This window comes from Mustela erminea, chromosome X (genome assembly GCF_009829155.1).
Source record: "Mustela erminea isolate mMusErm1 chromosome X, mMusErm1.Pri, whole genome shotgun sequence".
NCBI lineage: Eukaryota > Metazoa > Chordata > Mammalia > Carnivora > Mustelidae > Mustela > Mustela erminea.
In genome coordinates, this window is record NC_045635.1 from 23,068,432 (window position 1) to 23,140,520 (window position 72,089).

Sequence of the window (72,089 nt, forward strand, 5' to 3'; positions counted from 1 at the left end):
TACAACCTGAGTTTGTCAGGATAAGCAAACCTAGGCAGGAATATAAGCATTCCAGATATTTCTTTGAGGTGGATATTGTAGACTTTCTGCACAAGCCACCTCCAAGAACAGAATTAACTGATGTCAGTAAAAAGATGTCTGTGTGTTCCATACCTAGTTAAACTGAAATTCATTAGTTCAGAGCAGTGTTTCTCAAACTTGGGTTTTCATGAGACTCATCTAAGGAACTTGTTAAAAACACTTTAAGGATTCCACCCAGAACCTGCTGAATCAAAATGTTTAGGGATCTCAAGCAGAGTAGCTCAGAACTTGCATTTTTAACAAATATACTAGGTAAATATTATGGTGAGGCAAATTTGCTAAACACAGCTTTAGAAGAACACTATTATAGATTAGGATCTTGGACTTTCAATATCTCTTGCCTTTCCAAGAAGGCATCTTGTTGTCACATAGGAATATGGACATAGTCTACTCTCCATAAAATCTGGTAACTTCTTGAGATAAAGTTAAGACATGGTCATGAGCCAAGTGGGATGCTACATTCTGATTAGACTTTAGCAATCTTTGCAGGGCTGAGATAACAACTATAACTAACTCCTTCTAGGGACTTATTCTAAACAGAAAAACCAAGGTAATTTCTTCCTTCCTTTCTTTCTTTCTTTCTTTCTTTCTTTCTTTCTTTCTTTCTTTCTTTCTTTCTTTCTTTCTTTCTTTCTTTCTTTTTCTTCCTGATTTATTTATTTGAGAGAGAGAGAGAGAGAGAGAGAGAGCGCCTCTGTGTGGGGGGATTAGGGGCAGAGGGAGAGGGAGGCAGAGAATATCAAGGAGACTGTCTGCTGAGCACAGAGCCCAACACTGGGCTCCATCTCACGACCCTGAGATCATTACCTGAGCTGAAATCAAGTTGGATGCTTAACTGACTGAGCCACATAGGCACCCTCAAGGTAGTTTCATTTTTAAACCCTACTAAACAGTTGATGTGTATACTTACAGTTTGTACACCGTATCAATTAGTAGTGAAAAACAATAGTACCAAGCTAACCCCCCAAATAACCAAGTTTTCCAATTCTTCAAAATATAAGTAAGGTGATTTGCATGGTGACACATACAGAGAACTTCCTTCCATGCTGAAGATTTAATAGGTCTAATTTCAGATAAATATGTGAGACCTGAGAAGAAATGATGCTAAGCTTCCATTTAGGAATCATTCCCTACATGAGTAATTACATCTGACCTATGGGCAGATTCATATGGGAATAGTTTTAAATACACAGATAGCTCAGCTATGAAAGAATAAACAAAATTCAACAATAACAGCAAAGCTAAAATTAAGAAGCAAAAATGATATTATAAATTTACTTAAACATTTTTCACAGATACACAGAGTTAGAGAAACTAGTATATTAAGCCCAGTTCCCAGAATAGTAATTATGTATTTATTAATCTCTAATATGTTAGGAAGTAGAAATTTTAAAATAAATACAAGACATTGTCATTTTAAATGTAAAGGCTTTATTATACATGCATAAATGATGAATATATTTTGATTTTTCACATAACAATTATATTATTTTCATACTTATCAAAATTCAGTAATTTCTTAATGCCATCTAATAATCAGACAATATTCAGATGCTCTGATTCTCTCAAAGATGACTTTTACAGTTTGTTCTTTTTTTTTTTTCTTTTTAATTAGGTTCCAGACAAGATCTGCTTATCCTGTTTGGCTGTTTTGTCCTTTAAGTCTCTTTTATTCTTTAAAAGCTGCACATCCCCACCTCTTTCTCCCCTTGCAAGTGATTTTCTGGAGAAACTAGGTCATTTGTCATATAAAGCTTTTTATATTTTTTTCAGTTCCATGTTTTCTTGTAGTATCATTTAACTTCTTCCTTAAAGCCATGTATTTCCTATAAACTCTAAACTAAATCTAGAGGCTGATTTTACTTAGGGTCAACTTTTTAAAGCAAGGATACCTCATTACATCACATCATAAAGCACATGATGTCTGGTTTTACCACGTATAGTGAAGCTAAGATTGATCTTACTGGATTCAGGTGAAGCATTGAAGGAAGTAATGTGAGAATGTATTCTATTACAAATGTGGGATGTATCCCATTCCATTATAAAACTGTGTCAAATAATAGGGAAGTAAGAGATTTCTTTGGAGATTTGTTATTCATCACCTTCCCCTCCTTTGTCATAGGTCTAGTAATGGGAAATTCTGTATGGACACTCAGTCTATGTCTCTTGTCCTGAGGTATGGAGAACCTGTGCTTGATTGCTGCTTGAGAAAACAAAGTAACCACAGTATTAGGTGGCTGCATTAGGATCAGCCTACAACTTTTGGAAGTACAAAATGTTCGCCTGTGTCCTGTGGACTAGATATAAGAAAGAGCCCACATGAATTTGTGCTGAGTACTTTTCGGGGACTGAATTACATTATTCCACTGAATAAAATGGTCAAGATGAGATGAAAATAAAATTACATTGTGATCACATCCCCTAAGTTGTTCATTCCTTTATATATGTATTTATTTATTTATTTGGTAACACATGAAGATATAGATTGAGTAGAAATACAGTCATTGAAAATGACTAGCGGATGAGTAATTATGGACACAGTGGGAAGATACTTTTCAGAACTTTGCATTCAATGGGGCCAGAATAATGGAGTGATCCCTGGAGAAAAATGCAAGGAGGATTTTTTTTTTTTAATGTAATGAAGACATTTGAGAAAATAGAGATTGAGTCTACCCAATAGAGCCATCTAGAGGGAGACAGACACTATCATCAAGTAACTGCATGTACTTTGGATACCTAGGGGTTTAGAAAGAGCTACAAGTGATAATCTGTAAGACAGAAAAATCCACTTGGATCAAGGAAAATGCAGGAGTGATCCCTAATAATGGAAATTTCCAAAGAACTCAGAAAGTGCCCCAAAATAGAAGTTAAAATTAAAAGGTAGGCAACCTGATGATAACCTTTTTAAAGTATTAGCGGTTATCATTCTAAAATGCTGCATGTTGGAATCATTTGGTCCACAACCCAGAATAATTCAGTTAGAATCTCGGTAGGGGGTGGGGGTCAAAGCAGACATTGGTATCGTATCAATGATTTCCACGTGATTCCAAAATGTAACCAAGTTTGAGAACCACTGCTGTAACTAATACATTTACTTCCAAGGAGACTCAGGTTATACTAATGGTATATAAAGATGTAGTATGGTGATTTCAGAGGATGGAGCCGAAAGGGAAAAGAGGAAGGCTGCAGAGGGGGAGTGTGGCAGAGATTATGACAAGCATAACAGCCTGGGGATGATGGCAGGTCTAAAGTTTGGGCTTTGGAATACCATAATCATGGATCCTAATCCAGGCTCTACCACATTTCAGCTTTGTAATCCTGGGTGATTTACAGAAATTCAATTCAATTTTAATTTTCTTGTTTATAAAATAGCTTTTTTTTTTTACTAGTACCTATCTCTTTTATTTTATCTGCTTATTGTTTGTCATCCTTCACTGAAATGTCAACTCCATGGGAATAGGATCCTTCTCTATCCTATTCAAAATTAAATTCCCAGTCCCTAGAATAGTGCTTGGGCATGTATTTGATGTTTATTATATATTTTTTGAATGAGTGAGTGAAAATACTTTATATTTCCCCAGTTGTTACTATATGCTTGGCACTTTTTTTCTCAGCACTTTACATCTATCATTTTATTCAGTTCTTAAACAACCCCAGGAGATGTGTACTATGATAATTTCTAATTTTCAGATGAAGACAATAAAGCACAAGTCAGTTAATTAGTAGATAGTACACATGGCATGATGCTTGGAAAGCACTTAGCTAATCTAGGAACTTTCACTAAATGCTAGCTAAGTATTAGAAAATGACGCGAGACACAGTGGAATTAATTGCCCTTAAGATTCTGAGAGAAATTCAGGTGTTAGATTGCATCCACACATTCTTACATATGGGCACTGAACACTGGGATGTCAAAAGTAAGGTAAAGCTTAGAAGTATTCAAATTTGTTTACATTACACATAAGGCATGTGTGAAAAGGGTAGTTCATGCTTCTACAGAACAAGCAACAGCAGGTGGGGTTGCAAGTCCTGTATACCGAGAGAGAATACTGTCCACTTTGGACTTTGGCTCAACCTCTTGCATCTTTTATTGAAGAACCAATGGGGCTCTGTCAAAATTTATTTTTGATTATCATTATGTAGAAGGAAGCACTGAAGGAAGTAATAGTGTTTGAAACAAGAAATATAATATTCTTTGGAAAAGCTTATCATAGACAGTTGTTCTTCTGGTAATAGAATACACACACACAAAAAAATGCTATGTAAAACTTAACTCCGTTAGTTCCTATAGAAGGTGTGATGTGACCTCTCAGCACTTTCTAGCTTTAGTATTACCAGCTATAGGAGTTGTCAACAATGTAGAAAATTAATCCTTTAAAGATTTTCACAGGGAGAATTTTTTTAAGGGGGGAGTTTTTTAAGTGGGATATTTGTATTATTTTATTTTTATTTATTTATTTTTTAAAGATTTTATTTATTTATTTACCAGACAGAGATCACAAGTAGGCAGAGAGGCAGGCGGAGAGAGAGAGGAGGAAGCATGCTTCCCCGCTGAGCAGAGAGCCCAATGCGGGGCTCGATCCCAGGACCCTGGGGTCGTGACCTGAGCCGAAGGCAGAGGCTTTAACCCACTGAGCCACCCAGGAGCCCCTGTATTATTTTTAAAGTGACAAACTTCATTGTAAATCACAGCCTCTTTTATTCCAATTTGTATCCTTTTTCCTTTGTAGAGATACTGTGCCCTGAACTTGACAATGTAGTCAGATATCTCTTCACAGTTCATCCATATAATCACAGCATAACAGATGACCATTAGAGGATCAGAGTCGAAATGTATGGGAATGCACAAGCAATCTCTAGACAGGATTAAAACCAAATTGCCTGCCAACTTGGTACCAATAGGGAGAGCTTTGCTTTATGCACTGTCCAGTAAACTGCATGCCCTATTTAGTAAAGGAAATATGTAAAACTAAATTAAAAATCATGCATCTATTCATACAATCCTCTGGTTTCTGTAAAATTTCTATTTCTTGAAATAAAGCGAATAATAACACAATGCTGAAGAAATGATTAATGCTATCAGAGCCTCATAATAAGCATTTAAAACTTGATCCTTTAAATGCAAATATATTTTCTAACAGGAATTTTTCCATTAGCCTATAAATAACATACCAGACTTCTCCATCATTTCTAAAACTACACGTAAAATAAAATTGGCTGGAACAGTTTCATGTAGCAAAGCACAGCTACATATCCAATCATTAAAGAGGAATGAGGTAGATTTATTTACTATTCCTAATTTTTCACTCTCTCTGACAGCATTCTGTGTACATTCCCTTTGCTGTGCAGCTTTGTAGTGCCTGCCACTAGAATAGTTGGATTTAACATCTCTGCCCCACTGGCTTTGACTCCACCGTATAATTAACTTTGGACAATGAAGAGTTAGTAGATATGGCACAAGTGGAGGGTTTTAGCTGTGTTGGTGGGGTATACCTTAACATCTTGTCTTTCTGGGCATATGCCACAAAAGTAACTGCTCCTCTCTAAATGGAAGACATGTAGACAAGATCTAGACTCAACCCACAGCCTGAAACCAATCTACCCTGAGTGAACTGCACACCTGCCAGCAAGAAAAATGTCTGTTGTTTTAAGCCACCGAGATTTAGTGGTCATTTGTTTTGCAGAATCATTGTAGCAGAGACCTAAAGGATACAAGTAGAAATGAAGAAACTGAGGCATAAAGGGGAAAAAACCAGGGTCCTTCTCAAGGTTATACAGAAAGTGACCAGACACTCTAAGTTAAAACCTAACTATTCTCATTTCATTCAAGTACTTTATTCCCTTAACTAATATTTTTCTGCCAAGGAGAGTAATTTCATTATATATATATATATATATGTATATGTATATATATATATACACATACACATACATACACACACACACACATACACACATATATGTGGTATATGTATATATATATAGGTATATATATACCTATATATGGTAGCTGCAAATTATGATCAACTTAAAAGTTTCGAAAAAAAAGAAAAGTTAATTTTTGAATATCCATTTAAATGAACAGAGGCAGCTCTGAGTATACCAAAATTCAGAAACCTGACTTTCTTTATTGTGGTTTTGAGTTCCTTTCACTGTTTTCTTGAGATCTTTGTTTTCTTCTACAGGCCATGTCTTAACAATTCTTTCTTAGAAACTTGGGTTCATTTTTCTTTGCATAATATAAGGAATCATAAATCATGCCAAAGCTTGATCTCAGCGTTGTGAGACTGAGACCCTTGTTGGGCTCTGTGTTCAGTAAGGAGTCTGCTTGAGATTCTCTTTTTTCCTCTCCCTCTGCCCTGCCCCCAACTCATTCTCAATCTCTCTCTCTAATGTAAGTAAAAAAATCTTTTTAAAAAAATAATTGATTATGTCTCTCCTGAAGCATAGCACTCCATTTATAGACTAGTCCTCCAGATTATTATTTCCTTAAATGTAGATACTTTTAAAAAATTATCTGTAACCCAGCACTTGTGTTTGATACACATAAAGTGTATTTCCCTTATCAAATGTTATCCATCATAATTCTGGGTAAATTTCAGGTAGCAGCACTAGAAGTCTCTAACTCATGGAACTGAGAATTGCAGAAACAAATGGGAACCTAAATTCCCATTTAACACTGAACACAATATTCTGATTGTACAGATGAGTAAACACAAACTCAGACAGGTTAAGTAATTTTCTCAGTATGCAGTGACTGACAGGGAATATATGCAGTGACTGACAGGGAACTGGAGCCTATGCTTCCATTTCCAAGGATCCCATTCCAGTAGGATGCTCTTGCCATGATCTCCTCTTAATGGTAGAGCAATGGGAAAAGAGGGGGCAGTTTATACACCTTTCCTCCTACCCTTCTGACCTACGTGAAATAGCTTCATATTTCAAAAATAGACGAAATGCACTGGGAATAACCCTTTAGTTAACTAGATTTTCTCTTTCAACCGGTTATCCTGGTTCACTGAAGCTGCCAGTCTAATCTGTAAGCTATTGAAACTGACAGCTTCAAAGCCTGACTTAGTATATAGTAGTCTCTAGGCAGTGGTTGTCTGATACAACTTTCAATGATGGTGTAAATGGTTAATACCTATACTATCTAATACATAATCAGTACTCAAAATGTGACTACGGTGACTGGGGGACTGATTTTTTAAATTTAATTTTTATTTTAATTAATTATGTCTAAATAACCACAGGTGGCTAGTGCTTGCTGTATTGGAGAGTGCAGCTCTAGATCCAGAAAATAAAATGCCAAATATAAACGTAGAGAAAGTATTTTCATGGAAATGATACCTTTTCAATTTAGTGTCCACAAGAAAACTAGTATGTTTTAGAGGCAGCCTGAACAATTAGCATCCAGGCAAAGATAAAAGACAATAGCAAGTAGGTAAAAAAAAGGAGCGGTGAGTGCGTGATGTGCCAACTAGAATAACCAGGTGAAATGTTCCTTTCAGAAAACACTTTTGAACAGTGCTTCTCCAACTTCTGTGAGCATATAAATCAGCTGGAGTGAGGGTATTTTAAAAATATAGATTCTGATTCACTAAGTCTGGGGTGAAGTCTGAGATTCTAGATTTCTATCAACCTCCAGGAAATGGTGATGCTGCTGGTATGTGGGCCACAATTCAAGTAGCAAGAATTTTGACAAAAGGTAAGATCTCTGATGGGAAAAAAAAAATATTTGGTGAACAAAAGGTAAGAAGGTATTGTTAAGTTATCATGAACCATATAAAACTGGATTTAGAAGAACATCCCATACAAATCAAAATTGAATTCTCTCCATAAACCAATAAATGACTTTCAGTTCCAAACATTACCTATTCAAATTTCATCTTTTATGAGATATAACAGCAACAGAGATATCCTTTGTCACGTATTCTTGTGTCACTGTGGTCCACAACAATGTTTTTAAGAGGATAAAAATAAAGGAAATTGATTGTTCTAGGAAAGGGCTCACTGAAGCAAAGTTCCCCAAAAGCATTTCAATGTAGAGATAACCAGAAGCATGTCTATGGCTTGGAAAAGGATATAAGTGGACATTGTTAATGACTTATGTAGTCTGAATGACAACAGTGAGGTCTCTTGCTTGATACGAATTGACCATAGTGTACGATTTTCACAGCTTTGGTTATTCCTGTAGACGTATATTGAGGAAAATAATATAAACTTATTATTTTTAACAGCAATTTGGACAGACACATTCATGGGTTTGACCATTCCTATAAAGAATTTTAGGAAACAAAACTAGTTGTATGCAGTATATAGCTAGCCAAAAAGGCTAGAGAAGCATGGGCTAAGGTAGAACACAAGAACTAGTCTAAATTTAAAATTTTCTGGCAGTGTAAAGTCTAACTAAGTTCAAATATGTCTTCATTCATGTTTACAACTAAGCCCACAAACAGGCAGTACAATTTGATAGGATGGAGATACCACCTTCCATGTAACTATAGTTACTTCTAGAAACTAATACGTTGTTTGGAAATCTCTATTATCTGACAAGGAGTGAAGAATTTATCAGGTTTTAAGAAACAGAGAAACCATGGGCTTAATTCAATTTATACACTAGGTTTAGAGAGGGGCCATATTAACATTCAAAGTCTACATATTACTAGAAAAATTATTTGATATTCCACAGTTACATAATATCATATTCTAATTTTTACTCCTTTATCAGGCCTATAGCAGTCCTGGCAAGGCAGCAGGAAAGCTAAACCCTCTGGTCGTCATATCTTGCTATATTTTATAGTAAGAAAAGAAATGATTAACAGACTAATCATCTGTCATCATAATGTCAAAGATGCTGATGACTTGCCCAACTTTAAGTGTTTATATATTTACTAAATTTAAAGTGCCAAAATGATTGCATTTCCATTAACCATTAATCAGAAACACTGCAGTGATAGAGGTCACAATGTGTGCAATTGTGTTGACATGTTAAAAAACTGTGTCATTTCTGTTTTCACTCAGCCACACTTAAATATATCATGTGGAAAGGAGTTGTTTGCAGTTTCTCCAGTTTAATATCCCAAGTCAGTTTGCAAAATGAGGTCATCTGTAGAACTGCTAATATTATTTAGATAATAAACCTGTGAGTATGCAGGGAAAGATAGCCTATTTCTGCTATGGGTTAGAAGAAAATAAAATTATTCTACAGTTGTAAAAGCTATGAATTACAGAAGCTAAGATATTTGGGGGAAAGTTGTAACTTTGCAATAATGTTTTCATATTTCAAAATTTAAATGACTATTATAAATATCCCATTATTTCTACCTTTTCACCTTAGTGGTACAGTTTTGAGTTAGCATGGTTAGTGTAGCGTAGGAATGCTACAGCTAAACTGACCCTCATTCTTTGTCCAGAATATATAAAACTATGCTTTGATAAACTCAAAAAACTGCAAACTTCAGTCATCCATATTAATAGAGAAGAGAGATATAATGAGTTGCATGAATGAAATAGATGTTTTTGTTCCTAATGTAATAGGCCATTTGGAATTATAATGAGAAAGTACTGAGGAATTCTACCAGAATTAAAGACCTGTCACCATTTTCACTCAATTTTCCTCTTTTCCAGGGATTACCATTTAGCTATTAAAAGAAAATAATCCTGGGGTGCCTGGGTGGTTTAGTGGGTTAAAAGAAAATAATCCTTCAGACAACTAGTAAATATTCAAAGTGATTTTAAATGTCATTTTCTTCTTGACAAATTTGGTTAGGGCCACACTGATCATTTATAACATGTAGGTAAGTGAGATCAACTTTTGCTTTAAGGTTTGTTTTCTTAACTCTGGCTAACACTTCCCTCCCTAGGCAATTCCAAAAGTATTCACAAACAAATATATCAAATTTATGTTTCATTTTGGTAAATATTTTCTACTGCATTAAAACTAATATATAACTGTTATAAAATGCAATTTTGAAATAGAGACAAAAACATATGTGTATTTTTGCTTCCTTTTTTCTCATTTTTAGTTAATCATTATTTTGTTTTAATTTGGTATTGTGTAAACAGATTAAAAATAGAAACTCAATTCTTTTCCCCTTCCTGAATGCATACTTTTTGCAAAGTAACTTCAATGTTTCTTCCATTAGATGATGTAATCCATTATTTCAACTTTAGAATCTGAGCTGATCTCCTGACATACTTTGACAGATGGAATGAGGTAGAAGTTATACCATACTATTTTTGAGTTTAGGCTTTAATGAAGCCTTTAGGCTTTGTCTTGAAACCCTGTCCCAGCCACAAGAATGATCAGAGCTAGTCTTCTGGAGAATGTGGAACAGAGACAGGACATCCTAGCCAAGGCCACTGTAATTCAGCCAGCCCCAAGCTAATCTGCCAACTAATCATAAGCCCATGAGGACGCCTAGCTGAAATCAGAATTTCCCCACTTAGCCCAGTCTAAATTGATGGCCTGCAGAGCTGGGAGCCAACTAAGTGGTTTTTGTTTTAAGCCACTAAGTTTTGGAATGGTTTATCATGCAGCAAAAGCTAAGCGATACTAATAAAAAATATTCAAAACAAGGTGCACACAATTTTAGTAATAGATTAAATAAAGTTACATTTATCTGTGTTTATACCAGCAGTGATTTTACTCTTATCCTAAGACACAGACTAGACGGGCTCTCTGCTCAGCGGGGAGCCTGCTTCCTTCTCTCTCTCTCTGCCTGCCTCTCTGCCTACTTATGATCTCTATCTGTCAAATTAAAAAAAAAAAGACAAAGACTAGAAATTAGTTCATCAAAAATGGAAATTAAAGATGAAAAAGTAGCTTTTAGAGTTTATAAGGATGATAACAACAAATATTGCGCTTGGAGTTTCTTTATTATTTGCACATAGACAGTAAATAAATTATTAGATCTAGGATATTCATTGTTATGTATTTTATACTACTTGATGTACAATAAGCTTTTCTCTGTTTACTATAGAAAACTGATAATGTAGTACTACTTTCTTTCTTTGGTATGTCTCATTGTAACAAAATCCTATAGTCATTGTTTCAGTTCCACTGGAAGCCAACCTTGAGTTGAAGTGTTGAGTGGACATAAATTAATTCGGAGATTAAGGGTAAAGCAGTAAAAGAGTGGGAGAATGAGACAGAAAAAGGAAGTCAGTCAGATAAATGGTGATTATGAACTACCTACTACTGTGGATGAACGGAGCTTATTTTTCTTAAAGACACACATCTCAGGGGACGCCTGGGTGGCTCAGTTGGTTGGACGACTGCCTTCGGCTCAGGTCATGATCCTGGAGTCCTGGGATCGAGACCCGCATCGGACACCCAGATCCATGGGGAGACTGCTTCTCTCTCTGACCTTCTCCGCATTCATGCTCTCTCTCACTGTCTCTCTCTCAAGTAAATAAATAAAATCTTTAAAAAAAAAAAAAGAAAAAGACACACATCTCAGACTTACACCAACTCATTGGCGTAGAAGATGGGATATTTATACACTGACTCCCAACAATTATAGGGTTAGGGCTGTTGCTGGGAGTCCTTAATTGCCCATCACTTCTGCCTTCTGCCTGGCCACAAACCAAACCCCAGAGGTCAAACAAACAAATGAAAAAAAACCATAAATTCAAGAGTTGGCAGTGTGAAGTCCACAGATGTGAACAGAGATGATAAAAGTGTGAAGATGCAGGTGGGATGCCAACAGTGTCTGATAGTACAATCATTTTACAGATTCAGTCTAGGGACTGATTCAACTTATGCAGGTTAAAAAGAAATCAAGATTTGAATCAGTGTTTTTGTATTCTTTGGGTAAATACCTAGTAGTGTGATTGCTGGATTGTAAGGTCGTTCTGTTTCTAACTTACTGAGAGACCTCCATACTGTTTCCCACAGTGGCTGCACCCCTATGTTTATAGCAGCATTATTTACAATAGCCAAGATGTGGAAGCAGCCCATGTCCATTGACTGATGAATGGAGAAAAAAGAGGTGGTATATTTCTATTTATCTTCTATCTATCTACCCAATGGAGTATTATTCAGCCATAAAAAAGAATACTATCTCGTCATTTTAATGACATGGATGGAGCTAAAGAATATAATTCTAAATGAAATAAGTCACACAGAGAATTACAAATACCATGGGATTTCACTCATATGTGGAACTTAAGAAACAAAAGAAACAAGCAAAAGGATAAAAAAGAGAGAGAGAATCAAAGCAAAAAAAATAGATCCTTAAGTATAGAGAACACACTGATGGTTATCAGAGAGGATGGGATGGGGGATGGGTGAGACTGGATAAGGATTAAGGAGCACACTTGTGATGAGCACTTGGTGATGTACGGAAGTGTTCAATCACTATATTGTACACCTGAAACTAATATAACACTGTATGTTAACTAACAGGAATTAAATTAAAAACTTAAGAAAAAAAGAAATCAAGCAAACATTTTCCATTGCATTAGGTTCCTCAAATCTTTTCTTAACATTTTGAAACTACTGTAGAATCAGCATGTATAATGCAAGTAAATCTATATCCAGCATTGATCTCAGATTTCCTATAGAGTTTCTATTACAAAGAAAATGCCATGAGTTCATGACCTTTGCTTATGAAAAGTTAGTCAATTTGAACTCTTTATTATATTTTGCTCCACTAGCTTTGCTTGAAATTACTGTCACCTTGTACATTTAATCTAAAATATAGCTCTAAGGGTCTTTGCTATGGCCCTACTCCCCTAGTCTTTTTCACACAGATCACTGTCTTCTTCATTTTCCTTAACTTCAACATGAACCTCCCATTTTATTTCCATTGTCTTTAGCCTTTCTCCCCTCAATTAACCAATTTGACCATTCCTTTTTTCCTGGCTGCACTGTTATTTGCTAAGGAATTACTTTACAGTCTCCTTATCTCCTCAGGTCACAAAGTTATGAATGCAATGGCAGCAAAGAGCCTGAGGAAAAAGAGCTTGGAAGGATGGGGGGGGCTCTTCCTGAAACTATGAAGTGAGAAGGTGCATGTAGAGAGGAGTGTGATGCCATTGCCTTTGAAGACAGTCAAGGTAAATGATGATGCAATAGTGTCTGATTTTTTTGTTCTTGAAGCAATACTTTTAACTATAATAAATATAAGATACATGATTCTGAGCTAGTGCTTCAACTGATTTCACCAAAATAAACCCAGATTTGGTCATTTCTTTTGTTGTTTTCCTCCATCCATGGGTCTTCTCGTGAAAAAGTTACTTGATGCATATGTAAAGCAAGGCTTCCCAAGTACTTCTATCTAATTCTATATGCTGACTTTCTGAAACATTCTCAGCATAACCCAGCAGGCAAAATTTTGACCCTTGCTCAAATATAGCATATTGTTTGGTATCTCCATTCCCCACACCATTAAACAGACTTCCACTCTAGCTAGGATATAATATTTCTCAAATCTTTATGGTGAACTCTTATCTTTTGACACCAATATTGGCCAGCACTTCCTTGGCAGGGCCTTTCTTGACACTGACAAACTGACTAGGTCAATTCCTTTTTTGGTACCTCATCTATATCATGTGTTCTACCTAAAATGTAGTGTCTAGTTTATGGAAGAGCATAGATTTGCTTTAGTATTAATCTCCCACCTAGACTTTGAAGTTCCTATAATCCAAAACTGGGTCTTATTTTCTTCTAACACCCGGAGCTAGGAAACATCTGTTACATAGTAAGAATACCATAAATGATGTTCATTGTTGAATTACCATTTTATATGTTTCTCCCTTAGAACACTTTTTATGCCTCTGTGACTTTGTAAATTATAAAATTCACATTGAAGTCGCCACTTAGGGGCACCCGGGTGGCTCAGTTGGTTAAGCATCTGCCTTTGGATCAGGTCATGATCCCAGTGTCCTGGGATCCAGTCCCATGTTGAGCTCCCTGCTCAGCAAAGAGTCTGCTTTTCTCTCTACCTTTCTCCCCCGCTCAAGATCTCTCTTTCTTCCTCTCTCTTTCAAATAAATAAATAAATAAATAAAATCTCAAAAAAAGAAGTCTCCATTTAAACATTTTACTCTTCTTAAAAATAAAGGACATACTCAACTTTTACTGAACCTCATTTGATTCCTTCTCTTTCAAATTAAAGAAAACCTTGCCACTTAATTTTTTTATAAAGCAAATGATTACTTTCCTGATTTGAAATGTTCCATAATTAGGTCCATTTCTAGAAGCTATTTATATAATAATTGTGATCATCCCTTCCTTGGAAGTTACTATAAGATAGCAATTGTATCTGGTTAAGTGCTTTGTAGTCTGCTTATATTAGTAATTTGAATGAGAGAAAGAAGAAATGGCATATCCAAGCAGGTGCTTAGTAATATAATTATCATGATCAACATAATCCTAATTCTCTTTTTTGAAATATTGTTTCATAAAACTGTTACTATGACTAATTATGTAGGTGAAATCATTATTGTCTAGAAGCAAAGTCAAATGGCAGTCAAGACATTAATGTTCCAATTTGGTACTTGCACATTGTTGTATATCCTAAAGTATGCTGCTTAAGTTTTCAGACCTTTGATTTCCTTACCAATAAAATAAAATTGCTGATACAAATAATCTGGAAGTTTCACTATAGCTCCTAATGATATCCAGTCCTAGGACACAATGTGTATTCCTTTGCCTTTTCTGACACCACTAGATCCATATGCCATTATATATTCTGACACCACTATCTCCGTATGCCATATATATACATATGTGTACATAAGTATGTTGGATAAGTGACTTTATGGAATTGGGACTTAAATTTCTATGGTTTTAGAAAGAATATGAAAATAAAGAAGGTTGCATTTATATACTTAAATGAGAAAGAAAAATACCCAGGTGTATATAGGCCAAAGAAATGGAAGCCTGGAAGATAACAGCTTTTAATATGTACTGATTTATTTAGGTTGTGGCCATGGGGATGTCAATAACATCTTTATTTTAGTCATTCTTATTGTTAAATCTATGTAAAAGACAAAGGTAGGATTTAGATTCTTTAAGTAAAAAAAAAAAAATGATGATGATGATGAAGAAGAAAACAATGACAATGATGACAACAGGTGATGAAGAAATCCAAAAAGGAGAAGTTAACAACTGCCTGAATAGAAAAGAAAAAAGAAAACAATAGGTGCCACTTCTTAAACACCCATTAATGTGAAAAATAAACTGAACAATAAAGAAAAAGTTTTCTTTAAGGAACAAGTACCACACAAGAAGTCTATTAAATTACATGAGTTTACAAAGATCTATGATCATGGATACCTATAATAGTCCTTTAATTAAGGAGTAATGTTATAAGGGTAATGAGAAATTTAAAGAGGATAAAAGAGACCTCAATACTTAGTTTATTCTAAGATTTTAAAAAGGGAAAACATTTTAAAAATATTGGTTTTCTTCCAAAGCCTTCAGATGGCTACTTCAAGCTTAATAATGTAGAAAGATCCTAGAAATTGAATTTCAGATCTCAGTGAAATTCTAAAGAGATTAAAAGGAACTTTGGATAAATTTTTACTTCACATAGAAAATAGTTTGAAGACTACCCTTAAACTGAAGAATCATGTATTACATAATTCGTCACATTTTAAAAAATAGGGACATCATGCAGAAAAATATGTTATTGAATTTGTGGAGGATATTCTGCAAATGTTGATTAGTGGACCAATACATATTTCAACAATATTTGAGAAACTGACAAACATAAATTAAATTTTGTCAGATTGTAAACACATAAGAATTTCTTTCAGCACATCTCTCTTTAATCATAATCACAAATGTTACAAAAAAAATGAATTTGGATATGCAAGTTCTATCTTTCACTCCACATGTTGCCTACTTGATAAACTATCAAGTAAATTCTTATGTGAAAAACACAACTAAGAGAGATCTTAGTGCTCATTCTGCCACGGTCTCAGCCTATCTTAGGCAAACATGTAGTTATTTTCTATAAGAAATGTCAAAGAAATGTTTCCTAAGCTAATGTCTTTCAGATGTCTTAAAATCAATATTTTCTATTACATGGTATCATAAATATACTTATCTATAACCCCTGTAAAATTTGTTTTAAAAACATTTTTGAAAAAAATGGATTTTAAAACTGTAACACTAAGGCTAAGTAGGGAAGCTTTCTCCTGTTTAGTACCATTAATTCAGCTGAATTACAGTCTCCTTTCTGGTCTCTTTGCCCCTGCCCTAGCCCCACTGTACTATATTCTCAGCTGATGTCAACCTTTTAAAAAATATTTGGTCGTATCAGTCATTTTCTGAAAACCAAAAGTTTATGATCTCACAGGGCTCTTAATAAGCTGTGCCCTTCCAACTGTCTTTCCTTCTTGACTCATCACCAGTAACATATCTTCTTTGCTGTTACCTGAATATACAAGCAGAGTCCTGCCTCATGTATACTTTACTCATTCTTCCCTTATTTATATGCTCTTTCCCTAGATATCATTGTAGCTTACTCTTAGTGTTCTTCAGGCTTTTGCAAAAATGAAAACCAAAACAAATCCCTTATACACTCTTCCTTACACATTTTCCTCCCTTATTCTGCTTTGGTACTCTACATCGTATATATGACAGGTTGACATTTTACCTACTTTTTAATATTACTCTCTTTTATACCCATTAGAATATCAGCTACCTGTGGGCAGGAACTTTATCCATTTGGTTCATTGCTTTTTCCCAGGCTCTAGAGTATTTGTTCAAGGAATGACTGAGGTCAGACTATGCATTTTGATAATAAATAATATCAATAAGTATTAACTCTGCTGGCCCTCTGGCTCTCATACAAATTATCTGTCAATTAAAACAATCAAGAGTATATTTCATATAATTACACTATATATCCTAATGTTTGATGAGACCTTAAAAGTGTGCATATATTTATTCTTTGGTCTGAGACACAGCCTAGAGTGTCAGGACTGGAGATGGCACCAGAGAAGCTAAATTTGAGAGGCCTTGGTTTTATTTCTTCTTAGAAGTATACAACTGGACAACTCAGCTGGCTTTTCTGCATCTTATTTTCCTTATCTACTAAATTGTAACAATAGAAATAATTGTCTTCTTGCTTACCTCACAGGATTGTTATGAAATTCAAGTAAACTAAAGCATTTTTATATATTGTGTAAAAATTTTTGTGGACTAAGTGTGCCTCATATTTACAAGTGTCAGGGAAAATACAAATTAAAAAAAAATTCAAATCAATTCTTCCTGGTGCAAACAGGCTCCTCCCCCTTCCTCTTATTAAAGTATTTACTTTAGAAATTTTGTAATTATAAGATCTTTACCACCCTCTTTGAAATGTATGTACATCTTTTCAAAAACTAAATACGCTTTTTATCAGTTTACAATTCAGGAATGTTTCCTTAAACCTGGGAGCCTGTCTTTGAAATGTAATCATCAAGGAAAAGAGCACCCCTATTTCCCAGTTTCTAAGAGAGATAAGAGCCCTAATGTGGCTGGCATCTGACTCCAAGTTGGAAACTCCTGTCATAAAGATATGAGAAACTTATTCATATTTTGAATAAAGACAACTACCAGACACAAATGGTCACTCCAATTACCAAGTGAATTTAGGATGATCTATGTGTGAGAAAGGATGCTATCAAGTTTTTTTAAGGAGTAGTGTTTATCTTAGGTACAAGTATACAACTGCTTGGCTATATAAAAGGTGAGATTTATTTCTGTCTTTGCATTCTTTTTAGATTGCTTGTGATATGCATTACATTCCAGTTTAATGCTAATTCAATAAGAAAATGGTCTTCTTTCTCTTCTTCTGACTTGGGGAGAGGTTTTCTGGGCTGGCAGAAGGTTTTTGTTTCTAAACATAGGTAAATGAAAAGTCACACTCACAAACAAACAAACAAAAAACAAAAACAAAACAAAACAACAACAACAGAACAGAACAGAACAAGGAGAATTCTGGTTTCCACTTGGCAACTGGAAGAAACATTATCCCATCCTTACAATAACAATCAAAGCTGGACAAATGCAAGTTTACAACTTTTCTCAAATCCATAAAAGACTTTCAGTCACAGGGTAACCAACTAGGGCCAATATATAAAAAGAATTCAATCTGAATTGTTAACAAACTAGTAGGGGACCAGCGGAGATGGGAAAGAGAATGTGATTCCCTTGGGGATCATAGATGGAGGCGTTCAAACCCACTTTTAGGACTTAACTTTCTCCATGGGCCTCCCTGCCCTCCCCATAAGATTGGTAAGGTACCAGAGACAGCAAAACACACTGTTAAGAGAATAAAAAGACAAACCATAGACAGGGCAAAAATATTTGTAAATCACGTATATGGCAAAGGACTCATTTCCAGAATATATAAAGAACTTTCAACACTCATCGAAGAGAAACTAAACACCCTAATAAAAACATGGGTAAAAGGTTTGAATACACACTAAATCAAAGAAAAAGTAAGGAAAATGAACAGACTAAATACAGCTCACTATCCCTGCTCTTTAAGGAATTTCAAATTAAAAACACTATGAGGGATGCCTGGGTGGCTCAGTTGGTTAAGCACCTGCCTTTGTCTCAGGTCATGATCTCACAGTCCCAGGATCGAGTCCCCCTTTGGGCTCCCTGCTCAGTAGGGTGCCTGCTTCTCCTCTGCCTGCTGTTCCCCCTGCTTGTGTGCCCATGCTCTTGCTCTCTCTCTCTCTGTCAAATAAATAAATAACATCTTTTTAAAAAATAAAAATAAAAACACGATGAAATACTGTCACATGTTCATTAGAATGAGTAAAAGAAAATAATTTGCTGGTGAGGAGACAGACCAGTTCAAATGCTCATATATTGCAAAATGGTACTGTCATTTTGGAAAGCAGAAACAGTTTGGCAGTTTCTGATAAAGTTAGGCACACCTATACCATGTGACCCAGAAATCACACTTCTCCCCAAAAGAAATAAAACTTATGTTCACATAAAAACCTGTATGTGGATGTGTACAGCAACTAGCTTTACTAATAATTACAAAACACAGGAAAGAATCCAAATGTTCTTCATGCAGTCAACAGATAAACAAACTGTAGTACAGCCTTATAGTAGAATACTATTCAGCAATAAAATGAAAAAAAAAAAAACTATTGATACATGTTAAAAGAAGGTAGTACCATATGTGAAACATCAGGCTTACCTCCAGTCTCTTTAAACTAAGAAAAGGATAGTAGAGATTGAAAAGGTTGGGTCAGAAGGCACAGAAATAGTTTAGGGTTTTGGGAATGAATTATAAAGACAGATTAGTCAGAGTTGACTTACAGAATTAAGGAAATGAAATTGTAAGATCACTGCATGTTATAGAGATTTGAAATAGAAATGGATTTATTCTAGTAAGCTGTTTGAGCTAGTGTAATAACTAATTAGAAAAACAAGAGGTTTATCGATCAACTTTGAGAAGGTGATTATTCTATAAGCAATTCAAGCAAAATTTCTTTACAAAATGTTACTTAGAATATGGAATTAACTGTCAGAATGTCTTTTGTATGAAAATGAGATAGATAAATGTGTATCTATTACAGCAAGGACTTTAATGAGAAAACTATTGACAGGTAAGGTGCAATTATCAATAATTAGAAACAGAAAAGTGGAAGTTAGAATTCAGCTCAAAGCAGGGTACAAAAAACTGACTGTGGAGACTGTAGAGTAGTTCCTCAGACACTGGCCAGGTTTCTCTAGTGCACACCAAGGTTTGTAAAGCATCTAGTTAATTTGACCAATGTCAGCAGCCTAGTTTGAAATAACAAAGTAACAAGAGGGTTAAATTATCCTTTGGAATATAAATTTAAGCAAGGCTTTTTTGCTTTGACTATTTGGGTTTGAACTGCATTTTCTTTACAGATTAAAAGCCAACACTCTCAAATGAAAATTCATTAATTTCACTCAAATTATACCCACATAAAATCAAATGGCTATTCTGAAAGGCCATTATAATTTTCCCAATTGTCAAATGTTTATACAAATTTTATTTGTCTACTTAACCTGCTTCAACTCTTTAAACATAACTCCATTTGACCTTTTTTTCTGACAACATGTAAAAGTTACTTATTAAAAAAATACTCTCGCACATTATTGGTAGAATTTTAATTGGTACAACAGGTCAAGAGGCTATCTTTTAAAAAAATTGATTCTGCCTTCAAATATTTTCTTGCTTAGTACAGGAGTCAGATGCATTTGAAAAATATGGAATGATACCTTAGAAGTTTATAACAGAAGCAAATGTATCTAGATCCTAGACTGTACCTTGTTCTTACAAGGATAATAGAACCTTGAAGTTGACAATAAACATCAGGCATATGAAAACATGAAAAAAGAGAAGAAAATCACTAGAATTTTAGTTTTCTGGTAGAAAAATTCTTCCCTAATCTCTCCTGCTACCAGCAGCTCCGCTTTCAGTTATTACCTTTTCTGGAAAAAAAAAAAATTCCTACTCTATTGGACTATTTACTTGGCAAATGTCTCCTCAATCTCTTCAGTGAGTCAGATACTATTTTAGACAGAAGGGATACAATGATGAATAAGACAAAGTCCTCCCGAAGGAAAAATGAAATAAGATAAAAACAAAGAGGGAGGCACACCATCAGAGATTCTTAGTTATAGAGAAAAAATTGAGGGTTGCTGGATGGGAAGTAGATGTGGGGGTGGGACAAATGGGTGATTGGTATTAAGGAGGGCCCTTGTTGGGAGGAGCACTGGGTGTCATATTAATTAATGTATCACTAAATTCTACTCCTGAAACCAATACCACACTACATGTTAACTAACTTGAATTTAAATAAATAAATAAATAGAATTTAAAAATAATTTTAAAAAGACAAGCGCCTTCACCTTATGGAGCTTACTTAAGTAGTGGAGAAATCCTTATAGACAAATTACTGCACAAATAAAAAAAGATATTTTAGTGTGCTATGTCTAAAGTTGTGAGTAAATTTTAATGTATAAAGTACCTAGCAAGGAGCTCAAAACTTAATAATCATCCCAAGAATATCAGTTCCTTCTTTCCTTTCATGTCCCCTTCCTTCCCTCCCTCTCTTTCTTCCTATATCCCCAGTTGCTCTTGTTTTTTTTTTTTTTCCTCAACTTTCACTGTTCTTGCTATGTGTAACTTCTACTATGCTATGTATTCTCTTGTTCTGTACAGTTTCTACTATGGCTATCTCCCCCTCCCAAAAAACATACATTATTCTGTTGTAATTTGTTTTCTTTTTTTGTTGTTGTTGTTGTTTTAATTTTTTCAATTTATTTATTTTCAGCATAACACTATTCATTCTTTTCTCACCACACCCAGTGCTCCATGCAATCGGTGCCCTCTCTAATACCCACCACCTGGCACCCCAACCTCCCACCTCCCCGCCACTTCAAACCCCTCAGATTGTTTTTCAGAGTCCATAGTCTCTCATGATTCACCTCCCCTTCCAATTTCCCCCAACTCCCTTCTCCTCTCTAACACCCCTTGTCCTCCATGATATTTGTTATGCTCCACAAATAAGTGAAACCATAAGATATCACCTTACACCAGTTAGAATGTAATTTGTTTTTTGAGGATGACTGCAAAAAAAACAATCCCAGTGCAGCAGTGCCGACACTTAAAAGAGCATTTTCATTGTGAATTTAAACATCAATGGAACATCCCACTTCATACTTCTACTATTAACGCCTATTATTAAAGCTGATGCTATTCTCAGTGATTAGAATCAATGTGTGGCCTGACCAATTCTGACACGACCAATTCAGGACCAATGACTTTCCACCCTGGGTGCCACTGAAATCTCTCTCCTCATATCTGTAAGCTATCCTGTGGAAAAGCGGCAAATGATTTAACTCTCCCTCTTAATATCTCAGCTGTATTTTCATCTTTTCTCAATCAGAGAATCCCTTGGATTAAGACTCCATCAAGCAAGAGTGCAGGTTACAGCTGTTCTCTTCTGTCTGCAGTCATGTCATACTATGTGAGGTGTAATATGTGGATACAAAAATCAAGTTAACTGCCCTTTCTACTTGATCATATCATGGTTTACACACCCTGAACACTGATGCTTCACATTATGTAGAGAGGATTATATACAGATACTCCAATACTGAAGCTAATGAAATTAAATGAATATATAAAATTATTACTTCTTCTTTAAGTGCTTATATTTTCATTTCTAATCTGAATCAATCTCTGTGTATGTGGATAAAAATGAATATAAATATTGTCTGGTTACTGTCTTATATTTTAAAATAGTTTGCACCTTCCTTTTAGGCATCATCCTGACAATGTCTGCCTTGACTGATTTATAAAATATTGCAAAAAATATTTCAAGGAATTTATCCTCTTTTTTTCTTCTTTCTAAAGAAGTTATATGTCAAATAGTTTCATGCAGCAAAGGCAGAAAATTTAGAGTTAAAGAATGATCTGGAAAAATAAAAAAGAATGATCTGGAAACAAAAGTAAGGAAAATAGCTTAGGAGTGATCTGAAAAACAGGAACCTGTCCTTACTAAGATATTACAGTTTGCTTCAGAAATAGCCTTTGTTTAATTCACTGCACCAATCCAGGTAATCATGCATTATCATAGTCCTCTTTAGGACTGCCCACGACAAGGATCACCATATCAACTCATCCTAAATAAAAAATACCATAGTAGTGATTTTAGGGGGAAAAAAAGCTCTAGGTGCTGAACTCATAGCTATTATCCCCCAACAAGATTATCTAAAAAGCTGAGCTATTTCACAAGGGTAAGTAACCATACTAGTGTCTCAAAAGTTTAGCTGATTAACAGTGATTCACAGCATTGCTCCCCATTTCAGCCAAAGCCCAGTTTGTTCTCTCCATTATGAACATTAAAATCTCAATCCTTGGGACACCTGGGTGGCTTAGTTGGGTAAAGTCTCCGACTCTTGGTTTCAGCTCAGATCATGATCTCAGGGTTGTGAGATCAAGCCCTGTATCAGGCTCTGTGCTCAGCAGGGAGTCTGTTTAAAGATTTTTGTCCCTCTGCCCCTCCATCCATACTCTCTCTGTCTCTGTCCTCTCTCTTAAATAAATAAATAAATAAATAAATAAATAAATAAATCTTCCCCCCAAAGTATTTTTTTTTAAATCTGAAGCCTCAACCTCAATGCACCCTCACTTACCTCTGAAAAAGTACATATATCTTTCCCTGATTTTTTTCCCCACAATCTCCTTCAAAATTTTACTTAAAATGTATCTCCATTTTATGGATTCTAAGCTAGAACCTATTTAGGATCTATCACTCCTACCATTTTAAGGATTCTCACTCTCTTCCACTCTTCTCTCTCTCTCTCTCTCTTTTTCTACTTCATCTTAGCACTTATCTCTGTCTTGGGACAGCTGTATGCACTTGGTGTTGTGCATGCTTACATGTTCCTGTCACTTGAGCTTAAAGACACTCTTCAATATATCTTGTCACATACTGGCTTATATAGCTATCAGATGGCATTTTTTTTTTAAGAAGTATCATCAACTGCACAAAATATGCTGCCATGTTCAGTAACAAATAATGCAAGACAGTCACAGTCTAGAAAGCATCATTTCTGCTTTTACAAAAAAAGAGAAATTATAAACTTACAATAAAATGATAAGGTAGACCTTGATTTAGAGTGTTCTAGAAAATGATTCTGGTATTTAGAGTAAGAATTTTCTAAAAACATTGTTCTTTCCTTCATTTAAAAGACATTTGCTGTGTGCATTCTAATCACTGTCCAAGGCACTCGGGAAGTGAAGATGAAACACAAGGACCACCATGTTTTTCTGAAATGCAATTTTTTGTGTGGATAGCAAATATAAACAAGCAAGAAAATATGTAAATTAGATAATTTTGATACTGATAAGTGACAAGATATAGGGATGTGCTAGTAGTAATTGACAAGCTATCTATATAGCGAGTATGTGTGTTTGCAGGATGAGGTGCATGATGCTATTAATGCCCTGTCCTGTATCTCTGTGGCCTTTGAGTTCACTTGCAACTATGGTAGATCACCATCTGGAACCTCAAGCACCTGCGTATTGCTGCTTCTCTGTCTGGGGCTTTCTCTGGCACCACAGCAGTATGCTTGCCCAGGCACAACTCAGAAGGGCAGGCGGCAAGGTTCAGCTCAACTCTTAGCCAAGAGGGCATGAGAGTTAGTATATAAACATCACAGCCTTCTTCTCCTCTGACAGGACAATTCTAGGGTATGTTCCGTAGTTTCCTAATGTTTTCCAAAAGGATTTACCCTGAGTTGGTCACAGCAGCAACCTCATGATTAAGACATATTTTATAGTTTTTCTTCACTCCCTTGCCATGCTTCCCCCATTTTTTCATATATTTTTCCTAGAATCAGCTCCTAAATAAACTACTTTCCTTGCCTCAAGATTTGCTTTTGAAGAAAAGAGAAACTACCACAGTAAGAGAGGGAAATTGAAAAATGCAATTGGGTAATTACAAAAGATCACACTAAGGCAGTATTATTAGAAATTAGATCTAATGTGCAAGAAGTTACCATCTGTGGGAAGATCTGGAGGAGAGCAACAGCAAAGGCCCTGAGGTGAGAAATGCTCAATGAACACCAAGAAGACCACAGTGGCTAGAGTAGAGTGGTAGACAATGGTCTCAAAGGGGCAAGTAAGAGATACATTTTATAGGACTGTGTAGGTGACATTAGGGAATTCAGGCTTATAATCAGTCTTTAAAAGTTTTAAGAAAGAAAGTGTTTTAATTTGATTTTTTAAATAAACCTTGAGCTTATTTAGAGAAAAGATTTTAGGGAGGCAAGAATTACAAACTAACAGGAATACCAATTATGAAACTACTGTACTAGGCTAGACAAGAGAAAAATGTGTAAGATTCACTTTTAATAGGGAAAAATGGGGATAGAAAGAAGGTTAATGGTCAATATGCATTTCTGAGAAGAAACCAACAGACTCACTGATAGATTACATGAAAATGCAGTAAAGAGAAGAGAAAGAAACCAAATTCCACGAAATATGAAAAGCCACATTCAAATGAGGATGTGGGGGAAGATATAAATTTGGGAGAGAGTGGCATCTAACCTTTTAAAAACATGAAATCAGATGCGATCCTCCAGAAGAAAGCAAAGAGCCTGGGAAGAAAACTTGAGAAAGAGTTCAAGCAAATACAAACTAAATTGAGATGGAAAAGTTGGCAGAGTGGAGAGAAGACAAGAACTATGGTTGCATGGACATGAAAAAAAATGATACAAATCAAGAAATACCAGGAAGGGGGAAGTGGCCATCTCTATGGGATGTTATTGGGAGTATAAATAAGAGGACAGAAATTTAACCATTTGCCTTGTCAACTTTCAGATCATTGATAAAAGCAGCATAAGTTAGTAGGCATGAAAAATAGATTGTTGTATGTTGAAGAGAAAAAAGAATTTGAGAATGTTTAAATAGAGAATAGATATATCTTTCTAAAAACATTTGCTCTTAAGAAGAGCAGAGCCAGGGACGCCTGGGTGGTTCAGTGGGTTAAGCCGCTGCCTTCGGCTCAGGTCATGATCTCAGAGTCCTGGGATTGAGTGCCACAACTGGCTCCTTGCTCGGCAGGGAGCCTGCCTCTCTCTCCACCTCTGCCTGCCTCTCTGCCCGCTTGTGTGCTTTCTCTCTCTCTCTTTCTGACAAATAAATAAATAAATAAAATCTTAAAAAAAAAAAAAAAAAGAACAGAGACCTAGAGCAATAGATGGATGGGGCATGTGGGATCACTCTGACTATGCCAGCGAAAATACTATGCGTTCACATTTCCTCTTCCTGGGCATAGAAAGAGTACATTTCCCTTTCTCCTTTGCATTTCAGTTCCTACCATGAAACTGCATCTGGACAGTGAGTTGTTGGTAGAAATGGTGTATGCCATTCCCAAACAATGATCTTTAAGAATATCTCATTCAGTCTTCCACTTATTTTTTCCCTTCAATGGAAAACTTTAAAATCCTGTGTTCCAGATGGAGCAACCACAGAGTGGAAGCAATCTAGTTTTCTGGATCAGTCCTGATGAGAACCTCCAAGAAGAGCCATGCTACTCATCTTGGACTCCAGTATGAAGAAAAAATAACTCCTTATTGTGTTTGGGCACTGAGTTTATTATATAAGTTCAATTGTTACCTCAGCAGAGCTAAGCCTATCCTAATATCCCAGCAATGTTTTTAAGATTATTGATAAAATATCATCTTGCACATTTTAGAAAATGCAGTAATAGGCAGACAGATTGATATGGCAGGAGAGAGAGTTCTAAGAATATTATGCAAGAAGTGCAAGAATATTGTGTTTGAGAAGATAAAGTCTGAGATCAAGAGTAGCAGTTATTGAGGTTGGCTTTAGAAGTACAGGCACTATAACCAAAAAAAAAAAGGGCAGGGAATATGAGCACAAAAGAAATCACAATGATAAACCCAGTGAAAGGAAGCTGAGGAAGTTTCTCCATTACTGCTTCCATTTGGTCAGAAAAAAGGTGAGATAAGAAAAGAATATTAGCTGACAGAGAGGGAGTAGATGGGAAAATACGTGTCCTTTGAGAAGAGAGGACAACTTACAAAAAATAATTTGAAAAACAGGAAATTAGTCATATTAAGAAAGTAAAAGAAGACTGGCAATATTGTGTATATTTTAAATGTGTAATAATGAATGTAAATTACATCCAAGTAGAATATTTGTGTGTGTTTTTATACTGCGTTCAGTTTCCTGGCTGAAGACATAAAGTTTTGAATAGATGGCATTAGCCAAGCATGTATAATGGAGAAAAGAGTGGAACAATAATATTGCAGGTAATTGCAAAGGAGTGACTTTAATAATGGATCAAGGAATAGTACCTGGGTAAAAGGTGAATATAGACATCTACAAGCAATGGCCAGTGGATAATCTGTAGATGAGAAACCTCCATAAAGACAATTAGTTGCTGAATTAAGAGTACTGGTATAAGTGATCTGGAAGGGTAAGAAATGGTGGTCAGAATATAAAACGCTTTAAATCAAGATTTTAAAAATTAGTTCACTTAATTATTGATGATTAAGAAGTCACATGTATTGCACAATGAAGGACAAAAAACATTTTCCTTATGAGATCTCCTGGGGGAAAATCACTCTCATTCTCAGAGTCAGAAAAACTATGACTTCAGAGCAACACACTTGCTTTTGTTTTGATAGTGGGAAATGTGTATTATTAGAGAGGGTTATACACATGCCAGAAACATGAAAGTTATTTCTGCTACAAGTGGTACAGATGATAATAAATCTCAGAAAGGGACCAAAAAATAACTTGCAGCTCATCTTACAGAGTATGGATCTGTGGAAATTAAAAGAGGCTAAAAGCACGAGAGAGGACAGAAGGAAAGAGCAGGGTGTTAGACAGATGGAGAAGGCACTATTTGGTGTCTTTACTATATTTGATATGCAACACTTGGGTTATATAAATGTTAGACCCAGGATATAGGCTGCAACAGGAAAGAGAAAATCATCTATGGGTATAGTGACGATAATTCACCTCAAATAATATTTCTTACTGATTAAGAGGGACTTAGGAGTCCAGGCAAGTCATACCACAGTGCAGTGTCATCAAAAAACACAGAAGAACAGATAAAAATGCTCCCTGATTAGATATGCTACAAATAGACCTTGCAGGTACTGTCTTCCATATAGCTGCTGGGTAAGTGAATTACCAAGCTAATCTAGAGCTTAGTAAATCACAGGAACCAGTCACAGCAATAAAATGGAAAGCAAAAGGATTAAAACAGCCCGCATTTACCACACTGGACAAACAAATATCACACTTGTTTGTGATACCCATTATTCAAATAAGCAGAAATCAAAAGACATGTAGAGCTTGTGAAGTAAGTTCTATAGGATATAATATAAGAAACACAGGGAAACAAATATTTGCAAAATATGCAAATTAAGTGTAATCAATATGTTATGTCATATCATCTAATTCATAAGAATAAGGATTTCTGAGACAAGATTAGACAATGAGATAGTGAGAAAACAGTCACCCAGAAAAGTCCTGAATAAGGTACAGAAGCAAAGATTAGGTAGCTATAGATTTGCTCCAAAAATGAACAGGGGTAGAATGAGAATATACAAATAAAGAGAAAATAGTAAATGTATAAGAAAGAATATGAAAATTCAATATACATAAAATTTGTGGTCAATTAGAGGAATTAACAAATTAAAACAAATACTACAAAGATATGATAGTAAATCCAATTCTGAATAAAGACAAAACTACGAGTGTAAAGATAGTGATCCTGGGTCCCAGACCAAGTTGTTAAAATGGGAGATACCTCTAGATATAGGCTTGAAATGCGCAGTTATTATCAAAATGATGAAAATAAATATAACAATCTGGGCAAAAAGAGAGAAAAAACAATCACCTCACTCCTAATCATCAAAAATAAAAGAGGTAAATGCTGGAGAACAGGGATCCCTTGTAAACTTTTGGTGAAAATGTAAATTTTCACTACTACTATGGTGCAACTACTATGGAAAACAGTATGGAGGTTCCTCAAAAAAAAAAAAAATAGAACTACTTAATGATCTGACAATCCCACTTCTAAAATAAATGAAGTTTGAATCTCAAAGAGATATTGGCTCTCTCATGTTCATTGCAACATGCTTACAATAGCCAGCATACGGAAACAACCTAAATGTCAACAGTCAAATGAGTAAAGAAAATGTGGTATATAGCTGGAATATTATTCAGCCATAAATAAGAAGCCATAAATAAGTTCTTGTCATTTGCAGCAACATGGTTGATCTTGGAGATTATACTAAGTAACATAAACCAGACACAGAAAGACAAATCCTGCATAATCTCATTTTTACATGAAATCTAAAATATTCAGATTCAATGAACCTGAGAGTAAAAAGGTTGTTGCCACAAGCAAAACAGAGGAGGAAATAGGGAGATATTGGTCAAAGGGTACAAAGTTTCAGTTACACAACATAAATAAGTTCTGGATATCAGACATACGGCATGCTGTCTATAGTTAACAATACTGTATCATATACTTGAAATTTGTAGATGTTAAGTTTTCTAAACACAATGACACACACACAAAGAAAGAGAAGGAAAATATTAACTATATGAAGTGACAGATAACTAAATTAGCTTGACTGCTGTGGTCATTTCACAGTGTATGCACATATCAAGACATCATGTTTTATACTTTAAGTATATGTAATTTCTATTTGTCAATTATATCTCTATAAAGCTGAATAAATTTTAAAATAACTTAAAGAAAGAAAAATTTCACCGATTTGTCTCCTGTTTTAAATTCAAGGGCAGAAATCAAAGAAACAATATGAATAGTTTGGGATGAAAAAGAATCCTAACCTTAGAAGAGGTTTTGTTTACATATCAAGTATCACGTGCAGGATTTAGAAAACAGATTAGTCAACCTTGAAGGAGTATTTGGAGATTATTCTAAAAAAAAACCCTCAAGAACAAGGAAGACATGAACTGGTAGAAATTATTAAAAACCAATTAGTAAAAATTTAATTTAATTAATTATTAGAAATGATGTCACATCTGAAAAACAATCTGAGGGTTTTGAAGGGACGGGGGGTGGGAGGTTGGGGTACCAGGTGGTGGGTATTATAGAGGGCACGGATCGCATGGAGCACGGGGTGTGGTGCAAAAATAATGAATACTGTTATGCTGGAAAAAAAAAATATGCTCTCAGAATAAACCTGAAAATTTAATAATAAAAAAAAAAAAACCAAAAACAAAAAAACAACAACAACAAAAAAAAAAAAAAAGAAATGATGTCACAAAGAAATCAAAAGCATCTTCAAGTATCAAATCAGTGAGAAAAATAGAAACCAAAATAATGTTTAAAATTAAGATAAGGTACTGAGTTTGAAATTCCAGATTATACCAATGTCTAAAGAAAAGGTATCAATTTCTTTTCATATATGGGCATGGAAAATATCAGAAGGTCTAGTTTAATTCTTAATATTGTCAAATGAGAAAATACTAACTCAATACTTGTTGAACTACAAGTATATTTTTCTTAGTTGAGGAATTACTTAAATTACAAAAAGAAATCTTAATTTCTGTGGATTTTTACATATGTTCACATATGTAACCACCACCCATATCAAGTTATAGAACACTTCCAGGATCCCAGAAGTCTTTCCTGTGTCCCTGCCCAGCCAGTAGTGTCTGTCCTACAATGATACTTTTCTGATCTCTATTGCCAGAGATTAATTTTGTACTCTATTATGTCTGACTTCTTTCTCTCAACATTATGTCTTTGCAATTAAGCCATGTTGTTGCACCTATTACCGTTCTCTTTTTCATTGTCATGAAGTGTTCCATTGCATAAATATAGCACATTTTGTTTACCCATTCAACTTCTGATGGATGTTTACATTGTTTCCAGCTATTATGAATAAATGTTCTATGATTATTCTCAGATAGGCCTTGTACATGGATAAACATTTGTTTCTACTGGGTATATATCCAGGAGTAAAATAAGTTGCTTAAGTTGCTGTGTAGCTGAAATTAATACTTCTACATATCTCCAAAAAACAGCTGTGCAAAATTAAATCATCACAAGCAATGCAAGTATTCTAAAATTCCATATCCTTGAAAATACTTGATAATTCCAAACATTTCAGTTATCCAATCTATCTCTAAGAGAATTTTTTTTTATTTTTTATTTTTTTTTTTATTTTTTATTTCCAGCATAACAGTATTCATTATTTTTGCATCACACCCCGTGCTCCATGCAATCCGTGCCCTCTATAATACCCACCACCTGGTACTCCAACCTCCCACCCCCCGTCCCTTCAAAACCCTCAGATTGTTTTTCAGAGTCCATAGTCTCTCATGGTTCACCTCCCCTTCCAATTTCCCCCAACTCCCTTCTCCACTCTAAGTCCCCATGTCCTCCATGCAGAGGTCAGGCAGACGGGAGTAACTCTAAGAGAATTTTTAAAGAGTTTTGCCTTCTAGGTGACAAAGAAAAAGAAAAACATGTAAAATAACTTAGTCTAGAAAAGACTATGGACTCTGAAAAACAATCTGAGGGTTTTGAAGGGACGGGGGGTGGGAGATTGGGGTACCAGGTGGTGGGTATTATAGAGGGCACGGATTGCATGGAACACGGGGTGTGGTGCAAAAATAATGAATACTGTTATGCTGGAAATAAAAATAAATAAATTAAAAAAAAAAAGAAAAGTAACAAAAAGGAGAAATAAAAATAACATAAACTAAACAAGTAATCATAAAAATACCAAGCACAGCATTTATTTCAGTTATTATAATGCCTTGTTAAAACCTGTAATGGACTGTATGGGTGGCTTAGTCAGTTAAGTGTCTGACTCTTGATTTCATCTCAGGTCTGACATCAGGGTTTTTTTTTAATTAACATATAATGTATTCTTGTTTCATTTTTTTCCTCTCTTCCCATATGATCTTATGCATTATTTCTCAAATTCCACATATCAGTGAGATTATATGATAATTGTCTTTCTCTGACTGACTTATTTTGCTTAGCATAATACCCTCTAGTTCCATCCACATTGTTGCAAATGACAAGATTTCTTTTCTTTCTTTCTTTCTTCTTTCTTTCTTTCTCTTTGTTTTGTTTTGATGACTGCATACAGTCAGAATGGCTAAAATTAACAAGTCAGAAAATGACAGATGTTGGCGAGGATGCAGAGAAAGGGGGACCCACCTACACTGATATCAGTGTTTTGAGATCAAGCCTCTTGTCCAGCTCTGCACTCAGTGGGGAGTCTGGTGGGGATTCTCCCTCTCCTTCTGCTCTCTCTCTCTCCCTCTCTCAAATAAATAAGTAAATCTCAAGAAAGGAAGGAAGGAAGGAAGGAAAGAAGGAAGGAAGGAAGAAAAAAAAAAGAAAGAAAGAAAGAAAGAAAGAAAGAAAGAAAGAAAGAAAGAAAGAAACCTGTGTGTTGAATATATTGGGCACCTCAACTTCTGTTTTAGAATGCCTGCACAGAATATGTATTGATGGCTCATATATCTTTATGGTTAACTACCAATTAGGCATGAACTTACTGTTTAAACTAAGAAACATACTTTTAATTGACACACTAGTAAAGAAACAAACAAAAAACCAGCAAAAAGATTCTGTGAAAGTGGAGTTTGGAGTATTGCATGAATACACAAGCATGGGAGTGGTTAGGGAGACCAAATCCTGCTGCTGCATGCAGCCAAAGTAGAACAGCTGCTGCAATGAAACCATATAGTATCTGTGGAGAATTCTGGAGCTCTTGATTCTAGTTGATCTTTCTGCTCAGTGTCATCAACTGTAACAACTGATTAATATTATAGAAGATCACTCACTTTCTCCTCAGTTAGCAAATTGTTAAGTTACCATAAACTCAAGGCCTTTAATATTTGCATAGGTATAGCTAAGATAATGTAATAGTGTATTAGAAAAAACCAGGTAGCTGCATCTTGGAGTTGTGAATAGGTGATTACAATTCCAAATCCAACTTTAAATGAAAACTAGTATTTCCCAGGTTCCTGTCCATTATTATGAATATTTGAACATTTATATGCAGTAATACAAATAGTATTTCTGTGTATCATTTGTTTCAAAGTTAAATAATGTTAAACTTGGATCTTCAAACCTCATAGTAAAGTCATCCCAATTTATAGAAGTTAGACAAAATTACATATATCTCTATTCCCTGCCAAAAACACAGTATTTGTTTTTGCTTCTAACACTAAAAATATTTTAAAGTATTTGTGCTTCCCATTCAGATTTTGATTTTTTGGAAAAACAAGTCATGTACCCAACAATATGGCCATATGATTTGAGCATATTTTTACAATGCTGGAGATGGTTCAGAAAGATTTCATCTGCTTAGTTACTTCCCCTAATGCGTTTAATATCAGTGATTACATGCTTGTTGCCTTTTTCTATAAAAAGAAACTTCTGAAACAGGAAAACACTTACCATTGCATGAATATGTAAGTCATGTTCAATGCCAAAATCTTCATTACTTTAGATAATGCCATGAACTCTTTCTTCCTATTGTGGCATCTTATAAATAACTCAGCTAATTTTTAATATATTCCTTCTGTATCTACAATGCATTACCTTTATTTAATCTTCAGCAGTAATATCTAATACACACACAGTAAAACTGAATGTGATTTCCTCTTGTCACTGACAGTAACGAATTGTACTTGATAATTATGATCCATGTCCAGCTCCTTCTTTCATTAAAGGAGAAGCGCATACAATGCCAGATCAACTGCTAGAGCAGTTCTGTGTCATCAATCTCAAACCACTTGCCCATGTTGGGAATGCACATATCTCCACAGAGTAATATATCTATGTCATCTCATTGTCATATATCCTGAACTGTTTAGAAAAGCAAACTAGAAAGGAAAAAACAAATATAAGCATTTTTCTTCTCTGTATGAAATGTGAGATAAAAGGACATTTACTGAGTCTGTGTTTTCCTGTGTGTGTGTGTGTGTATTAATGTGCATATAGGCACATGTTATTGGTGGGAGGGAGGTATATTTACTAGCGTGTACTTTTAATGTGTTTATCCCATCCATAATTTAACCACCACACACTGTATGGGGAAAAATAATAGAAAGCAGAATTTCTTTTCTTCTTGTGTTAGTCAATGTTAAAAGAGCCACTTTCCCTGAAAATTAGTAAATGATCGTGACATTTTTGAAGATGTACAAACTGAGGTAATATAGGCATCATTACTATAGCTATGATCCTAAGATGTTATCATCACTAGAATCCTTTTTCTCTTAGTTAAATTCTGTGAGAGGGAATATTTGGGTTCAAACCATCCTTTCATGATAGAAATACTAAATAACTGTGTGGAACATGTTGCAAAGCTATAAGTAACATCCTTATATTATCGGAATGTAAGAGATTAATACCATTAAAAAATGGGGGATAAGTTAAAGAATTTCTAAAAATCCAAATACATCAAACCATACTTCATTCTTCCTTTTGTCATCAGATTTATTATGATATGGATATTTCACATGAAAAACAAGAGCATATTTATTAACACTATCAAAATAGTAGCAAGAAAAATCATTTATATTCTACCTTTTTCTGAGCACTTGGACAAAGTCACTTAAATTCTCTATGCTTCAGTTTCCTAAGTCAATTTTTTAAAGACTGAGTATCAAATGGTATAATATACTTGGAATCATCTTATGAAACTGTAACCAATGATATATCTGCAATGTCATTGTTGGTTGCCTAGTTTTAAATCTTAAAAAGAGCCACCAAAACACAGCAAGAACCCCAAGAGGCCAAGACTATTTTAAAACAAATGCTTATAGAATTATATATCTTATAATATGTATTAAACGGGATAGACTAGTTAGGGTGTGTTATGCACAACCTCCAATATCAGCAGCTTAATACAACATGGAAATTTCCCTGTAGGTCTGGGCAACTCTTCAGTTCAGCAATATTCCATGTAGTGTACATGCCAGTCCAGGCTGATAAAAGCTCTACCGTCCTCTCCCTGTACCAGCTGGAACATGCAGCTGCCTATGTTAAGAAGGGAAGAAAAGCACTAGAGAGTCTTCCTGTAGGAATTATATACCTCAGTATAGAAGTGGGCCAAGACCTAATTAACTTTCACTTACAATCCATCAGCAAAAACTAGTCACAACAGTCCCTTCTTTTGCAGAAGAAAAAAAGAGCATGGTCCTCTTGTGTTTCCTGAAGGAAGAGAACTGAATATAGGAGAGCACCAGTCTACTACAAGTTTCATTAATTATGGTAAGGTTTTAACTAGCCCTAAATACAATTGCCTATAGATGATTTGATATGATTGGTATCTTTTTATTCCATACAGGTGATTCAATCAGAAAAAAATTGAACCACATGTAAAAATAAATATACTTACAGAACAAGGGTAACATATTAACTTACAAATATAACTCATGGTTTGATATTTTGTTCTGTGACAACTTATTCTATATCTCGGGCCAAGCATGGGAATCCCAAGAAACAACACAAAACCTTTCCATTTCCCAAAGCTCCAAACCCAACCTGCATGCTACTTATACACATAGGCACACAGTTTCAGACAAAATGCATGACCATCTTAATGGAATAATATAAAACATCTTCTGAAGACACTAAGACACCATTACAGAGAGAACTGAGAACTGAGTGGTAGAGAAATGTCCATGCTATAAATTTAAAGCAAATTTCTAACATTTCTTTCCCAATGTGGACAGGCAGAATACCAGAGGTATATGAAGATGAAGTCACTATCATGATGAGGAAGATTATTATCACTACTAAATAGCTTGAATGGAAAAAAAAGAAATATATATATATATGATTCATGACACAGGAAATTCTATATGGCTCATTTTGGTATAAAAGCATTATATGTATAGTTGCTATAGATCCTTGACATTAGCAATCAAGATTTTAAGTTAATGTTAATCTTAAAACCACATAATTTTAGAGAGAAAATCTGAAGAAAGTTTTTCCTAAGGATCCAGGCAGAATTGAGAACCTTATTTATTTCTGCTCCCCAGCAAATATTATGCATGGTGCCTCTAATACCTTCCCAATGGTGTATTTTAATAGTTGACTTCCTCAATACCAAACTGTATTTTTTTTTTAATTTATTTTTATTTCCAGCATAACAGTATTCATTATTTTTGCACCACACCCCGTGCTCCATGCAATCCGTGCCCTCTATAATACCCACCACCTGGTACCCCAACCTCCCGATTTTTTACTAGTTTATCTAGTATATATATTTTTTCATTTTTACATTTTTCTCAGGTGTTTTCCTTTTTTTTTTTTAAATTCTTTTCTTTTTTCTTTTTTTTTTCTTTCTTTTTTCTTTTTTTTTCTTTCTTCCTTTTTGAACCTCTTTTTATTCCCTTTCTCCCCCCTCACGATTTTGGATCTCTTCTAATTTGGTTAAAGCATTTTTTCCTGGGGTTGTTGCCACCCTTTTAGTATTTTACTTGCCCCTTCATATACTCTTATCTGGACAAAATGACAAGACGGAAAAATCCAAACTGTATTTTTTTAAGTCTCAAATAATCCTCCAAATGTAGTGGATTCTCAGTAAACATTTGCTGACTGACTGAATGTGCTGGGAAACTAAAGGTATGTGACAGATCCTGAGGAAAACAGTAATTTAGGCTAAATGTTTTTCTCCCAGATTTAGCTTGAGCTCCACTCAATACTAATGATTTTTGGATAGGAAAAAGCTGATTTATGAAGGGCTACCCATTTCCTTACAGTTTTAAGGTATATAAATCATAAAAACAGGGTCTCTAGTGTCAGACTACCTGGGTTCAAATCTTATCACCACCAATTCATTCTTATGGGACACTAGGTAGGATACTTAAGATTTTTTGTGTGTGTTCCAATTACCTCATCTTTTAAATGAGAATAATACTATCTACCACAGAAATTTGTTGAGAATATAAACAGTTAATATATGTAAAGTACTTTAAAAAGTGCTTTGCAGGGGCACCTGGGTGGCTCAGTGGATTAAGCATCTGCCTTCAGCTCAGGTCATGATCTCAGGGTCCTGGGATGGAGCCCTGCATCCTTCCTGCTCTCTGCTCATCAGGAAGTCTCCTTCTTCCTCTCCCTCTGTGCTCTCATGCTCACTCTCTCTCACTCTCTCAAATAAATAAATAAAATCTAGAAAGAAAGAAAGAAAGAAAGAAAGAAAGAAAGAAAGAAAGAAAGAAAGAAAGAAAGAAAAAGAAAAGTGCATGGCAAACTGAAGCACTTATTAAGTGTTTGCTTTTATTGCTTTCTGTTCTCTCCCAAGGTGATTCCTCTGATGTACCTAGGGCATTCTTAGTCCTCAGGCTGGGAATTTTCAAGAGGTGACACAGTAGGAACAATGTTATTACTGGAAGACATGGTTTTTTCTATTGTTAAGAACAGATTAGGAAGAGAGATCCCAAGTTAATTGCAACTATCCACACTGCAATTTCAAAGGGTTAACTGTTCAGGATTTTTCCTTAAAAAGTCTTTTTTTTAAAGTCTTTAAAAAGTCATTTTTCCTTAAAAAGTCTCAGCCCCCTATTTCACATTAATTTCCCTCTCCCTCATAAAGGTGCCTACATCTTGAAAGTGGAAAGAAGTTGAGGACCACTGTTCAGTGATAAAACAATATAGCATTTCTACCAAAATCTTATACATTTCTTGGGTAAAAATCTCTTGATAATTGGAGAATCAGTTTAGAACTTGATTTAAAGAACACTCTTGAAAATTCAGAAAGCAATATAAGTACAAATTTATCTCCTCAATGACTTAAAATTACCAAAGGTAGGTTGTGTCATCTTCCTTTGTTCTGTCTATGAAAGCGAAGTGTACTCAGCTACTTAATATTGGACATGTTCAATCTAAACATACTGGTATATTTTATCTAAAAAGGCCCCAAGGGCGCCTGGGTGGCTCAGTGGGTTAAGCCGCTGCCTTCGGCTCAGGTCATGATCTCAGGGTCCTGGGATCGAGTCCCGCATCGGGTTCTCTGCTCCGCGGGGAGCCTGCTTCCTCCTCTCTCTCTCTCTGCCTGCCTCTCTGCCTACTTGTGATCTCTCTGTGTCAAATGAATAAATAAAATTAAAAAAAAAAATAAAAAAAAATAAATAAAAAGGCCCCAAAATACTGTCCTTTTAATTATTGGCTAAGAACAACTGAAAATTCCTTAGAAATATTTGCTGAACTGTACTAAGTTCTAATTAATTTGATCTACTGAATGAAGACCAACTTAAAGTGAAATCATCAATTTGATGTGAATGATAATAAATAAACCTTCCAGGAGGTGCCTGAATGGCTCAGTCAATTAAATAACTGACTCTTGACTTTGGCGCAGGTTATGATCTCAGGGGTGTGAAACTGAGTCCTGCACAGGTTTCTGTGCTAGGCATGGAGCTTGCTTAAGATTAGCTCTCTCTCCCTCTCCCTCTGCCCCTCCCCTCTGCTTGCTCTTGCTTGCTCTCTCTAAAAACAAATAAATAAGCCTCCCATTATATAAGTATCTAACAAGAAGTTAAAATTAAAATATTTTTATTTGTTTTCTCTATCTATGAAAATTCGTGGCAAAAAAAAAAATCACAACTAGAATCAGAGTGAAGCACCATTTTCATTTATAAAGAAGTGAAGTGATACAGAAACAGGCTTACTATTCGGCTTCTTGTAACATTTCTGGATTATAAAAGGAGTTACCCAATTCATGAGGTTTTTCAGAAATTTTTAACATATGCTCAAAGGAAATTACTTCTTCTGTGCCATACCTCATATCTAATCCATGTCTTTCATATCAATAAGGATTTTTCACTGTCATTAGATATATTTATTAACCTGTTCTGGAGCTTAAATAAAATATTATTTAGTTCTTTTCTGTACATTTAATTTTTTCAAGGTAGAATATGGGAACTGACATAGAGCTTAGTTATGAAAATTCACAACAGTTCACCCCTAAAAGTTGTATTTAGTCCAATGAGAAAATTTGAAGACCAGTAGATCTCTCCCTATCTGAGCTTCCACCTAGGCAGAGTGCCCAAACTGGAAATGAACTTAAGAATAAGGAACAAGAAAATGCATACAGTACTGCCAAATATTTACCAAGCATTCATTTATGCATTTTGCATGTGCTTGCTCATTTAATTGTTCCAAAAATCCTTAGACCTATGCAATTTTACCCTAAACTAGGGTTGTGAGATTTAGTAAAGTACCCCGTTGCCCGGTTAAATGTGAATTTAAGATAAACAGCACACCAATGTTTCTATGTACATCTTTAAACTAGATCCAAGCCTTGAAGTTTAGCTTTTAGATATTAGATATTACATGAGAAAATCCTGCATGTATATGTGTGTGTGTGTGTGTGTGTGTGTGTGTCAAACATGGTGTGCATGCACAAACACAAATGTTCTGAGAAGGAGGGGAATGGTGAGTAAGGCCAAATGCCTAAAGTCATGTCACAGATGGACCTGCTTGCTCTGTTTCTGTTGAGGCTGGTTGGGATTTAGGATATTTACAAAAGTTAATAGTCTTCCCTAACTTTTGAAGGAAATGTTCTTCTCTATCTAATCTGGTAGACACTAAGCACTTGTAGCTATCAGGCACTTGAATGTGGCTAGTGTTACTGGAGAACTGAACTTTGAACTTTACTTAATTTTAATTCATTAATAGCCACATGTGCCTAAATGTTTACTGTGTTGGATAGTGAACATCTAGGTCAAAAGGTCAATTAAACAAGATGTAAATGCAACCTTTTAAAGATAGTTATGTGTACATATTTATAATATTTTCTTGAATACAAAGGATTCTAAGTGATTATGAATGATCAATGAAGAATCTTTATTTGCAAATCCAAAAATCTTACATATATTCTAGACCAATGATTCTTGAAATGTAGTCCCCAGACCAGAGCATCAGCATCACCTAGAAACTTGTTAGAAATGTAAATTATCAAGCCCTGCCCCAAACTTAAATCACCAGACTTGAAGGCTGGGGTCCAGCAATCTGCTTTTAATAAGCCCCCCGGCCCAGTGATTCCAATGTACTTTTGAAAACCTCTGTTGTAGTACACTACCAGTGTACTAAATAATTGATAAAATAATTACTTAACCCAAGTACTTTCTTCACTAAATAACTAATAATCATGTAATACTTTTAAAAAATTCTTTCAGATGTCAATGACAATGACACATATTTATTTCATGATTTCATTTAAAATAAAATGAAAAAGCCAAAGAGGCACATCTTCCTAAGCTGATGGATCACTTATTCTCTTGGCATATTTCCTGGGCTTCTAATGGCTGTCCCAGTGAAAGGAGTTTCTGTCACAGCTTTTGTTATACAAAAGCTGTAGCAGCTTTGAGACTCCTGCCAACAAGGGTTTCTTAAGGTGCATTGCTGCTTTGGGGGTAGAAAAAAAGGTCTCAAAGGAATCATTTGATTTTAGGCCAAATGTGTCTAAGACTGTTCAGTATCAAAGCAACTATGTGAGAAGTGAAAACTTTCTATTAATCAGCCATTTTGATGTCTAGCATATTATTGGATAAAAACAGTATTCCTTTTATTCTTTCTTTTAGTTTTTAGGGTTTTTTTTTTCTTCAGTAAACTGACTGAAATGAACCATGATTTGAAGATCAACAGCCTTCTAATTTGTAAAGGGTTAGCATTTCATTAAAAGCAAAGTTCCAAATCCATTTTGCCACTAAGAATAATCCCATCTCATTTTTCACAGAAAGTGGTCTTGGCTATTACAATTTTCTTTATATTTTAATAAATCACCTTTCACTAAATCTCAGAGTAAGGTTAAGGTCTAAAAACCATGGGATTAAAATCAAGCTGATATGAGTGTGGAATCCAAGAAGTTTAATGTCTGTGTGTCCTTAAGCAAGTCATTTAATTTCTCTGAGCCTCAGCTTCCTCATGTACAAAAATGGAAATAATAATATTTAACTCAGAGAATAATTTTGTGAATTAAAATAAATAAATGGAAAAGTGCCTAGCTTATATTCATCAAAAAAGTTACCAAAGAAGATCTACAAGAAAGGAAACATTCTTATCACTAAAATAGATATTTCCTATTAAAAAAGCCAACATATTTTAATATTATTATTAGCTGGAATATATTACTTTATTCTCTTGATACTTTTTCCATTAAAAAACAATTAAACGAATATATCCCACTTCTCTATTTAACTGAAGGTTTTTATTACTCTCAAACATTTCTTCTCAGATAATTACATTTCTAATGAAGATACTTAGTTTCAATTTCATTTGATCCTTAGTGCCTGCTTTAGAGCTTGATAGTTTATGAATCTATATTCCTTTAAGCTTATGAATTAAATACTTTATAAGATACTTCCTTCTATTCCATTCTTTTAGTGTGTTTCATTTTTCTATTTTTCAGATTTACTGAGGCATAACTGACAAACAGGAAGTATATATATTTATGATGTACAACTTGATGTTCTGCATATATTGTGAAATGACCACCACAATCAAGTTAATTCACATAATGATAACCTCACACAGATTCCATTTTCTTTCTTTTTTTTTCTGTTTGTTGCAAGAATGCTTAAGATATACTCTTTAAGCAAATTTCAAGTATATAGTATTGTATTGTTAACTATAGTTACTATTCTGTACATTACATACAGAAAACTCACTCATCTTGCATAATTGAAACTTTGTACTCTTTGACCAACATCTCCCAATTTCCCCTTCCCTCTTTACCCTAGCAACAGCCACCATTATACTCTGATTCTGAGTCTTAATATGTTAGATTCCACATGTAAATGAGATCATGCAACATTTGTGTGTCTGTAACTCGCTTATTTCATTTCACATAATGTGCTCCATGATTTCTAACTTAAAGAAAAGTTGCCCAAAAAAACACATCCTTACAGCCTTACTAGATTCACTAATTATTTATATTTGCATTTTATCTCACTATGCTCTTTATTCTCCCCTTTCATTCACCTACACACACACAAACATACACACACAGCAAATACACACACAACTGCTTCACAAAATAAAGGTGATCAGGAAACACTGTGTTATTTAAGTAGAATTCATTTCTTCCTTGGCACTACACAAAATAATACATCTTACAATAGATGGCAGCTTAGATTCGATGAAATGCAGTAAATCTTTGTACGTTATAGCAAGGAGATTGTGGGGGTTTTGTTATAGCAGGGAGCATTAATTACTCTATTAAAAGTGGAATGAGATTCTTAGATAAAAAGAACAGTGTCAGCAAGCACCTAAGACTTAAAACTGTTTTAGAAGTTGCAAGCAGTTAGGTCTGAGTGGAGTGTAAATTATGGAATGGCAAATGATAGTAACTACTACCTAGCTGAATGTGAGTGGAACTAGCAAAAGCTTTGATATTTAATAATGCACTTCCTCTTGGGGTGAACTGCATAATCATGACTATTTGAGTGATGTTTGTGGATTTTTCACTATGGTTTTAATAATGAAAGTATATTTTAAGAAATATTTTGAAGGAGATGAGCCAAATAATTAACATCAATGGGCTGTTATTTTACTTGATCACTTATTAAGACTAGTTATACATACGATACAAAATTATTGTACTAAAATTAAGGTTATGACATATGAATATTTTATGTTAACATAGTTGTTTTCATGTGACACATTTTCACACTGAAAAGTCTTTGTTAACTATATTTTTATTCTTAGCTTTTGCCTGGAAGAAATGCAGTCTTAACAGATTTGTTGATCATTCTTGTAATACAATGTAGAACTTTAGTTATATGCGAACTTCAATATACAAACATCAGTGATCACGGACGCAATTTAAACTATTCCTCCAGGTCTTAAAAGAATTCTCTTCAGTGAAAGAAACAGCACATTTACACTTTATTTCTTAACCTGAGACAAATGACCCTAACATGGAGTTCATAATAAAATTGTAGAGATAATGCTATATTTTCAACATCCTATGAAAAAAAAATGTAAATGGAATTAACATGTACCTGCATAGCTAAAACTATAGACTGAAGAGTCATGCTTGTTTTATCACATCCGTGTTTCCCAAATGATTTTCTATCTCAATAAATACATGATAAAGTGAAACTTAAAGGAGCCATTGAAACAAGAAGCTAAGATACCCCCAGGTTGTTGGTTTGGGGATTAATTCTATCAGTATCCTTCAGAATTTCAAATAATGACTTCCTTTCGTTCTATATACTTTTGACCCACAAGACGGCATTTTATTTTTTGTACTCTGATTATATATATACATACACACTTTGGTTATGTTATCAAGTGGACAAAATGAAAGTTATTTGAACTCTGATAACTATGCTAATCTCCAGGATAATCTAGTCTGAAGGGCGTGAGGCTGTTTCTAGGGACAGAGAATAAGACAGATGGGACTGATGGAGTCTGAGTAGTTTTGTCAAATTCCATGCTTTCTCAAACCAAACCAAACACATCCACTTTATCTACTTTATGTATTGGGATATACATGAGATTTCATTTAAGAGACAACTGTATAAAAACTTCTAAAGCCAAACAAACCCCAAAACACTTCTAAAGTCATTTATATACCAAATGCCAATAAAGCAGAGTAAATAAAGCAGAGTAAAATGGGGGGGACATAGAATCAGTTTTGCATTGAAAATCTTCAACCAGTACTTGCTAACTGCAGACACTTGAGTGAATTTTCTAACTCTGGATCTCAATTCCTTGTAAAATGAGGTTAATAATTATTGCCCACAGCATAAATTTAAGGAATAAATTAAGTAATACATGTAGAACCATGCTACACCAAGTTCATGGTTGCCTGTCCATGACCAGGCTACAATGAGATAAGGAGTTTATGCCAAAGTGTAAATCAACTATATCACTAAGAACATGGTTTCATTTGGCTAACTTCTTACTTTTTACACTACAACTTTTTCAAAAAAAGGAAATAGCGTATTGAGTTCATTCTAGCACAAGTCCTTATCTTACTGAAGATTGGCCTTTTGGGAAACAAAGAATTTTATTCATTTTTCCCAGCATTATTGAAATATAATTAATGTATTACATGGTGTAACTAAACATGATTTGATACTTATTTTATGTACTTCAAAACCACAGTAGCGCTGGTTAAAACCTCCATCACAGAACAACCATTTCATTTTTTGGTGGATACATTTAAGATCTACTCTTGTAGCAACTTTCAAGAATATAATCTAATATTGTTAACTACAGTCACCATGTACTTTAAATCCCCAAAACTTAATAAGTTCTTATAACTGGAAGTTTGTATCCTTTGATCAACCTCTCCCTACTTCCTCCGCCCCTCCAACGCTGGCAATGTCCATTCAATTCTCTGTTTCTTTGACTTCAGCTTTTTTAGATTCCACATATAAGTGAGATTACATAGTATTTGTCTTTCTTTAATTTATTTAGCATATATATAGTGATATATATAGTGTACACACACACACACACACACACACACACACACACACACACTCCTTTATCCTTTTATCTGTAGACAAATAGGCTATTTCCACATCTTAGCTACTGTGAATAATGCTTAAATGGACATGGAGGTGCAGATATCTTTTTAAGGTCCTGATTTCATTTCCTTTAAATATAAACTAGAAGTGAGACTGCTGAGTCATATGGTAGTTCTATTTTTAATTTTTTTGAGGAACTTCCATACTGTTTTTCATAGTGGCTGCACCAATTTACATTTCCACCAACAACTCACAAGTGTTCTTCTTCTTTTATATCCTTTCCAACACTTGTTATCTTTTATATTTTTGATAATAGCCATTCTAGCAGTTGTGAGGTAATGACTCTTTGTGGTTTGGATTTGCATTTCCCTGATGATTAAATGATGCTGAGCACCTTTACACATATCAATTGACCATTTATATGTCTTCTTAGAAAAAAATCTATTTAAATGCTTTGCTCTTTTTTATTAGAATATTTATTTTGGCTATTGAACTATATGAGTTCCTTATATATTTTGGATCGTAACCCCTTATTTGGTAGATGTTTTAGAAATATTTCCTCCCATGCCGAAGGCCACTTTTACATTTTGCCAGTTGTTTCTTTTGCTATGCAGAAGCTTTTAGCTTGATGTAGCTCTACTTGTTCATTTCATTTTTTTCTTGTGTTTTTAGTTCATACTCAAAATATCATTGCCAAGACAGATGTCAAGGAGTTTTTCCTCAGTGTTTTCTTCTAGCAGTTTTAGATATTATGTTTCAGATATTATGCTTAAGTCTTTAATCCAATTTGAGTTAATTTTTGTGAGAGGTGTAAAATAGAGGTCCAGTTTCACTATTGTGCAGGTGATTGTCCAGTTTTCCCAGCACTGTTTATTAAAGAGACTATTATTTCTCCATTGAGTATCCTTGGCTCCCTTGTCGAATATTTGCTGTTCATAATTTATTTTGGGGCTCTCAATTCTGTTCCATTGGAATACATGTCTTTTTTATGCCAGTAGCATACTGTTTTGATTACTATACATCTGTAACATGAAATCATAAATTGTGATGCCTCCTACTTTTTTTTTTGCAGGATTGCTTTGGCTATTTGGAGTCTTTTGTTCCATATAAATTAAAAAAAAACACCTTTCTACTTCAGAGAAAAATGCCACTGGAATCAACTTGTAAGAAAAACTTTCTACTTCTGTGAAAAATGCCATTGAAATTCTGATAGGAATTCCAACTGCATCTATAGATGGACATCTTAACAATATTAATTCTTCTGATCCATGAACATGAGCCATTTTCCCATTCACTTATGTCTTCTTTAATTTTTTTCATCAAAGCGTTGTCTACAAATATTTCACTTTTTTGGTTACATTTATTCCTTATTTTATTGTCTCAGATGCTGTTGTGAAAAGGATTGTTTTATTTCTTTTCTAGATATTTTATTGTTAGTATATAGAAATAATAACTGATTTCTGTATGTTGATTCTATATCCTGCAACTTTACTGAATTTATTGATTCATTTTAAATCTTTTGGGTGAACTCTTTATGACTTTCTATATATAAGATCATATCATCTGCAAGCAGAGATAATTTTGCTTCTTCCTTTCTGACTTGGATGACTTTTATTTCTTTTTTCTTGTCTAGTGCTTCAGCTAGGACTTCCAGTAAGAGGGGTGAGAGTGGGCACCCATGAATTTTTCCTGATTATGGAAGGAAAGTTCTCAACCTTTCACTCCTAAATATGATGTTAGTTGTGGGCTTTCCACATATGACCCTTATTATGTTGAAGTTTATTCCTTCTATACCCAATATTTGAGAGTTTTATTATGAAAGGATATTGAATTTTGCCAAATGCTTTAATCTGCATTTACTGAGATTATCATATGATTTTTATCTTACAGTCCAATAATGTGATGTATCACATTTATTGATTTATGTCTGTTAAGCCACCCTAATGTGTTTGGCAGGGACAATTAATTACCATTCAGCTCAGTTTGAGTTTTTTGATATGTCAACTGGTAACGTCCTTAGGCAGGTAGTTTGCTATCAGGGTCTATTTTGGGTTGAGGCCACTGCTCAAACTCTGAAGTACGGTGGTGCCACTGGCTTAGAACAGCCAGATAGGACTGTTGGCTTGGTTCCCTGCCCAAGTGAGGCCATAGGATGGGCTCCATGGTTGCCTGCGTTCTCTGGTCAGGCTTCCTAAATGCTAGATCTGGGTACTATACTTAGATTTAGGTGGGATGTGAATTAGATTCCTGGCTCTGGCAGGCCAGGAAAACAGACCCCCAAGGCCAACACCGCTCATTGTTTGGGGACCTAAATCAGGTAAGAATGTACACTGAATTGCCTGGCAAAACGGTGCCCATGGTTTTGCTCTGCTGATGGGGAAAGCCACCAGCTGTGCTCTCTGTTCAAGTGCCACTATAAGCAGGGCTGTTGGATAGGATATGCTGCTTCCTGTGTGTTCTGATGAGGTTCTCTGGTTGTGCAGGCTAAAGGCTGTGTTCAGCAAATGGTGAGGCTATGAATTAGTTTCCCTGTCTGGACAGTGGGAGAACAAGCTCCATGAAGAGCAAGGTTCTTTGTGTTAATGACTCAAGCCAACCCAAGTCCCAAGTTCCCTGGTTGAACAAGGCCACTGGCTTTGCTCTGTGGATAATCGGTTCTGCCTGCCAGACTCTCTGCTTGAGTGTTGCTAAGCTGCAGGGCTTCTAGGTGTTCTAGATAGGCTTTTGGTGGGGCAGGACCAAGGAACTACACTCAGTAGTAGGTGTACTATGACTGAGGTCCTCTGCCTGGGAGGGTGGTGAGGGTGGGAGTCCCAGGACAAGGAGGCTCCAGGGCTTTCAAGGTTCTTAAGGACCAGAATCAGGCAGACTTGTGCTCCACCAAGTTCCCTGGTCAAAATGTGCCACTATCTTGGCTCTGTGGGTGAGCAGAGACATTGGTTGAGGGTACTACTTGAGCGCTGCAGGTAGGAACTTGGTCGTCTCAGATTCAAGTGCTAGTTGAAGCTCCTCCCCTTTCTCCATCACAATCAGATTCCCGATGGTCAAACCCCATAGATTTCCCATTGACCCCCATGGTGTGAGACCAGAGCAGGGACTCCCAAGAAGTGACCCCCAATGATGGGGGAGCTAGATGTCCACCCCACACCATCTTTTTCCACTGCCGGAACTATCAGGGGAGATCTCTCAGTATGGTGCTGTGCCAGCCTGGAGGAGGAGCAATGTGTTTACTCTCACTATCAGAGGTTAAAACTATCTGAAAACCTGGCCCCATAAACTGAGGGGAACTTCTAGTAATTCATTGTGATGAAGGTGGAATCTCTGATTCCATGACTTGGAGGCTCATACTGTCTTCTTCTACCACTAAACTGCTAAGAATAACAGTTTTAGAAGTGTTCCAAAATAGCCAACCCCAACATGCTTCATATTATTGCAATCCTTCATCACAGACCAAAATAAGTTATTCCCGTTATCTGTATGCCCGTGATATATTGTGCTTCTTTTCAGTTGGAGCTCATTTGCACTTCATCTATAACACCAAGGCTTTTTTTCTGAGCCCTTGGTTATTGAAATATGTCCCTAGATAATCACTCCCTCACTGAATATGCTACCCACTTCACCCACACAATGAACTACTTCAAAATCCCAGCCATTCTCTGCTATCTTCTCATGGTGTACTTCTTATGCTCCTCTATCTGGTTCATCTCAGAAAACAAAGTTTATTTATTTGAAGACCACCTTATGTGTGCATATAACATTATATCTTGTGATATTTCTGGTTTATTCTATTTTGGATACTGGCATTTAATTGTTAGGTAATCACTCATTTTAAACAGTTCACCTGTGCTTGTAAATCAAAATAAGTGAATTGTATAGTAAGAAATTATGGAACCAATATATTTTATATAATATATAAGAATACTTGTCAAATGTTCATGAAAATTCTAGATCTACCTATCCATCTATCCAAATGAAATACACATTTTAATAAATGAAATCCATGCAATTAACCTACTTATAAGGTTATATAAAAAAATGAAAAGATCTAGCTCTTAATATGATAATTGTTGCCTACAGCATATACTGAAGTAAAATCCTTGTGACATTAAAAAATGTTGTCAAAATAGCTTGAACAAACTATAAATTACAGCAAAGTTCACTATTACCAATGTTCTAAATTAAATATAGGATTTAGATTAAAAAAATACTGGGTGTGGTGCAAAAACAATGAATACTGTTACGCTGAAAAGAAATTAAAAAAAAAACTGAGGTTGAATTCTTATTTCACTATACAGTGGATATATAAATTAAAAAGCTTATGCACTTCATTTTGACATCAGTTTCTTCATAACAACTGGTTGAAAATGATACAAAACTTACCAGGTTATTATGAAAATTGATACCAGATATGTATATGAGACACCTTGTAGGCTATCTGACCAAAAATAGTAGAGCAAATTCAAGTAGAAAAACAGAGCGTCTGAGTTCAAACAAAAAAGGCAGAGTAGAACTTATGAGATCTCTTTGAAATAAAGAATAAGATTTCTCTTTTGTTAAAAATTTTTAATTTTTTTTTATTATGTTCAGTTAGCCAGGAAGATGACCCTTCTCCTAATAACAAATACTTAATACTTAAAACACTTACAGATGATTTTGTGACTTACTGTATTGAACACTAACGTGCTGCCCAAATTTCCTTCAGAAATGATGGACTGATTACTACCCCAGGTGCTAGAAGTATGGTTGCTGGTTGACAGCTCCCAACTATAAGGCCTGCTTCAGTAATTACCTCGGTTTAAAAGAATAGTCTCAGCCAAGGTTATTCCTCAATTCCAGATGGCCTACAGCTAATCCTGATCTACAAAGGAGGATAAATACTCATTCCCCTCATCCAAAATCAAGACTCTTCTGAAGTTTCATCTCATCTACAGAACTCTCCATGGATTGGCTAAGGCTTCCACTGATACTGCATTTCTGTTCAACTTCCTCTGAATAATCCTATTTTTTGTGAATTCCCTTCCATACCATTTATCCCATGAATACTCCTTAATGAAATTAATCTTCAAATCACAGTTAGATTCCTGGGGAACCCAATATGCTAGAGCAACACACACAATTTATAGCTATTATCTCATGAAATCATCACAAGCACCATTACCATCATCCCTAGAAGTAAACTGAGACATGAAGAAGTTATTTGCCCACTGTCCAGGATTTAAACCCTACATTTCACAAAAATGTAATGAACTTTGCCAATATCATATTCATTCTATTTCTATTACTCTCATGTTCATTAAGAGTCATAGAATACTGGAGATAACATAATATTTAAGCTTCTATTGTAGGAAAGCCCTGTATTTCCACAAGAATATCTGTGCCACAGAAAATTCCTTAGATCAAGTCCTATTTTTGGCATAAGCTAAATCAAAAAACAAAACAAAAAAATTGTTTCTGTAAGATGAAATTATTATTGAATATGTTACCTAGTTTATAAACTCATGTTTAATACCTGCATTCTACTGTATTAGGCCCTTCCCAGTTAGTATCAAAGTGGATCTTCAACATTTTGAAATTGAATTTGTTTATAGTAAAATTTTTCTCCAGTTATGAATTCCAGTCAAAACAAAATCTTTGAATGTTAGAATATTAAATACAGGTTGGATTTATAATAATTAACAGAGACATTAACAGCTGGGTAAAAAAAAAAAAAATCTGGGCGCGCCTGGGTGGCTCAGTGGGTTAAGCCGCTGCCTTCGGCTCAGGTCATGATCTCAGGATGCTGGGATGGAGCCCCGCGTCCAGTCCGGATTTCTGCTCAGCAGGGAGCCTGCTTCCTCCTCTCTCTCTGCCTGCCTCTCTGCCTGCTTGTGATCTCTGTCTGTCAAATAAATAAATAAAATCTTTTAAAAAAAGATCTGTCCTCATGAGTTTTGTTATTTAAATTTGTAAAGGACAAGGTTCGACTTTTTTTTTTTTTTTAGTCTAAACTTCTGAGCTATTTGTAAAGTGATACATAAACGGTGGATTTCTTAACTTGTTTTCTCAGATGTTTTCTTTTTTTTTAATTAATTTTTTATTTTTTATAAACATATATATTTATCCCCAGGGGTACAGGTCTGTGAATCACCAGGTTTACACACTTCACAGCACTCACCAAAGCTCATACCCTCCCCAATGTCCATAATCCCACCCCCTTCTCCCAAACCCCCTCCCCCCAGCAACCCTCAGTTTGTTTTGTGAGATTAAAAGTCACTTATGGTTTGTCTCCCTCCCAATCTCAGATGTTTTCTATATTCACTTTCTATTAAGCATTACAATGATCTGACCTGCTCATTAGATTTTTCATACTAAACTAGTGTAGTAATTTCAAGCTGTTCTAAATGATACAGCTGGGCTAAGGTGGTCTTGGATGGTTTATTAGCAAACGATAATCAAGTTAAAAATGTTAGTTAATACTGGAACATGTGCTTAATCAGAGAGAAATATATAGTGGTTGAACCTAAAGGGGAATAGGTCCTGGCCACACAAACATAGTGAATTTAGCTCTTTAAATATTTGAGGTCAATGCTCACCATCAAAGCTTTCCTCAGTGATCTCATGGCAGGAGTCTGCATTTGGGAAATGGAATTCTCGGTCCAGAAAGTTTTACTATTTCTAGTCATTATATTAAAAAATGAGTAGGTTAATGGACATTTACCCCTTTTGCCCTTTAAAAATTTCTGTTCTGAGAGAGTTATAATCTCACTGGGAGTAAAATCTGTGTTTTGTGTTTAACATTCCTCACTGCAGTTAACTCCCTGATGTGCACAAAATAGCTCCAATGTGCTGAGTGCTTAGTGTGTCTTACAGAAAAATAATCTCTAAAATACAACCCTGTAATTAGGTATTTTTTTAAGATGAGAAACCCGAGGCTCAAAAGGTTAAATAATTTTTTTAAAGATTTTATTTATTTGACAGACAGAGATCACAAGTAGGCAGAGAGGCAGGCAGAGAGAGGAGGAAGCAGGCTCCCCGCTGAGCAGAGAGCCCGATGTGGGGCTTGATCCCAGGACCCTGGGATCATGACCTGAGCTGAAGGCAGAGGCTTTAACCCACTGAGCCACCCAGGTGCCCCAAGGCTAAATAATTTATATGACTTATATTTTAATAGACATTTGATGATGCTTGCTAACTTGAATTTATTACTTTATCTTGATTTAGAAAGAAAAATATCACGATATATGCATTAATGATATATGCATTTATATAATGCATACATTATCACACATACTTTCACAAAATAAACACAGGTATATTCGATAGCATATGAGCAAACACAAGCTAATATTTGTATCAACTCCTGATATGTAAGTCCCTATGCCACATTCATAAAGAATTATTCTTCCTTTCCTGAATTTTCCATACATTCTTACCCTTCTTTGTTTTTGCAAATGCAACTTGCTAAGGCTGAAGATAAGAAAAGAATTTTGTAGAAGAGGGGTTTTCAAAGGATATGAAAGAAGATAATAAAGCTGACATAAAAGAAAAGCAGGAGAAACAGAAGATTTAGTAGCACATTTAAGACATTAAATTTTATTCCAAATGTAACTAGAAATGATTGAAGAGCTTAAGCAAAAAATAAATTAATCTGATTTGAATTTTAAAATATCTCTTTACTGGTAGAGAATGAACTGATGAAGTTTGGATCAAAATTAAAAGTGAGGGTAGGAAAGACTTTCATGGTGCATAAATGTTCTCTAATGATATCACTAGTAGGTAGTAAGAGACGATCACTACTGGGCTACTCATAACTGTCAAGTTATAACAATACCATGAAGGGAGGAGTCCTGAATAAGAGAAAATCATGTTTTAAAAAATAATGGTGTGGGTCAACTTTTACATAAACACACAAATACCAAAGATATGTAGAAAAGAAAAAAAAAAAAACTTATGTCAGTTCTGTTTTTTTCCATGGAGGTATCCCACTCAAAATACTTAGCTTTTTTTTTAAAAGATTTTATTTATTTATTTGTCAGAGACAGAGACAGAGAGAGTACAAGCAGAGAGAGTGGCAGGAAGAGGGACAAGCAGGCAACCTGCTGAGCTAAGAGCCCAATGCAGGACTCCATCCTAAGACCGCAGGATCATGAAATGAGCCAAAGTCAGATGCTTAACTGACTGAGCCACCCAAGCATCCCTGAAACTTCTTCAAAACTTATTAAGTGACTGAATTTTCAGATCTTCTTTTACAAAACTACAGCAGGATTCACCTGATTAAAGAGAGAAGGAGTAAACTAACATTTAATCTATAGTTCTGTTTGAATAGGTTCACTCTGCAACTGATGTATGTTTATAGAGATTAAAAAGAATTTGGACATGCCCTCACAGTGTGTCTAATTTTCTGTTAAGCTTTATAAGTAGTGAAAGAGCATGTCCAAAAGGTTCAAAATATACTTTAATTTTATCTCATACACTTTTTTAAAGTTCCAATTATTCTTTTCCTGAACACAATACAAAATAGTAACACTAAATTAAAGAAAAAAATATTAAGAGTAAGGATGTGTGATATGAATAGAGAATCCTAGACAGAGTCAGTTTATATAAATCCACATGAGAAGATTCAAGGAAACCAGAGCAAAAGAGACAAGTAAAACACCCTTCACTGATCATTTTTTTTGTTTAAAAGATTATTTGTGAAAGGGCATAGATTGAAAACAACAGATGGAACTAAAAAACAACATACTTTAAGGAAGCAATTTGATATATTTCAAGAAAAAAACATGGAGCACCTGGGTGGCTCAGTTGATTGAGCATCCAACTCTTGATTTTGGCTCAGCATGATAACAGGGTCATGAGATGGAGCCCTGCACTGGGCTCCATGCTGGGCGTGGATCATGCTTAAGTCAAGCAGAGAGAGTCAATTATCATATGGTTTCACTTATTTGTGAAACATAACAAATATCATGGAGGAAAAGGGGTGTTAGAGAGGAGAAGGGAGTTGGGGTAAATTGGAAGGGGAGGTGAATCATGAGAGACTATGGACTCTGAAAAGCAATCTGAGGGGTTTGAAGTGGTGGGGGGGTGGGAGGTTGGGGTACTAGGTGGTGGGTATTATAGAGGGCACAGATTGCATGGAGCACTGGGTGTGGTGAAAAAATAATGAATATTGTTTTTCTGAAAATAAATAAATTAATTAAAAAAAAGGATTTCTCTCTTCCTATTTTTCTACCCCTCCCCACCACCTCTCTCCCTCTCAAGGAAAAAGAGAGAGAGAGAGAGAGAGAGAGAACATGACTGTGGATGCTTTAGTTAAGCCCAGAAAATGCATAAAGATTTTAGTAAAGTTATGTCTACACTATATTCCCTTCAACAAGATTCTTCAAGCCTCAGGTGAAGGGAAAACAACTTAAGAAATTGTGAAGTAGGCAAAACTGGCTTTCAGCATGCCCTAATGTATCAGTTACATATTGCTATGACACACCGTAACAAAAACAAAATCTTGGTTGCATACAACACCATGCATTTATTTTTCTATGCATCAATGGGTAAGTTAGAGATCACCTGATTTAGGCTGCTGGACATAGCTAGAACAGCTCTGCTCCAAGTAACTCTCTTTCTATTTGTTGAAATGATAGCCTAGCTCAGAAATATCCTCATGGCAATGGCAGAAGCACAAGACTAAAAGCAAACAAGCAAACAAACAAAAAAACCCTACAAAGCCCTCTAAGACCAAGGCTCAGACCAGGCAAAATGTTACTTTTACTGCATTCTGCTGGCCAATGAAAGTCACATCAACAAACCCAAAAATCAAAGGATAGGAAAAGATATTCCACCCCTTGAGTAGGGAGAAGCAAGAGAAAGTAAATATTTCTGAACAATAATATAATCTACCACACCCCCTTTCTTTTTTTCTTTGCTTCTCTTCTGTCAGCCCCTTTCTTTAGCTCTGGGGAAAATGCAATTAATAAAAATTAAATCACAGTAAAGGACTTGACATACTCCCCACTGGAGAAATATGTCTGTTTTGAAGAAACAAACATAGGATAGGTGTAATCACTGATGGTGTCATTTCAAGCATCTTCTGGGAGTTGTACTTCTGGAGAGGGCCTTTATATATGAGAGCATATTGAACCATAGACAGATGAGCCCTAAACACCAGGTAAGTTTTTTATTTTCCTCTCGATATCACTTCTGGATTATATTATTTAAATAAGTCTCCTTTTCTCTGTTTTTGCTTCAGAAATACTCGAACTCTTCTGCAACCACAGGAGCAAATAAAATGATGTGCTCACCATAGCTGGCAAGTCACCAAATTCTTAGGCTTTACTGGCTTGGTGAATTGTTAGTATTTTAATAAGAGAAAACCATAGCATCATAATTATAAAATAATCCAAAGCCTAGTCTACTGAAACTGCAACATTATCATTTTCATTTTTGTTCTTTATTAGCTATGAGAATTCAAATTTCCAAAGACCTCTGGGCTCTTTAACACACATGCCATACTCACGAAGAGCTGCAAACTGCCATGGATTCTGTTTAACATGTCTTACTGAGATATGAGACCAATGTCTTATTTTATTCTTCATTTGGGCAATTTAATTTCTGTGTCATAGCTACAAAATTTACTCAAGTACTACCAAATAAACAAATATGTCCAGAATTAAATTATTTCTTTAAGAACCATCCAGGATTCTGAATTCCCTGTTCAATCCACCCCTCCCCACAGCCTGTGCACATTTTCCATAAGGCTTACTTCCACATCACCACTTGACAGAAACACACAATCTCTCTTTTCTTTCTCTCCATCACTGACCATCAGGTCTCATTACATTTTTCAAATCAATTCTCTGATACAATCCTTATTTCACAGATGAAAAGTACTAGGGTTTTGAATGAGTGAATAACTTATCCAGAATGTATCCTTACTAGTTTTTATAGTTGATATTTTAATGTCTATAAGTTTAACTCAAAAATCGATCCTTTCTCTACAAAGCAGATTTCCATAAACTCATTCAAAGAGGGTATTAGATGGTGGTGGCAATTATTATATGTATAGTGGAAAGCCATAGCATTAATAGTAATTATCATAACTTATCAAGCACTGTTCTTTGTCAGGCATAATGCTAAATGCTTCAAATAAATTCCCATTTTCTTCTCCCAACAATTCTATCACTTATGTCTTATTATCTTCTTTAGATGACAAGGAAACAAGCACAGAGCTCTCAAGTTGTTCCCTCAAAAGCATACTGCTAGCTTTGAACCCAGAGCTTTAACTCTTAACAACTATATTACAGAACCATGTGTCATCCCAGAACCATGTATGATGACGGATCAGAAATAAGGTGAAGGACCAGAATGTCATCTTTGATCTGCAGACTACACAGCTGGGCCACACTTCACTTCAGGAATACTTTATATACTAATGTTCAGTGGTAGACATTAGAGCAGAAAGTTATCAGATAAGAAAAGTCAGTCCAAGGCATCAACAATTAAAACATAACAAATAGCATGGAGGACATGGGGAGATAGAGAGGAGAAGGGAGTTGGGGGAAATTGGAAGGGGAGGAGAACCATGAGAGACTATGGACTCTGAAAAACAATCTGAGGGGTTTGAAGGGGCGGGGGGGTGGGAGGTTGGGGGAACCAGGTGGTGGGTATTAGAGAGGGCACAGACTGGATGGAGCACTGGGTGTGGTGCAAAAATAATGAATAGTGTTATGCTGAAAATAAATAAAAATAAATTTAAAAAATCACCAGGCAGGGATGGATCCCAAGGCATGGGAATCCCATAGCAAGTGATAATATCAGGCTGCAGGACAAAAGAGAAGGTCCTGCCATCTGGCCTTCACCCGTTCCTCTCTCAGGACTCATAAAACCTTGACATCCTGGACACAGTCGTAGCAGCTGGGAATTGTCTGGGAAACAAAATATGCATGCTTCGTTGATTAATCTTGCTCCCTATTAAGCAATGAAGAGAAAAAAGTCACATAAAATGTACAAGGGGAAAAAAAAAAAGGAAAACTGAATACTGTAATCAATATAGTGAGGAGAGAAAACCAAGGACAGAATGTCATAAAACTAAATTCCAGCCCTGAGATGGGCTAATAGGAACCTTTGGCCTGGTCATTTACCCTTCCAGACCCTCAGTTTCCAGATCTTTAAAATGGAGAAGAGAGAGGTGGAAGGTAGTCAAATGTCATTCAATTTTCTTTCCAGCTTTCCATTTTCTATGTTTTTGAATTTTTTTCAGAATTTCTGTTAAAAAAAGACATTATTCTCTCATACCTCGTTAAAAAAAAGACGTGAAAATGAACCACTTTATCCTTGTAGGTATGCAGCTCCATGTTTCATCATATTTGTCAAGTCATGCAACAATTTAATTAGCTACTTTCAGCAGTTTTATGCTAGGACTTTTGATTCTGCCCATGTATACACTGAGACTTACTGTAGTGATAGAGGTACTTAGAATTTCTTCAAGTAAATTCTGTTATTTCAAAAGGTCCAAATTCAGATTTTAAAACATGTAATTGTGTGATAATAAAAAGAAGCCCCTTTTGTGTTTTTGTTATTTGTGTTATTTATTTTAAGCATGAATAGTCAATTAGATTTTCAACCTACATTTTTTTGTCCCCTATTACCTAGGATTTCCCTGTCTTCTAAGATGAGCAAACACTATAATCAGTTTCCCTCAGGCTTGAAATTATCAGTGCTATAACTTGAGTTCAGATGGTACCTTCCTTCCAAATCCTTGCTTCAGTTATTTGCCATGAAAAATTACTTTTGGGGGCTGAAATCTCTTACTTGCTGTTATACCAGAAGTGAATTATTTTAAGGAATTTAACTAATACACATCCCAATAAGGTTTATGGGCCTGCCAAACATCATTTTAAATAAACAGAACAATTCCCCTCCAATTTCTTTTGTGATACATAGGTGAGGAAAAAGAAAATCTCAAATTATTAGGCACTTATTATTTTCATTAAAATAAAAGTTTCCCTTTTTCTTTAATTTTCTATAAATTTCTCCTTCCATCATACGTGTAATTTTTTGAAACTAGCACAACACTAGATTTGTTGACTGTGCGAGGAGCTGATAATACTGTTTTTTCATGCCATGCAACATTTGAGATAAAACTCAGAGAAACTGTTCCATAGAAACTGTGCTTCAGCAAATTTAATAGGTTATATTTTTTGCAATTAAAAATGAGAGATGGTTACTGTTGAACTTCAATTTAGATTTTCTGTATTATACATACTGATAATATATGAGCATAATATTCTTCATAGCAATTAGTCATGAACACGAACTTCCACAATGTTTTTAAAACACTTCTCAATCCTTTGGGAACCATAACAGACACTGAATTTAGAAACAAATTCCCCTTATTGTTATAACTTCTAAGTCTCCTATAAGAAGTCATTTTTACACCCATTAAGAAAGTCATTGACATGTTTTTTTGCTTGTATAGTTGCAAGAAAAAATAAAATTAATACTAAGAAAATATGTATGCATTCTGGAAGATAGAGGGAAAAATGAACCACAAAAGACATGCCAAATAAATTATTTTTTATTATATACTGTTGATATTGTGAACTAGGTATATGTTTTCCCATTTATAGCCATAAAAGCCAGGTTATCTAATGAACCTGTTTTGTTTAAGTAGAACTCAGAATTATAAAATTTTAGAATGCTAGAACTGGAAGGAATATCCAACCCAAACTCCTGGTCTTCTTACTGAGGAAACCAAGTAGACTGATTAAATGAATTGTCCCAGAGTCCACTGATATTTTATATTTATATTCAAATCACAAACCTGATAACCCAAGTGAAGCTATGGTGCAAGTCTTCCACAAAAATATATGCATATTTCATAATGTATTAATCCTAACAAACCTTTAGTGGGAAACACAAAGCAATGCATTGTTCATGGTTGGGGGAATTGATTTGTTCTTAATTTAAATAATTTTACTCCTTTTGATTTTCCTTCTCCTTTAGAATCTAATACAAAGTTCATTCATCCAATATTTATTAAGCATTTGCTATGTACCAGGCTATATTCTAGACAACAGAGATGAACAAGATTCATGGTGTTCATCATATTCAAGTATGCAAATGGATATGTTTGAATTACTGATTTCCATTTTTTGGAAAATTTTGCCTTCTAGAAATTTTAAATTTCCTTTGTTAGGCTCAAGCTGTTCACTACAAAATGTAAGAGATCATTGTCATTAACAGGTATACCAATACTATGTTTAAGGAAAAATAAAAACTAATTTGACCACTGTAGACAAAATAAACCTTTCAAGCCTCTGTTTTAATATCCCCAGTAATTTAGACTGCTTTGATTAACCAAAAGTTTTTCCTTAAACATGTTAGATAATGATACTATTAGTAATCCTATGGGATAATAATCACCATTTCTATAGAGATTTACAATTCACCAATTACCTGAAAATACAATAAATAAAAATAACTTACAAGTACAGTTTAAATATGGATGGCAGTGGGTGATTTTGGTGCTCTGGACTTTAATTCCTTCCCTTACCCTTTGAGAATCAGATTATATATTAATTTGCACTATTGTGGAGCTTTTTCTTTATCTCAAATAAATCTGAAAAATAAGCATGCCATTTGATGCTACTTTTTAGTGAAAGAAACTGAGGCTCAGATAATTTGCCCAATTTGGGAAGTGATAGCGCTCTGATTCCGTATTATATTTCTAGAGATAAATAATATTTTCATTCAAGTTAGTCTTTTCCAATATTTCCCCAAGCTTAAAAATTACTAACTTAATGTAAATTTGTTTAACTTTTTTTAAAGATTTTATTTATTTATTTGACAGATAGAGAGATCACAAGTAGGCAGAGAGGCAGACAGAGAAAGAGGGGGAAACAGGCTCCCTGCTGAGCAGAGAGCCTGATGCGGGGCTTGATCCTAGAACCCTGAGATCAGGGCCTGAGCAGAAGGCAGAGGCTTAACCCACTGAGCCACCCAGGCACCCCAAATTTGTCTAACTTTTTAAAGGGCCTTTTAACTTTGTTTGAGTCTTTAAGCCATTTTAATCAGCTTTGTTGAATGTTATAAGCCCTACAGTATTTTCCTCAATTCTGTATTATGATTTATAAGGCAATAAATGAATACATACATATGTAATATATGGTTATCTACTTTTCCAATCTTTTTTCCTTGATGCTTATTCTTCTTATGCCTATAGAAACAATTAAAAAAGAAATATATATCCACATAAAAATTTTGTCTTTTTCTCATACATGTATATTTTTCCAAAATGAAACTTCTATTTCTTAAATCATTCTGAACATTACCTTTTTCTTAAGACAGAATTGATATAAATGATCATTGTATTGATTAATGGATAGTTTTCATTCATAGGCAGAAAAGTCTACTCTGTTCTGTAGAAAGCACCTATGCCCTTTCTTATGACTTAGCCATTAAAAACTACATTGCACATGGTATGAAAAAAGAATAAAAACATGTAAAGTTATTTCTTCCCTGTGAGGTAAAGAAAATACATCTGTTATTTAACATATATTCATGATTACTCCTGCATTCCCTATTTAGATATTTGGAAACTTAAGTCTAAATTAGTATCTGTTATCTCTATCTATAATACCTAATTTACAAATAAATATATATGTATATGTGTTTCATATACTTTATTACTTATTTTTTTTTTTTACTTCTGGAGCATTTTATTAGTCAAAAAACCCCAACAACAATAAAAACAGTTTCTGTATCCATTATTATTACTTATTTCTAAGTGTTAAATTTTGTTATATGGGCTATAGATTTTTGCTAATCAAAATAACAAAGGAGAGATGCATGATGAGAATTTGAGGAGTCAGTGAAACTGAGGAAACACTTTCTGGGCTGTCAGATACTGCAGCAACAGGACCATAGATGCTATTCTACACAGTTTCAAAGGAAAAAAAGAGCCTAGAACTGGATTGGGTAGGAATGGGGTGAAGTTTACAGAAGTAGTGCTTTCTAAACTGACTATTAAGGATGTGTAAAAATTAGTAGGAAAGAGAAAAGGAAAGGATATTCAAGGGAGAAATAAAAACATGAATTTAGGTAACTATTTCTAGAAGAGCAAGGAATAATCTAGGATTGAAAGTGATTAGTAGTGTCTGATGATCGGCAGATGAAGAGTGGGTGATGATGAGACTAGAGAGAGAGCAGATGTCATGGAGGTCCCTGTTTATCTTTCTGAAAAGTCTGACTTCCAGCTTTAATATTAATTTAGGAAACACATCAAGGAGGAGAAGCAGTCACACATTTATGTATATTTGAATATATCTACAGAAACACAAAAGATATTAAAGAAACTTACAACGTTGGTAATCTGGAGTAGAGAAGATATCAAATTTCCTTATAAATCTTTGTATTACTTCATTTGTTACAGCAAGCATGCATTATTCATTATGTTTAAAATATATAAATTACAAAAGCCTAAGAAAATATAATTGTAGATAATGTATCAAATAAGATGATTACTTAACTAAAACATAGAAAAGTTGGTAAAGGCACACTACTCATTGAGAAAAGGCTAATAGGTCTAAATATGTTCCTTAGAGAAAATCTATTTATTTATTTATTTAAAAGATTTTATTTATTTATTTGACAGAGAGATAGAAGAACACAAGTAGGCAGAGTGTCAGGGAGAGAGAGACGAAGAAGCAGGCTCTCCATTGAGCAGCGATCCCCAAGTGGGGCTCAATCCCAGGACCCTGGGATCATGACCCTGAGCTGAAGGCAGACCCTTAACCAACTGAGACACCAAGAATCCTGAGAAAAATAATTTAAGTAAAATAAATGTTTGATTTTTGAAGGAAAAAATTAACTGGAGAAAAACATTAAAAAGCCCAGAACATTTAAGTAAAAAATTAACAAATTAGAAATGAAAAATCAATTACAATACAACATATAGAATCCTTATTTTCCTAAAATATTTCATGCATAAAATATTGACAAATTAAATTATGATAGAAAACACTGATAAATAAAATTTGAAACAAAAAAAGAAAACCCTATAAAACTGTTTAAAAATATAGAGACAGAATGCATGCATTCTACAATCTGAAAAAAATAATTATGGAAAATATAAATCATCTAAATAGACATAAGTAGATCAAAACTGAACAAACAAATGAGCATAAAAGAAACATATACATCAAAATTTTCAAATTGGTTCTAAGTAAAGATTATGTGTTTTCTGTTATGATAACTCTTATACAAAAATATTTAGTTTCTTTGTTCCAAGTTTTTATTTAAATTATAGTTAGTTAACATATAGTGTAATACTAATTTCAAGAGTAGAATTCAGTGACTCATCACTTACATATAACACCCAGTGCTCATCACAAGTACTCTCCTTAATACCCATCACCCATTTAGCCCATACCCCGACATTCCCTCCAGCAACCCTCAGTTTTTTCTCTATAGTTAAGAGTCTTAAACCATTTAGTCTTATGGAAAATAAAGGAAAACCAAGCAATTTATTTTTTTAAGACTTATTTATTTATTTAAGAGACAGAGAAAGTGGGGGGAGAGGAAGAGGAAGAGGGAGTAAAATCTCAGACTCCCCACTGAGCATGGAGCCTAACACCAGGGCTTGATGCCAGGACCCTGAGATCATGACCTGACCAGAAATCAAGAGTCAGACGTTTAACCAACTGAGCCACCCAGGTACCCCTCAAGCAATTTATTTTTGAATGTAGCACAGTTAGACTGTCAATAATTGGCAAAGGTAATAGACATGTATAAGTTCATGTGCACATACATATACACACATCTACATAAAACCATGGTTCCATGACAGTCCAACCTCAAGTAAATCAAAATAAGAATACCTGATTTCATGAAAACAAATCCAATTGTTCATTAAATGATTTATCTACTGAAAAAAAGGGCTATATCAGGAATGAAAGAATAGCTTAATATTAAGAATTTTATGAATATTAACACTGAAAATAAATAAAAATAAATATAAAATGCTCTTAAAAAAGAATTTTATGAATATAAAATAAGAACACCTCTGTATGATGATAAATAATCTTGAACTACTTGGCAAATAACATTTCACAGTGGGGGAGGGGCAATGAGCAAAAGTGTCCAAATATGATCCTGCGAGCTCACTTCGTTTGTTAGACAGTGAGTTGGCTGGGATCTGAGGTACTCTCTTCTCTCTGGGGGAAGAGATGTATTTTCACTCAACTTCTCCAAGATGAGTTCCTACTACTGCAAGGAGGGACAAGACAACTGTTACAAGCCTCAGTGTCTCCAGACGTAGGGCAGCTAGCTTTTCCAGACAACCCTAATGCCCTTGGTACCACAATAATCTGTTCCCACACTGATGAGTTTGTTCTCATATGAACCACCTAAAAAGGAAAAGCAAGAAGCAGGCAATGTTCCTCCACTTGACCCTGGCATACCTCTTTGTGGAATGGTGGGAATATCAAGACATTTATGCCTTCTCTTGAGTATCCTTGCCTTGTAGGTTTCCCCAATAAAACTTGTTCCTTAATCTATTCCTTGTGATACTGCACATTTCCCCCTGACCACCAAATAGCACGTGACAAATATTTCAAATACTGTCCATTAAAATATGAAACAAGAAACCCAACAACAATAAACCTAAAAAAACAAAAGTAGCATGCTTTCTAATGCAAAGAAAATAATAAGAAAAAAAAAACCACAACAACATATACATTAGTTTGGGTCCTTTGAGAAACAGATGCCAAAATGGGATTAGATGTCCACAAGATTTACTGGGGGAAACACCTATGAAGGAAAAATGGGAGAGAGCTACAGGGGACTGGGTGAGGGGTCACACTGTGAGGCAGGTCAAAATCCCATGGAAGAGAAAAAAAAAAGGAGATGAAATTTGGGCAGGAAATACATTAGACTGTGATTCTAAGAAAGTTATGGCAAAGTTTATGAGGAGTCCTTGAGCCCAAATCAGCTGTCAGAGGAATCCTGTGTTTCCCAAATGGTGCTGGTTTAGTATTCTCCATGCTCAGTCATTGACGGGGAGCAGCTCATGGGAAGTGTGGCCTCGATGCCAATACCATGATGGACTTCAGAAGGCAATAACTGGGACCTCTGTAGTCAGAGATCTGAGAGGCTTATTCTCATGGCTGCCACAGTATAGTTTTTAAATAACAGAAAAACATACTTCATAGATATGCTTGGAAACCCCAAAAAGATTAACAGCGAAATATTTATTATTTAAAAGATGGTTTAAGGGGTGCCTGGGTGGCTCAGTGGGTTAAGCCTCTGCCTTCAGCTCGGGTCATGATCTCGGGGTCTTAGGATTGAGCTCCATGTCGGGCTCTCTGCTCAGCAGGGAGCCTGCTTCCCCTCTCTCTCTGCCTGGCTCTCTGCCTACTTGTGATCTCTGTCTGTCAAATAAATAAATAAAATCTTTATAAAAAAATAGATGGCTTAAAACTCATCTGCAGGCTGGTGATGTATTGGAATTTGGATGAAATTTCTTTGCAGGTAAGAACACTCTATGTGCTATAAGGTGTGATACAGCAAAAAGTTTATTTGTGTATGATAGCATATACCCAAGAATAATAATAATAAACCAAGCACCACATATAAGCCTCCAAATCTCATGGCAATCTGTCCAGCTTTCATATGCTATGCTAATATGTAGAAAAACAAGGAGAGAGTTTTAGATAGATTATATCATAGCAGTTTTAAAATAGCAAAATATTAAAAATAATATCTAACAAAAATATAAATAACTTGTCTTTGCATACATGTAATGAAATATTACAGTTATTTAGTAAATCATTCCAAAGAATTTGTGTTAAAATGGCAAAATTTTTATAGTAAGTGAAATTTAGTAGTATATAAATGTTTCTGAATTGTGATCCCAGTTATACATATGCATATATGTACACACACACAGAAAAGTAAATGCAAGGGAACAAACATAAGCATTCGTGTATAATTTCTGAGGGTTGAATTGGGAATAATTCGATGTTTATCTTTTATGCTATTTTGCTCTTTTCAGATTTTTCCATTATGCATGAAGTGTAATACCAGAAAATAATTTTGTAAAATAATTTAAAATCTATAAAGTATTATAGTAGGGATATGGTCATCATTGATGTTGTTTTTCAAATATTTCTGGTCTCCCCCTTCCAAGCACATGGTAGGAATGCACTTCTTGGTGACCTCATGGTTAGGCCAAAATAGGGAGCTGAGAGCAATAGCATGATGTGTCATTTCCAGGATGGCACATTTAATTGCTGATGTAACATACTCTCTGCTGGGATAACCAGAAACATTGAAACTGATAGCTGTTTCACCAGCCTGAATACCTGAGACACTAAATGAGCAAAGCTTCTCTGCCAACCTGTGATTGCCATGTAGTATGGGTGAGAGATAAGCCTGTGTTTCTTAAAGCACTGAGATACACAAGTTGTTGTTTCTTTAACATAACCTAGTCCATTATGTCTTACATAAAACTGAGTCTTAGGAAAGGGGTACTGCTATAATGAAAACATCAAATATGAGACATTAGGTTTAGGACTAGGTGGCAGACAGGGAGAAAACTGTTACAGTCAGGTGCCTACAATTAGGACAGAGAGAGAAACAGAGAGACCTCAAAAATAACTATGGAAAAGGGTGCCTGGGTGTTTCAGTGGGTTAAGCCTCTGCCTTCAGCTTAGGTCATGGTCTCAGGGGCTCTCTGCTCAGCGGGGAGCCTGCTTTCCCACTCTTTCTGCCTGCCTCTCTGTCTACTTGTGATATCTCTCTCTCTCTGTGTCAAATAAATAAATAAATAAACAAATCTTAAAAAAAAAAAAAAAACTATGGATACTATTTCTGTGATATTCTTGCCAAAAATAAGTAACTTCAATCTAATCATGAGAAAACATGAGACAAGAAACATTCTACAGACTACCTGGGCAATACTCTTCAAAAGTGTCAAGGTCATGAGAGAAAAAAAAAAGAATGAAAAACTGTCATAGATTAAGGGAGACTAAGAAGATAAGACACTCGATACAACATGGGATCCTGGAAAAGAAGAAAGACATTAGTGGGAAAAGTGAGGAAGTTTGAATTATGTCTGTAATCTAGTTCATATTGTTAATTTCCTGATTTTGATAACTATACTATTGTTATGTAAAATGTTAATATTAGGGGGAGCTGGATGAAAGATATATGTGAACTCTCTATAATTTTGCAACTTTTCTGTAAATATAAATTAATTTAAAATAAAAAGTTGAAGAGAAAGATATAGTGGGAGGAAGGCTTAGTACTTTTGTCAAAAACATTATTCAAAGGTGAGTAAAGAATACTTCATGCAATTTTTTGTGTGTGTATGTTTATACAGGGAAGAGATGGAATAGAATAGAAAGAAACCACAAACTTGTAATGAAAATCTTTATGATTCTTTGAGATACAAAGCAATAATGAAGATTCTAAGCTTTGAAATAGACAAAGTAGTATAAAAAAGCTGTACTGCCCTCAGTGAGGCCTTAGCCTCAAATCTTATTTCAAATATGGAAAAAGCTATTAATAAGAAAGTAAAAGCCTACCACAGGACACATAAAGGGGTTTTAAAAATCAACAGCCAGCGAATACCTACTAGGAAAAAAACCGGAGTCTAATCAATTCAGATATCTGCCCGGTAACATTTCAGTATTGCTAACCACTTTACACATGTCTCTTCTTTCTTTTCCCAAATAGGAGTGTTTACTGAGTTACACTGAACTTGCTCCCTTGTTATATATGCTGGGAGTGAATGGGGAGATAACTTGTGCTTGTTTTTGTTTATAGATTCTGCCACAGCAGAAACCTATATAAGACAGACAACCCACACGTCAGTCTCCGTGATAGAAGGCGCTGTGTGATCACGGACATTGAAACTGAGGTTTTGACTAAAAACGTGGTTTATTTCCTCAAGGACGATACGCAGATGTATTCTGTCTGAAAGAAAGAGGCCAAATACTTCTGGGTATTCTTCCATTTGTGTACATGGTAGGACTGACCTTCCTGGTCTCTGTATGGCTGGATAGGAGTTGTGTCACTAGATTCAGCTGTTCAGTTGTGAGCAGAGGTAATATTTGTCACTACAGCTGGCTCATTGTTCATGTGCTGTCATCCATAGATCCGTTTCACCTCTTTGCTTATGACCAGCAATATTCCACATGGTGGCTGCTTTGTCTGCTTGATCCATGCACAACCACCATAAAGAAAAAAACACTTCCTCTATCCTTCCCCAGTGACTCGTTACGGATGTGTAGAATAAACAAGAAATGAATTTTATCATCATTATTAACTTGGGAGAACTGAGGATATTCTGTTACTTCAGAACAGCCTAGTCCATCTGAGACAAAGTAAGCCTCAAATTGCTACAACATGTTCCTGTTATTTAAATCTCTAACTAGTAAGCTATGCTTTATACTGAGAGGAACAAAGTATTCAAGAGTTGAAATATTCTAAGTGTCTGGATATCCATTACAAGATAGTCATGTTTGTCCATAACAGCAAAATATCCAGCACAAGATACTCAACATGTATTTATTAATTAATGTATTAAAGTCATATATGTATAACTAAATATAGAGAAGAATAAAACAAAAAAATGTATCAAATGTGCCCTGGAGAATAAATATAGTAGTGGATAGCCCAAGAAAGATACCCATATTGAGTTTAATATCAATGCAAAGATTGAATGGTGAAGAATTTCACATAAAGAAGACACAGGCAACAGTGCCTAAGATTCAGGCTCCAGATCTTTCTCTAAAAATTTTATAAGAAACAGTAAATGTATGCCATCCTCATAATGAATCCAGTTAAGGGAAGACATGTTCAAATGCATATTTAAAATGTTAAATTAAGGAGTACCTGGGTGGCTCAGCCAGTTAAGCACCCAACTTGGTTTGGGTCATGAAGTGTAATACCAGAAAATAATTTTGTAAAATAATTTAAATAATAATTTAAAATAATTCAGGTCGTGATCTCAGGATTTTGAGACTGACCCCGTGTGGGGACTCTGCTTAAAGGTTATCTTTCTCCCTCTCCCTCGGCCCCTTCCCTCCTTGCTCTCTCTCTCTCCCTCTCAAATAAATAAATAAATCTTTAAAAATGTTAAGTTAAGATGTGTCAACATGAATATGTGTGTGTTTTCAAACTAAGCTTCCTTTTCCGTCATCTATAGGGGTTAAATTTCAGAATCTACATAAAACATCTATCAGAAGATATATTTAACTCCACAATATATAAGGAAAACATGTAACAGTGACTGCTAAATATCACATATCATTTCAACTGCATTATTTCCTCTCATAGTACATAGATTACCTTGCATTCCATGAGTTAGTATACATTACTAGTAGAATTGGGGAAAGTGGGTCATTGCTCATGTACAAATGGGCAAAGAAGTTTAGTTTGTGAAAGAGTAGGCCAACTGCACCACAATTAAGACATCTGCCCACTTATTTATGCTGCATTGAAAAGATACCCTTCAAGTTTTCTTCTAGCCCTACTGTCACTACAAAGTTTCACTATGACACAGTCATTTAACCCAGAGAGTTAAAATTTTAACATGTATTTCTTGATAATTGTCATATTTTTCTATTTTCCATGTTCAATAAGTAGGAATCCCATGTAAAAATTAAATCATCACAACATTATTGTCTCTTTGCTGAAAACCATATTTCAATGGAAGACGAGATCTGTAATTGACTCAGTTTAACTCAGCCAGCTATTGCATTTTAAGAACAATTTGCTTCCCTCAGCTTGTATTTTCCATTTTTTCCCCTTCCAGTGTTTGTAAGTGAGTTATTTGGTCAGCAGGGAACATTCTTTAACATCAAATATTTAAAACAATGGAGCCACTAATCTGAAATGGTATCCATGCTAGGCTTCTGCAAAGAACAGAGAATTTGAGTCATGAGGTAAATTTGCTAGGAGGTGCATTAACAAAAAGAACAATCTGAGAAAGAAATTAAATAAGTTTTGAAATTTGTGAGGTGTGTGTATATAAAACACTACCACACTGGGGCGCCTGGGTGGCTCAGTAGGTTAAAGCCTCTGCCTTTGGCTCAGGTCATGATCCCAGGGTCCTGGGATGGAGCCCCGCGTCAGGCTCTCTGCTCAGCAGGGAGCCTGCTTCCCTTCCTCTCTCTGCCTGCCTCTCTGTCTACTTGTAATCTCTGTCAAATAAAACACTACCACACATTAGTCTTCTCTTTTTATGATCAAAATTTCTTCTGAAAAATGCTACAAAGCTACAATTTTAAAAATACAAAGAAAGAAAAATAACAAGGAAAAATAATGGAGCATGTATGTTATTCTACTCCTTAACAACTCCAGCAACACAAAAATAAATAAGACATGAGGAAATCCATAGCATATCCTACAGCAAAGCAACATTAATAAAATGAAGTTAAATTTGAAATGTTAATAAGTTTTTCTCACCAGTATGTATGGGATTGCTTTGACATTTTATTTACTTCTTTTTAATAAGCGTAGCATCTAACTTAGAATGTTCTATATAATAGATGTGAAATAAACATTTGCTGAACTGATTTAAGTGAATTTTTACTTAAAATTTTGGTAAACACATATAAACTTATTTTCTCATCATTATTTGCCCTTGCTCATTAAATTATATCTTGGAATGTTCTTTTAGTAAAATATGTTTCCCTAGGGGAATAATATCTTAAGGAAGTGCTTAGACTTTAGCAGAGATTAATACAAGTACTCTCTCACTCTATACAAAAAGAATCCTCACAAACTAAATAATGTGTCAGCATCATCAAGCGCTACATACAAATGCTGATATATCCAGTGTTCTTAGTATTTTACATATCTAATTTAGCTTCTGACAGAAATTTCTCTCAATATAAAACATTTTTATCAAAGTATATTCCAGGAGTTGTTTTCCATGTGAATTTTGAGCTTTTAATTTTAACTTGATTTGTGCGGCTGTGGCTTGGCGTAAAAGCCTGAGCCATGGGCATCCTTTCAACACAAAATAAGTGAAAAGCAACAATCCCACAAACCTTCCCCTCCTTCAGAGTGTAATAAGTACACTGTAGTTGCACGTTTTAATCGATCAATAAGGATTCACTCCATCTTTTACACGGGAGACGTTACCAGGTGCTTAAGGAAATGAAATAATTAAAAGGGGTATTTTTTGCTCTTGAGAAACTTCTAAGATCTACTTAAGGGGCTGGAAACCTAAATATTCTTCCCTTATGAGTGAAATAATGTTTATAGAAGCCACTGTGATCTTATTAACCTTGGAGTTTCACAGTGTTTTGTTCCTCATTTTCGGTACACACTTCATTTAGTTATCTTACTATTTTTACTTAATGCCATATCCTTCTTGTTAGAGTGCAAACTTCTTGTAGGCACACACTTGTAAGACACTTGTTTTCAAGATTTACGTTGCTGGTCCCATATAGGACTTTTCAAACTATAGTGAGCAGTCAAGAAATATGGTGAACCCTCTATGAAATTCACTTTGACAGCAGGGTATTTTCTTTCTAGTTCACCTTCTCTGTTGAAGATCTTTTCTTTAACCTCTAGAGGGACATGGTATCCTTAGGGGAAAAAAGGCATGAAGAGGCAGATATAAAATAAAATAATGCTTTGCAATTATGTTACAAATAGTTGTCAGTATTAGCAAAAGAGAGTTCGGTTTTGTCTGCTTTCAAAAACTTAAAGGATCTAAAACCCTTTGAGAAATACAGAGTTAGAATCTATTTTTCCCTTTCTTGAAACAGCCAGGACTATAATCTACCCTGGGAGCCTTGTCACACTTATAAAGAACCTTGATCCTGATGGGTGAGAAAAGACAGGACAGAGGGAACCAGGGAGAGAAAAAGGAGGGAAGTCCAGCTAGATGTACTGAAAAATGCAAGGAAGAAGGAACATTTACCCAGTCCTTTGAATGACATATTCACCATTCTTCACGTTTTGTGGCAGACTAATAGATTTTTTTCCTTCTGTAGGAAAGTTTTAGGTTTTGTAGACATAAACAAATGATTACAAGGAGCATCTTACAATTTTAGACCTGGAAAAGGTTTAAAATTGAATTTTAAGACAATTCCTCTAATTAATATATGAATCAAAGAAACTGAGACCAGAAAAAGTTAAGTTTCTTGCAGATTATAAAGAATTTATATTGACAGCAGACTAAAGACAAAGGCCCAACAACCATATTTACCTTATCCATTGTCGTTGATTTTTTTCCTGTGGGGGTGTCTTATTATCACAACTTTATTCTCTTTTATAAAACATGCATAGAATGAATACATACTTCTTCCTATATTCATTTTCTCTGAAATTAAAACTAATATTTAGCAGTACAGGAACAGAACAAATAGAGAAGTAAAAATATCATTTCCTTCTTTTTCTACAAACGTTCCCTCATGTCTTTTGTTCATAAGTTATTAATAATAAAGCTTGGTCAGATCTGCCTGTCTCATAATTGAGGCTCTCAGTAACTTTTCCTTGTTTTTACTGATGGAAATTTACTTTACGTTTTTGCAGATAATACTTTTAACCAAGGGCCCAATATTTCATCTTCCATAAAGTAATTCTATCATCACAATGGTTGACATGCATATATGTATTAGCTGATGTGTTAGCTTATAACCACATGATCATATATTATCTGTAGCTATAAATGTAAATTTATTCACAGTAAGGGTGAATTTTTGCTGTGAAGAATTAAGTACTGGACCTCTGCAGAAAAATCTGATATAAAAGAACAAGTATATTAAATGCATGCTGTCATCCCAAGAAAAGACCAAATATCCCCTAATCACTATACTAACAACCGGTTTAAAAGGATCCCCCTTACTTTTTGGTTTTTTACAGAGATGGCCTTCTTCAACAGCCACACTAGTAGAGGATGGAAACATGTTCTTTGCATTTATACTAGAGATTACAATGCATCATCTCCTCTTCTCATTGTTAGCTTTTCCTCTTAAATTTGTCATTTTTAAATTTAGCTACCACTCAAACCCAAAAAACCAGAAAAATTAACTTCTCATAAACTTCTCCCATAAACTTCTATACCTAATCTCACTAAGGTTTTTGCTATGAAAAAACATATTACCTCAGGCAAAGTCTAGATCTATTCCAACTGTGGTAACTGCTAGAAATGTTATTAAATAGTAAAGAGCTAGAATTAAATCTAAGTTCAACACAAAGCAGTATTATTTAACCCTGCATTTAAATAAAAATCTTCTGTGTTCATCATGTGTTTGTTAAACATGCATATGGTATTTCATTTTTAGCTGATGGTAAAAGAAGAAAAATAGTGAAAGAAGAAGGGAGAGTGAATCATGGCAATCTAATGGCTTACAATTGATTTAAACATTAATCATAAAATCCTGTGCAGGCAAATAGTTGTTCTCAGATTCATTAAAAGAAGCTCAGTGTTTTGTGATGTTGTCCTAATGTTGCTATTTACCAAGAAAAGTTTCAATTTGCCATGGATTTACCTCTACAGGAAACAAACTGTCAAATAGCATATTAAGGCACACCCATATTTTATAACAGTTTCTTTGTTTCAAAAGTCTTTTTAAAATGTATAAATTCACACAAGTAACCTTTAATATCTTTTAAAGCTATTTTTATATGAAAAAAACAATGATTAAAATAAAACCACTAATACATTGCACATATAAACCTATACTCCATTTCCTCACAGGAAGCTGTTATTAAGTTTCTTGTCAACCACCCAGAAATAGTCTAAGCATACAATCCTTATCTTTCAAAACACTTTTATTTAAATGAGCATTATACACACTCTTTATATGTGCCTGTGTGTATAGTTTTACATTTTCTTAGAAAATGCTTTATATGTTTCAATATGACCATATAAGAACAAGAATTTGATTTAACAACTAATATTACAATTGTGCTATTACAATTTTTTAAGGCAGAGTATGACTATAAAACTTTAGGTCCATTCCAGGATTTTACCCATAATTGATAATACTGAAATGACAAACACTTTACATATTATTACAT